Consider the following 72,089-nt stretch of genomic DNA (forward strand, 5'->3'; position numbering starts at 1 on the left):
CACCTATGAATTACATGAGGTATTCCCCTCCTCTCCCTCCCCAGAGCTGGGCACATGCTCTGCACATTGCCCCCTGGCACAAAGACTGAACTTTGGCTGCCCAACGGAAAGAACAGGGAGTTTCGCAAGGGAGTTATCCAGGTGAAGGAGGAGCTAATACAGCATCTGTGGGGTATGTGACTGTCTGTAGTGTGTGTTTGTTTGTGATTGGGGGTTACTTGATGTGTGCTGAGCTTGTGTTTGTCAGTCTGTTTGTTTGTTTGGTTGTTTGAGGGACTGTGTGCTCTGGCTGGCAGTTGGAGGCAGGTTTGAAAGCTCGAAGCCTCTGGTAATTGGCTGAGCCTTAATCAGTGGGCGGGGCATTCACTCAGGCCAGGGCTTTATAAAGCCGCGCACAAGTGACCAGGGAGTTTCGCAAGGGAGTTTAGAAGGGGAGTGGGAGCCCCTCGCCAGCCGTAACCCCTTCCCCGTGGCCCCCCCCCTAAAACCTATAAACCAAACCACATTCCAAAACCCCTTTCTGTAAACCACCCTTCCACTAACTAGGAGACAATGCAGGCAGAAGCCCAGCAGCAGAGTGGGGGCTATCCAGTTTATTGCACTGAGTGTTGCATGTATGATTACCTGCCCTGTGGGCGGGTGGCGTATGTGTGCAGTCGGTGCAGGGAGCTCCTGGCCCTCAGAGACCATGTACGGGCTTTGGAGGCCAGGGTGGCGGAATTGGAGGAGCTGAGAGAGGCAGAGAGGTATGTTGATGAGGCTTTCCGGGACACTGTAGAATTGTCCCACCTCCGCTCAGACAGCTCCTGCGCTGTTGAGGAGGAAGAATGGCCCAGGGAAGTAGAGCTGTCAATGGGAGCAGAGGGAAACCTTCCCGTAGTTGGGACCCTCCTTCCAGATGGTGCTGGGGTTGCCTCTCGCACTGAGGTTGCCTCTCCGGGGGAGGGAACTCCAGTTTCTAGGAAAAGGCAGGTGTTAGTAATGGGAGATTTGATTATTAGAAATGTAGATAGCTGGGTCTGTGATGACCGGGAGAACCGTATGGTGACTTGCCTGCCTGGTGCAAAGGTTGCGGATCTCTCGAGGCATCTAGATAGACTTATGTGTAGTGCTGGGGAGGAGCCGGTGGTCATGGTACATGTAGGTACCAATGACATAGGGAAGGGTAGGAGAGATGTCCTGGAAGCCAAATTTAGGCTGCTAGGGAAGAGACTGAAATCCAGGACCTCTATGGTGGCATTTTCAGAAATGCTCCCAGTTCCACGCGCAGGGCCAGGTAGGCAGGCAGAGCTTCAGAGTCTCAATGCATGGATGAGACGATGGTGTAGAGAGGAGGGGTTCACGTTCATTAGGAACTGGGGAAACTTCTGGGATGGGAGGAGCCTATACAGGAGAGATGGGCTCCACCTAAACCAAAGTGGGACCAGACTGCTGGCACTAAACATTAAAAAGGTTGTAGAGCAGTTTTTAAACTAGGAGATGGGGGAAAGCCGACTGCTGCAGAGGAGCGTGTGGATCGGACACAGACTTCTCTTAGGGGAGAGTCTGATGATAGAGAATCTCCAGGTTATAGTCAGGAGCAGAGGACTGAAAAGTATAATGTAAGGGCCGGATCAGATGATAAACAGTCACATAAAAAAGAATCTGGCACATCAGAAAAAGGCAGGCTAATAAACAGGGACAAGTTTTTAAAGTGCTTGTACACAAATGCCAGAAGTCTAAATAATAAGATGGGTGAACTAGAGTGCCTTGTGATAATGGAGGATATAGATATAATAGGCATCACAGAAACCTGGTGGACTGAGAGCAATCAATGGGACACAATCATTCTGGGGTACAAAATATATCGGAAGGACAGAACAGGCCGTGCAGGGGGAGGAGTGGCACTATATGTGAAAGAAAGTGTAGATTCAAATGAAGTAAAAAACTTAAGCGAATCCACATGTTTCATAGAGTCTCTATGGATAGAAATTTCATGCTCTAGTAAAAATATAACATTAGGGATCTATTATTGACCACCTGACTGGGACAGTAATAGTGATGATGAAATGCTAAGGGAAATTAGAGAGGCTATCAAAATTAAGAACCCAATAATAGTGGGGGATTTCAATTATCCCCATCTTGACTGGGAACATTTCACTACAGGACGAAATGCAGAGATAAAATTTCTCGATACTTTAAAAGACTGCTTCATGGAGCAGCTGGTACGGGAACCCACAAGGGGAGAGGCAACTCTAGATTTAATCCTGAGTGGAGCGCAGGAGCTGGTCCAAGAGGTAACTATAGCAGGACTGCTTGGAAATAGTGACCATAATACAATAGAATTCAACATCCCTGTGGTGGGAAGAACACCTCAACTGCCCAACACTGTGGCATTTAATTGCAAAAGGGGGAACTATACAAAAATGAGGGGGTTAGTTAGACAAAAGTTAAAAGGTACAGTGACTAAAGTGAAATCACTGCAAGTTGCATGGGCCCTTTTTAAAGACACCATAATAGAGGCCCAACTTCAATGTATACCCCAAATTAAGAAAAACAGTAAAAGAACTAAAAAAGAGCCACCGTGGCTTAACAACCATGTAAAAGAAGCAGTGAGAGATAAAAATACTTCCTTTAAAAAGTGGAAGTCAAATCCTAGTGAGGCAAATAGAAAGGAGCACAAACACTGCCAACTTAAGTGCAAGAGTGTAATAAGAAAAGCCAAAGAGGAGTTTGAAGAACGGCTAGACAAAAACTCCAAAGGTAATAACAAAATGTTTTTTAAATACATCAGAAGCAGGAAGCCTGCTAAACAACCAGTGGGGCCCCTTGATGATCAAAATACAAAAGGAGCGCTTAAAGATGATAAAGTCATTGCGGAGAAACTAAATGGATTCTTTGCTTCAGTCTTCAGGGCTGAGGATGTTAGGGAGATTCCCAAACCTGAGCTGGCTTTTGTAGGTGACAAATCTGAGGAACTGTCACAGATTGAAGTGCCACTAGAGGAGGTTTTGGAATTAAGTGATACACTCAACATTAACAAGTCACCGGGACCAGATGGCATTCACCCAAGAGTTCTGAAAGAACTCAAATGTGGAGTTGTGGAACTATTAACTAAGGTTTGTAACCTGTCCTTTAAATCGGCTTCGGTACCCAATGACTGGAAGTTAGCTAATGTAACGCCAATATGTAAAAAGGGCTCTAGGGGTGATCCCGGCAATTACAGACCGGTAAGTCTAACGTCAGTACCAGGCAAATTAGTTGAAAGAATAGTAAAGAATAAAATTGTCAAACACATAGAAAAACATAAACTCTTGAGCAATAGTCAACATGGTTTCTGTAAAGGGAAATCGTGTCTTACTAATCCATTAGAGTTCTTTGAAGGGGTCAACAAACACGTGGACAAGGGTGATCCGGTGGACATAGTGTACTTAGATTTCCAGAAAGCCTTTGACAAGGTCCCTCACCAAAGGCTCTTACGTAAATTAAGCTGTCATGGGATAAAAGGGAAGGTCCCTTCATGGATTGAGAACTGGTTAAAGGACAGGGAACAAAGGGTAGGAATTAATGGTAAATTCTCAGAATGGAGAGGGGTAACTAGTGGTGTTCCCCAAGGGTCAGTCCTAGGACCAATCCTATTCAATTTATTCATAAATGATCTGGAGGAAGGGGTAAACAGTGAGGTGGCAAAGTTTGCAGATGATACTAAACTATTCAAGATAGTTAAGACCAAAGCAGATTGTGAAGAACTTCAAAAAGATCTCACAAAACTAAGTGATTGGGCAACAAAATGGCAAATGAAATTTAATGTGGATAAATGTAAAGTAATACACATTGGGAAAAATAACCCCAACTATACATAGAGAGTGTTTAAATGTTGCATTAAGGGATCAGTTATATATGCAAAATAAAATGTAACTTTTCTGGCAGGTGCCAATGGCAGTAGCTAGGGTTCAGTTCACTCTGTCTAGACTTCTCTTTCTAAGCTAAATAAAACTGCCTCAAGCCCCCACTAACAATCGTACTGAAATTTCTGGATTTTGTTTATTAAAATAAAATTGTTCTTGTCCCCTTTATAGGCATTTCCTCCCCCCCCCCCCACACACACACATGCAGAGGCACTCAGCAGTCTTTTAGGGCTGGAAAGGTGAAAAACAGTCAAAAGAGATTTGTCTATACTTACATATAAGTGATTGAGCAACCCAAATCAGACATCAGGAATTTGATCAGTCCACAACTCCCACATAATAGATATCCAGCTGATGGAGTTCCAGAACTTGGGAAGTGTCACAGACAGTGCTGGAGAATATTCAAAAGAAGTGTACTCTCATGTATCTATAGAACCAGGTTATATCAACTCTACTGTAGTGAAACATGGACTCTTAGGAAGGCAGAAGAGAGACATGTTGACATTTTTTATTCTTGTTATTTTTGCCAGCTGCTTCATATCAAGTGTCAGGACAAGATCAGCAATGAGGATATTCGTAACTGAACCCTGGAGCTTCTTCCATGGTGGGGGCTATCCAGTTTATTGCACTGAGTGTAGCATGTATGATTACCTGCCCTGTGGGCGGGTGGTGTATGTGTGCATTCGGTGCAAGGAGCTCCTGGCCCTCAGAAACCATGTATGGACTTTGGAGGCCAGGGTGGTGGAACTGGAGGAGTGAAGAGAGGCAGATAGGTATGCTGATGAGGCTTTCCGGGACACTGTAGAATTGTCCCACCTCTGGTCAGACAGCTGTTGAGGAGGAAGAAAGGCCCAGGGAAGCAGAAAAGTCAATGGGAGCAAAGGGAAACCTTCTCATAGTTGGGACCCTCCTTCCAGATGGTGCTGAGGTTGCCTCTTGCACTGAGGTTACCTCTCCAGGGGAGGAAACTCCAGTTTCTAGGAAAAGGCAGGTGTTAGTAATGGGAGATTTGATCATTAGAAACGTAGCTAGCTGGGTTTGTGATGACTGGGAGAACTGTATGGTGACTTGCCTGCCTGGTGCGAAGGTTGCGGATCTCTCGAGGCATCTAGACAGACTTATGTGTAGTGCTGGGGAGGAGCCGGTGGTCGTGGTACATGTAGGTACCAATGACATAGGGAAGGGTAGGAGAGATGTCCTGGAAGCCAAATTTAGGCTGCTAGGGAAGAGACTGAAATCCAGGACCTCTATGGTGGCATTCTCAGAAATGCTCCCAGTTCCACGCGCAGGGCCAGGTAGGCAGGCAGAGCTTCAGAGTCTCAATGCGTGGATGAGATGATGGTGTACAGAGGAGGGGTTCACATTCATTAGGAACTGGGGAAACTTCTGGGATGGGGGGAGCCTATACAGGAGAGATGGGCTCCAGCTAAACCAAAGTGGAACCAGACTGCTGGCTCTAAGCATTAAAAAGGTTGTAGAGCAATTTTTAAATTAGGACATGGGGGAAAGCCGACTGCTACAGAGGAGCATGTGGATTGAACACAGACTTCTCTTATTGGAGAGTCTGATGATAGAGAATCTCCAGGTTATAGTCAGGAGCAGAGGACAGAAGAGGATAATGTAAGGGCTGGATCAGATGATAAACAGTCACATAAAAAAGAATCTGGCACATCAGAAAAGGGCAGACAAATAAACAGGGACAAGTTTTTAAAGTGCTTGTACACAAATGCTAGAAGTTTAAATAATAAGATGGGTGAACTAGAGTGCCTTGTGTTAAAGGAGGATATTGATATAATAGGCATCACAGAAACGTGGTGAACTGAGAGCAATCAATGGGACACAATCATTCCAGGGTACAAAATATAACAGAAGGACAGAACAGGTCGTGCAGGGGGAGGAGTGGCACTATATGTGAAAGAAAATGTAGATTCAAATGAAGTAAAAATCTTAAGTGAATCCACATGTTCCATAGAATCTCTATGGATAGAAATGTCATGCTCTAATAAAAATATAACATTAGGGATCTATTACACTGCTCTACAGCCAAAATGCTTCTGAAATAAATGTAGTCAAACTTTACTAACTCTGGGTCACTGAGAAAGAAAATGATGCTTAAAATTGTTGATTGGCTCTAGTTTTCAAGTTATGCTATTGGGTCAGTATATACGACCCTTGACTTGGGAATAGCGGAGGATAAGTGAGTTATAAAGGGAAGGGATCTCAATTGAAACCAGAAATGACTAAAATACATCTTTGACTCTATCTATGAATAAATCTAGGACTGGCTTTGGACAGTACTTGCTTTTAGGCAAAACAATGAATGATGCAACCTGAAGCTGGTATTGCGTCATACATGATATGAATTGCATCATGTTATTCCTAGAAGTCATGGATGATGTAATCATAACGAAGCTTACATCACTCTGCTGAACAAATTGCCCTATATCAGCTCTAGAAATCATACAGTGTTGTGCTCTCTTATTTGTCAGTGTTTGGCTAAACAGAAATGTGTCCCTTTGCAAAATCAAAGTGAGCAGAGATGCCTCGTACTTGTGTGAACAGTGCAGATAACTTCTGCTATGTTTGTGGTGAAGTGACTTTTGCATCACAAAAGCGCAGTATAACCACTATGGTTAAGAAAGCCTATCACCTTTATTTTGGCTGAAACATTGGAGATCAGGACAAGAGGTGGGCCCCACACATATGCTGCAACACTTGTGCAACAAATCTTCGCCAGTGGTTGAACAGGAAAAGGAAATCTATGCCTTTTGCTGTGCCAATGATTTGGAGAGAGCCAACAGATCATACCAGCAATTGTTACTTCTGCATGGTGCCTCCAGTTGGGAAAGGTGTGTCAAAGAAGAAAAAGTGGACTGTGCATTATCCAAACATTCCATCAGCTATACGCCCAGCACCCCACGGAGAAGGACTGCCGGTTCCTGATGCACCAGAATCATTCTCACTTGAGTCAGACGAGGAAGAGGAAGAGGATGAAACTTCTGCTCCTGAACCATCAATGTCACAGGACCCACATTTTCTCCCATCCTCCTCCTCTGAACCACACCTCATAACACAAGGTGAACTGAATGACCTTGTCAGGGATTTGGAACTACCCAAGAGTAAGGCAGAGCTGTTGGGCTCCAGACTACAGCAGTGGAATCTCCTGGCAGGTGATGTTAGGGTTTCCATGTTCCGTGACCGTCAAAAGGATCGTGTCCCATTCTTCTTCATGGAAGGAGATCTTATAGCCTACAACAACATCGATGGTGTGATGGCAGCCCTCAACATCGTTCACGATCCAGATGAGTGGAGACTGTTCATTGATTCATCGAAGACGCGTCTTAAAGCTGTTTTACTGCATAATGACAATGTTTTGCCATCAATTCCAGTTGGTCATGCAGTCCATATGAAGGAAACCTATGACAACATGAAACAACTTTTGAGGGGCATAAACTATAACCAACATTAGTGGCAGCTTTGTGGCGATTTGAAGGTTGTTGCTCTCTTGCTTGGTCTGCAGACTGGATACACAAAGTACTGCTGTTTTCTCTGCAAATGGGATAATCGTGCAAGAGATTCCCACTTCATCAAGAAAGATTGGCCACTCCGACAGTCATTGGAGCCTGGGAGGAAAAGTGTTCAGCATCCACCACTTGTTGAATCAAGGAAGATTTTGTTACCACCCTTACACATCAAGCTGGGTCTGATGAAGAACTTTGTCAAGGCCATTGACAAAACACAAGCAGCTTTCAAGTACCTCCGTGGAAAATTTCCAGGGTTAAGTGAAGCTAAGATAAAGGAAGGTGTTTTGTTGGTCCTCAGATTCGTGAACTTCTTTGAGATGATGCATTTGACCATGCACTGCGTGGCAAGGAAAAGACAGCATGGAAAGCCTTCCAGTTAGTGGCAATAAATTTTCTCGGAAACAACAAGGCAGACAACTACAGGTTGTTGGTGGAAAACCTCCTCAAGGCATACAAAAGCCTTGGTTGCAACATGTCACTAAAGATACATTTTTTGCACTCTCATCTAGATTTTTTCCACCGAACTGCGGAGCAGTGAGCGACGAGCACGGCGAGCGATTTCACCAGGACATTGCAACAATGGAGAAACGCTATCAGGGCAAATGGAACCCATCAATGCTTGCAGACTATTGCTGGACAGTGACAAGAGATGCTCCATTTAATGAATACAAGAGACAAGCCAAGAAGCGTTGAGTAGACACTGGATAGGACTAAACTATGTACGTAATAGTTTTTTTGCTTTTTGTTTCATAATAAATTTTAGTTAGATAACCCTTTTGCTGATTTTTAAAGTGTTACATAAACAGGACAGGTGAAATATTATCATGTAAAGCAACCATAAACACATGAAAAGACCTAGGTTTACAATTTATGATTAAAACTCTACTATCTACACAATATACATAGACATAAAATGTAAAAACTTAAATGTCTTAGAAACAGTAGCCAGTTGTTTTAATTGTCATATTTGAATTCAGCACATCAAAATACATAATAAATAGCACATTTTATCTCTGAAGCAGACGACTTTTCAAAAATTGTAGACCAGTGTTATCGACCACCTGACCAGGACAGTAATAGTGATGATGAAATGCTAAGGGAAATTAGAGAGGCTATCAAAATTAAGAACTCAATAATAGTGGGTGATTTCAATTATCCTCATATTGACTGGGAACATTTCACTTCAGGACGAAATGCAGAGATAAAATTTCTCGATACTTTAAATGACTGCTTCATGGAGTTGTGGAAGCCAGTAAATAATTAACAAGGTTTTGAAGAGATCTTAATGAATGTTAGTTAGCATGAGTTAGGCTTACTGTGACCCTTATGACGTGAGATTTGTAGAAGCAAGATAATGTAAGACAGAGTGAACTGTGTGAAAGTATTACGACCTTGCAATGTGCAGTCTTGCTTTTTCTAGTAAGATAGCAGAAAAGCTTATGTATAAACAAAATGTAGTTGTTGCTTTTTACTGTCTGTATTATTGCTAGAAATTGTCTGTAACAAAGGTATAAAGGCTTGATGTAATTGTTTACCAGTTGAGAGATCTGTCCAGGACCCTGTGTCCTATGGCACTCTCTCCCTCCATGGTAATTACTGGAGAAATAATAAAGTATTTAATCTTGCTGCACCCAAACAAAAAGCGAGAACTAAGTTTTTCTTCGACAATTTGGGGGCTCGTCCGGGATGGCAATTCCCACGGACCCACAGACGGCTACTACGGATCATTCCCCTTCGAACCCCATGGCGCCACATGAGAGGTATGAGACCTTTTGAAATCTCTATTGGGGTATCGGAGGAGGACTTTCCGTGAGGACGTCTGTCTCTGTTGGGCTCACACCATCTGAACTTATTGACTGTGCAGCAGGATCAGATGCAAAGTGGTATTGGGGAGAGGCCCCAATAAGGTTAGTTTATAGCAGTACTGGGAACTGCTGAGTTGGCCAAGGTAAATGCATAAGGTAATGCATAAGGTAATGCATAGGTAAATGCATTAGAATGCACCGGTGCTGAGGGGTTTTTACCGCCTCAAGAGGGGTTGTCATACCGCCTCATGGTATTGGTCCGGACCAGGTAAAGATGCATCGTGGTTAAAAAAAAAAAAAATTAAAAAGAGATAAAAAGGTTAAAAAAGGGTTAACAAAAAGGAAGAAAAGAGGCCTCGGTGTGTGTGTGTGTACACCAGTGTGAGTGATCGTTATCGGAAGACGCCCAGAGTACCCTGTGAAGCGGAAGCTAATGATCAGGACTGCTCTAACGCAAGCCCGGTAACTAGTGGATCTTTAGGAGATCCGACCCACGGTGGGCTGACTCAGCCTGGCATAGTCCGGCAAGGAAGCTGCCTGGGTCTAGGAGTGTGTGAACCCATCTTCCCTCCCCTTTCCTTGTGAGTCTCTCCTGTGTGAGTGGAAAATGGGTAAGGGACTGTCTAAATATTCCACCTTACCCCCTAAGGGTACCCCAGCATATTACATGTACGTACATTATGGTCCTAAAACCTGCAGGTATTTAAATGATTGGAATCTGTACATGCGTGAAAAGCCATCTAAACAATGCCCATTAGAAGGTACCTTCAATGTAGATAAGATCATATATCTCAGAGGAGCTTTTAATCACCAGAGAAAAGCCTCTGACACAGTGTGAGCAATTTGTCTAGGAACGGGTTAATTTGAAATTCGGCTTCACCCAGAGATAGGAGAAGTTGTTTTGTGTTCAAGGTCGAGAATCAGTGCGGACTATGCTAAGTGCAAAGGAAAACTGCTTTCAGCCCCAGCTGCTTGTGGAAAATAGAGACAGGCAAACCAAAGGCAGTACAAGTTACAGAATTGGAATTATATTTGCAAAGCTTAACTTTCCAGTGAGACATGTGTGAGTATTAAAGTGGCTTAAGGCTTGGAGCATTCATATTTTTCCTGTGTGAGGTGGGAGCATTCCCAACACTTTCCATTGTTGTTTTATTATTTTTAATGAAGCTTTAAAATTTGATTATATGCTCTTTCAGTCTGATCACCTGACATGAGGGATAAATTAGTAACAGGAATTTGTCACAGTTTGGTGAGCACTTAATAATGGGGGAGCCCTGCAGAATTTACACCATCTATCTGTTTTACCCTTGTTATTTTGTGTTTGCTTTGTTTGGTATTGTTGGTGTTATATGATAAGGATTGCATGATTAAAGGTGAGCTCTAATAGAATAAGGAAACACTATTTGGTTTTGGTGCACTATTTAGCTTTGGCTCTGTTTTGTTTAACCGGTTACTGTTGTTTTTCTGCTCTGTTCATTTGGGCGTTAGGTGTGTGAGCGGAACTGAACTTCTCGTTCGTAATTCCTCAGGGTGGAAGCCATGTGTGCGATGAAGCTCTGAGGTTGTCCTGAGATTTTACTGTCCCGCCCCCCTGTAACGGACAATGTAATAGAAGTGGAAAGATCTGGCTTAGACTGTAATTTCTTTGCTCTCTGTGTAATTTTCTTTTCTGTTTAAGTGTCAGCAGACGAATGGGTGGGTCTCTGGGTAGACCCCCAAAGGGGTTTGGATTATGTGTTAAGTAAATGGCCTTTACCCAATGGCCATGTATTTTTGCCCAGGTGGCAAGCCTTACTAGGGAGGACTCGGGTAGTCTTGTAAGTAAAAATGTTTTAGGGAAAAGACCAGAAGGGTGGGGGCTAGTTGTGAAGCCCACCTTCCTAGCTAAACTGGTAGTGGCACAAGTTGTGCCTAGGATAGGGACGGCTCAGCGATAAGAAAGGATCGGGCCCAGGCGGGCAAGCAACAGACAGAGAGATTGGAAAACACGTTGGAAACTTTTGAGGGTGTAGTGGAAAGAAGGAGTAAGTGAATATGAGCATGAGAATTTCAAATACTCAGAAGGATATTTGGAATGGTGATTTGAATTGGTAAAGTGGCTGTTGGAAGGGAAAAGCAAGTGATTTTTAAGAGAACAGTTTTTGGTGTCTTTGAAATGTTTGTAAATAAATTCAGGCAAAGAAATTATTAGATTGCAATTATTTGGCTATGAACAATTTTGTTAAATCAGTTGAACAATGTATACAGTGCTATGTAATTAAAATTGTATTAGGCTCTAACGGCACTGTAAGAGGTGATGTTTTCTTTCAGTGTTTAAAAGCAGGAGTTAAAAGTAAAAAAAGCAAGACTGCACATTGCAAGGTCGTAATACTTTCACACAGTTCACTCTGTCTTACATTATCTTGCTTCTACAAATCTCACGTCATAAGGGTCACAGTAAGCCTAACTCATGCTAACTAACATTCATTAAGATCTCTTCAAAACCTTGTTAATTATTTACTGGCTTCCACACTCCCCCCTTTTGTACTTCTAGTACAACAAATATTTCAAATCTCAATTTGCATCAAACCATGGATGTCAGATTCTACAGCAAATATGTCAATCTTAGGGGTTTTCATGGGATGTAATGACAATGCATGATCAGCACGAACATGAAAGGTATTATTACTAGCATTATATCCTTTACAACAACAAGAACATAATCCTAAACTAACTAACACCACCACAAACAATAACATTCCCATAGGAATAAAATAATGGTGGTGTCGTACAATTTGGTTACAAAGCACAATACACCATACTCAGTACCTAAAGTAGACACTCTATAAGCTGTATGAAAGGCATACTATTCAGCATGATATACATATCCTGAAGCATATGAATTTGCCCATGCAACGCAGAGATTCTTCGAACCTCTGGTAACAATGAAAGCAAATTTTGAAATCAATCAGGCACTACTCTAGTTCAAGGAAAATATACCTGAAATCTAAAAGCTACTGGCAACATTCTATCTGCAGGCCAGGAAATGATAGGATTGCCTGCAGCAGTGGTAAGATCAATATGTATATCTTGTAAAGTGGTGGCATTAACGTACACATAGCTATCGTTAGCTTGAAAAAGTGGGTGTCCCATCAGGGTAGTTCCTTGACCTCCACCCTCTCAACAAATATTGTCATAAACAGTGACAACTTCCCCTGGCTTCAGTTTCTGTACACACTGAAGCTGTGGTGGTTCTAACGGCCAAAATGTCCATTGACTCTCTATTCTTATCCAAAATGTCAGGTGTTATTCTAGGGGTACTGTCTAGAAATCAGTTGGATATACCAGGTGGTCTAATTTCCCAGATGTCTCGGTAAACAATTCAGTTCCACATGCATCCTCCCCATGGACCCAGCAGGATTCGGTATGTGGGAGCCCACACCCACCCTAACTGGTCCATATGCTTGGAAGGAGCACTGTGAATGTCCACACTTCCATCCAGAAAGTGTCCAAGTATGTCTTCATGACCACAAATCAGATGGTATTCCTGACGTGTCTGTAAGGGCAGTGGGCCAAGTCTGGTCTAGATCCCACTGCAATGCCTTCCCAGCCTCAGTGATATTGCAATACCATCTCTATCAGTAACTTCTGGGTCATAGAACTAAGGGTGGAAATGACATGTAACTCACCAACTCCAGCTTGTACTTAAGATAGCTGAGTATCAAAAATAAGGCTAGTGGCCTTTTCTAGTTGGCCCAATTTCTTATCATGGTCTTGGCCTTTAAGAATAGTCCAAATGGCTACTACACTATTGGCCCCAGACCACAGGGATCTGGTCAATTCCCTTTTTGTCCAGAGGAAATAACTCTGAGAGAAAAGAGCAACCGTGGCTTAACAACAATATAAAAGAAGCAATGAGAGATAAAAAGACTTCCTTTAAAAGTGGAAGTCAAATCCTAGTGTGGTAAATAGAAAGGAGCATAAACACTGCCAAATTAAGTGCAAGAGTGTAATAAGAAAAGCCAAAGAGGAGTTTGAAGAACGGCTAGCCAAAAACTCCAAAGGTAAAAACAAAACGTTTTTTAAATACATCAGAAGCAGGAAGTCTGCTAAACAACCAGTGGGGCCCCTTGACGATCGAGATACAAAAGGAGCGCTTAAAGATGATAATGTCATTGCGGAGAAACTAAATGGATTCTTTGCTTCAGTCTTCACGGCTGAGGATGTTAGAGAGATTCCCAAACCTGAGTTGGCTTTTGTAGGTGACAAATCTGAAGTGTCACTAGAGGAGGTTTTGGAATTAATTGATAAATTCAACATTAACAAGTCACCGGGACCAGATGACATTCAGCCAAGAGTTCTGAAAGAACTCAAATGTGAAGTTGCAGAACTATTAACTAAGATTTGTAACCTGTCCTTTAAATCGGCTTCGGTACCCAATGACTGGAAGATAGCTAATGTAATGCCAGTATTTAAAAAGCGCTCTAAAGGTGATCCCGGCAATTACAGACCGGTAAGTCGAACGTCGGTACCGGGCAAATTAGTCGAAACAATAGTTTAAAATAAAATTGTCAGACACATAGAAAAACATAAACTGTTGAGCAATAGTCAACATGGTTTCTGTAAAGGGAAATTGTGTCTTACTAATCTATTAGAGTTCTTTGAAGGGGTCAACAAACATGTGGACAAGGGGGATATGGTGGACATAGTGTACTTAGATTTCCAGAAAGCCTTTGACAAGGTCCCTCACCAAAGGCTCTTACGTAAATTAAGCTGTCATGGGGTAAAAGAGAAGGTCCTTTCATGGATTGAGAACTGGTTAAAAGACAGGGAACAAAGGGTAGGAAATAACAGTAAATTCTCAGAATAGAGAGGGGTAACTAGTGGTGTTCCCCAAGGGTCAGTCCTAGGACCAATCCTATTCCATTTATTCATAAATGATCTGGAGAAAGGGGTAAACAGTGAGGTGGCAAAATTTGCAGATGGTACAAAACTACTGAAGATAGTTAAGACCAAAGCAGATTGTGAAGAACTTCAAAAAGATCTCACAAAACTAAGCGATTGGGCAACAAAATGGCAAATGAAATTGAATGTGGATAAATGTAAAGTAATGCACATTGGAAAAAATAACCCCAACTATAGATACAATATGATGGGGGCTAATTTAGCTACAACGAGTCAGGAAAACAATTTTGGCGTCATCGTGGATAGTTCTCTGAAGATGTCCACGCAGTGTGCAGAGGCGGTCAAAAAAGCAAACAGGATGTTAGGAATCATTAAAAAGGGGATAGAGAAGAAGACGGAGAATATATTATTGCCCTTATATAAATCCATGGTACGCCCACATCTCGAATACTGTGTACAGATGTGGTCTCCTCACCTTAAAAAAGATATTCTAGCAGTAGAAGAGGTTCAGAAAAGGGCAACTAAAATGATTAGGGGTTTGGAGAGAGTCCCATATGAGGAAAGATTAAAGAGCCTAGGACTCTTCAGCTTGGAAAAGAGAAGACTAAGGGGGGATATGATAGAGGTATATAAAATCAGGAGTGATGTTGAGAAAGTGGATAATGAAAATTTATTTACTTATTCCCATAATACAAGACCTAGGGGTCACCAAATGAAATTAATAGGCAGCAAGTTTAAAACAAATAAAAGGAAGTTCTTCTTCACGCAGCGCACAGTCAACTTGTAGAACTCCTTACCTGAGGATGTTGTGAAGGCTAGGACTATAACAATGTTTAAAAGGGGACTGGATAAATTCATGGTGGCTAAGTCCATAAATGGCTATTAGCCAGGATGGGTAAGAATGGTGTCTCTAGCCTTTGTTCATCAGAGGATGGAGATGGATGGCAGGCGAGAGATCACTTGATCATTGCCTGTTAGGTTCACTCCCTCTGGGGCACCTGGCATTGGCCACTGTCGGTAGACAGATACTGGGCTAGATGAACCTTTTGGTCTGACGCGGTACGTCCGTTCTTATGTTCTTATGTATGTTCTTAAAAATCACAAATCATCTTTACAGTTTTCTCACAGACATTGTTTTGGACAAGATGCAATCCCCAGTATAAAAAATTGTTACACAAGCATTCCTCAGCCCCCATGGCCTAGACTTCACATTCTACCCTCCCTCTCGAGCCCTAGTCTGACCCCGCTCCCCTCACCAGAAACCCTGCAGACTCTCACAGCATGAAATTCTAGTGCAAAATCCACATCAAGCCTACAGAAACTCTGAGTCCCCCCTCTCTCCCTGCAACTGGGATTCCAAACTCCATCATGAGGTACAAAAACTGAAACTAGTTCTACATCTGCTGCAGACCTCCACCACTTCCAGGAGTGCAGTGTTACCCAACCAATGGGGGGCAAAATCTGATCATATTTTAACCAATGTCTGACAACACTAGCTGATAGTAACAGAATCACATTCAGCAAATATGCACTTTTTTTCTTAACAACAAAATTTTGGATGCATCTGCATAATAAAAAAAAAATGTTTTCAGTGTGTGCATATATTTTCCAGATATGGTGGATTGTTTAAGGGCATTTTCAAGAAATTATTAGAAAATGCATCTACTAATAAATAACACATCCCCGTTAACTAATGTAGTGGGAAAGGCTGAAGTAGAAGCAGGATCAAAAACACCTGGGACTGTTTTTGTTGTATAACAATAGTTTTGCTTGTAACTGTTGAAAAGTCAATGCAATCTTACCTTTTTTCTCTTTATTTGAGCCTAGAAAAAACAAACAAAACAGAGTGTCATGCAGCAAAGTGAAGAGGGAATGTGCACAACAACATTTATATAAATCATGTTTTTGGCCTGTCTTCTGATTTCTGAATGCTCCCTGCCATTACCAATGTGTGGGTGACAATCAGTGTTGCAAGCTCTCATATACTAGTGAGTAAGGTGATTTAGTCCCCTGGTGAAGGAGCACTTGCCAAAATATGCAACGTAGATGAGATTTCTCTTGTTGGTGTAAAGCGCATGATATAACAGACTGAGGTTAAATGTCACCACTAATTTAAATCAGCAGGGGGCAGTTCAATAAATTAATTAACAAAGGTGGTTTACAATAGTACATTAAACTTATCTAATGGACATTTACACTGCCACCATTTAACCCACCCCTGAGTGTACTGTCCCCTGGATTCCAGAGTTCTAAACACTTGCTTGTGTGCATGCACTTGGAGATCTTGAAGCTGCATGCAGCACTCTGTTGGTTCTGTGTATCAGTCCACGCAAAGCAACAAGCTACACAACCCCCTGTGAAAACTGGATTCTAACGATTCAGAGATCAAAAGGGAATATTAGCAATTAGATGAACCATGGAATAATAATATAATTGTCTTTATTTCTCTTTGAAGTTTGTAGTAAACTACACATGAACCTTTGGATGGTTAATGGCCTTATGCTAATCAGTGCAATTAATTATCTGCGTATACACAGAAAATAGGACTTGACTGTTCAAAGCAACAATGTACCTTATTAGTGCTTGTGTTACCTGCTGTCGAGAGGTTATCACAACTTGCCAGAGATCTATAAAAGAACTTTGGGACCTGATATTTTTTTATCTCAAGTCTGCTTGAACTTATCAGAGGAGGTTTCAAGTCACAAGACTGAGGTCTCCAGGTGTGCTCTTGATTTCCCTGCTATTTCTCATGGAAGAATTTACACAGATTCTGCACATGGACTGCCTATTGGGTTATAATTTATGGAATTGATTCTGAAAGAACTTTTTGCAGGTCAGCACTTCACCATCTCTATTATGAAACTGACCTAAGAATTTTATTCATATCTGTATGTATAATGATCTTTTAAATATAATCACTCTCTTTTCTTTTTAATAAATCTTAGTTTGGTTAATAAGAATTGGCTGTAAGCATGTGATTTGGGTAAAGTCTGAAATATTCATTGACCTGGTGGCTAATGTGTCCAATCCCTTGGGATTGGTATAACTTTATATATGGTGAAAAGGATTTTAAGTAGTCCTCGCCATATTTGACTTGGCTGTCTGGGTGGCTCAGGGCTGGATTGCTTAAGGGAAATGCATTTTACGACTTGTTGGTAACCAGTAAGATGTTATAGAAAGCGTTTTGTTGCTAGTTGGTGAATCTAATTATTAGAATAAATCACCTGTTTTGGGAATCACCTACCCCATCTTTTGTGGTTTGTCTTGATTTAGGAATCTCAGTGAGGCCCCTCCAAGCACTATGGTCATACCACCCTATATAATCCATGTTTTACACACAATGGAGAAACAAAGCCTCTTAGTTAACCTTGTATCATGGAATGTATTCCATCATCCAAATGGCCAGTGGAAGTGAGGTTTAATAAAATGCTTTAAATATAGCAAATATTTCTGAACGGAAGTCAGAGAAGCAGGTAATGTATGGTACAGAAATGGATGATGGAGCACTCATCACATCAATTCAACTTCGGAAATCAATGCATAGAACAATACTTACTATTTCCCATCTTTGGCTTTTCTGAAAGAGAAAAACATATACATATTGTTTAATTACAAAAAAGCTATAAACAAGGCACTTATTCAGCATCTAAAATGTTTGCTATATGAAACGATCAATACTAACAAAAGTTATAGTACAGTAATGTTCTGACACATCTCAAGCACCAGATGAATCAGTTTAAGGTTCTCATGTTCTCAGACATTTTATTATTCACTATAAAAGCAGCAAGGAGTCCTGTGGCACCTTATAGACTAACAGACATATTGGAGCATGAGCTTTCATGGGTGAATACCCACTTCATCAGATGTATTCACCCACAAAAGCTCATGCTCCAATACATCTGTTAGTCTATAAGGTGCAACAGGACTCTTTCCTGCTTTTACAGATCCAGACTAACACGGCTACCCCTCTGATACTTTTATTCACTATGTAAGTCTGAATTTCACAGATGGAATTCCAAGATTTTGGTGGAAGTTTAGTCCTGGGAATTTTTCAATCAATCAGTATAGCAGTTGCAAATTATTTGAATTCCTGAGGGCTCATTGGTTCTCTGAATGCAGCTTCTGCTCTATATTAGTTTGTCTCTCAATATAAAAAAAAAAAGATAGATACATTCAGACTGGAAATAAGGTGTAAATTTTTAATGGTGCGAGTAATTAACCATTTGAAAAATTTAACAAGGGTCATGGTGAATTCACCACCACTGACCATTTTTAAATCAGGATTGGATGTTTTTCTAAAAGATGTACTCTAAGAATTATTTATTATTCTGGGGAAGTCTCTGGCCTTCACTGTACGGGAAGTCATCACGGATGACCGCAATGGTCCCTTCTGGCCTTATGATAGCGCATATGGAAATAAACTGAGACCATGTATTAAACGTTCTCCACAAGAAACTCTGCAGTCTTCTGTAATGGCACATCTAAAGTTATCTGGCTGTCAACCAATTTTGGCACCTATAATTTCTTCAATATTTTCCCTAATCTGGTCCCAAGACAGTTCATAATTATTGGAATGAGGATAATCAATGGGACATAGTAATACCAGAGTACAAAATATATCTGAAGGACAGAACAGGCCGTGCTGGTGGGAGAGTGGCACTATATGTGAAAGAAAGCATAGAATCAAATGAAGTAAAAATCTTAAATGAACCAAACTGTACCATTGAATCTCTATGGATAGTAATTCAATGATCTAATACCAAGAATATAGCAGTAGGGATATATTACTAACCACCTGACCAGGATGGTGATAATGACTATGAAATGCTCAGGGAGATTAGAGAGGCTATTAAAATTAAAAATTCAATAATAATGGGGGATTTCAACTATCCCCATATTGACTGGGTATGTGATACCTCAGCATGGGATGCAGAAATAAAGTTTCTTGACACCTTAAATGACTGTTTCTTGGAGCAGCTAGTCCTGGAACCCACCAGAGGAGAGGCAATTCTTGATTTAGTCCTAAGTGGAGCACAGGATCAGGTCCAAGAGGTGAATCTAGCTAGACCACTTGGTAATACTAATCATAATACAATTAATTTTAATATCCCTGTGGCAGGGAAAACACCACAGCAGCCCAGCACTGTAGCATTTAATTTCAGAGAGGGGGACTACACAAAAATGAGGAAGTTAGTTAAACAGAAATTAAAAGGTACAGCGCTAAAAGTGAAATCCCTGTAAGTCACATGGAAACTTTTAAAAGCCACCATAACAGAGGCTCAACTTAAATGTATACCCCAAATTAAAAAACTTAGTAAGAGAACCAAATACGTGCTACCGTGGCTAAACAACAAAGTAAAAGAAGCTGGGAAAGGCAAAAAGGCATCCTTTAAAAAGTGGAAGTTAAATCCTAGTGAGGAAAATAGAAAGAAGCATAAACTCTGGCAAATGAAGTATAAAATATAATTCGGAAGGCCAAAAAAGAATGTGAAGAACAGCTAGCCAAAGACTCAAAAAGTAATAGCAAAAAATGTTTTTAAGTACATCAGAAGCAGGAAGCCTGCTAAACAACCAGTCGGGCCACTGGACGATCGATATGTTAAAGGAGCACTCAAGGATGATATGGCCATTGAGGAGAAACTAAATGAATTCTTTGCAGCAGTCTTAACGGATGAGGATGTGAGGTTGATTCCCAAACCTGAACCATTCTTTTTAGGTGACAAATGTGAGAAAGTATCAGAGTGGTAGCCATGTAGTCTGGATCTGTAAAAAGCAATGGAGAGTCCTATGGCACCTTTAAGACTAACAGATGTATTGGAGCATAAGCTTTCGCATGCGTCTGACGAAGTGGGGATTCACCCATGAAAGCTTATGCGCCAATACATCTGTTAGTCTTAACGGTGCCACAGGACTCTCTATTGCTAAATGTGAGAAACTGTCCCAGGTTGAGGTGTCATTAAAGGAGGTTTTGGAACAAACTGAGAAATTAAACAGTAAGGCCTGGTATAAGGTGTCTGATGTAAGTCATAAGGTCGGGAACCTTTCAGAAGTGGTGTGCCAAGTCTTCATTTATTCACTCTAATTTAAGGTTTTGTGTGACGGTAATAAATTTTAATGTAGAGAGAGACCTTCTAAAAAACAAGTCTATATATAATATAACAAACTAGTGTTGTATTGTAAAATAAACAAGGTTTTCAAAATGTTTAAGAAGCTTCATTTAAAATTAAATTAAAATGTTGATCTTACGCCACTGGCCCGCTCAGCCTACTGCTGGGTCTGGGGTTGTTCACCTAGACCGGCAGTGGGCTGAGTGTGGCCTGTGGCTGGGACCCCAGCTGGGAAGGATCTGGCAGCCAGACCGGCAGCAGGCTGTGCGGGGCCAGCAGCAGGGACCCCAGACTGGCTGTGGGCTGAGCAGCTCAGCCCACTGCTACTCAGGGGTTCTGCCCTCCAGCTGCTGCCAGCGGGGATCTTGGCTGCCGGACCCGCTCAGCCCGCTGCCGGTCTGGGGTCCTGGCCCTGCCCACATATAGTGGGTACCTACCTTCTCCTTGGTTCTGGCCCATTCTCTTCCTCTCTCTGCACTGAGCTGACGGTGGGAGTGCACTGAGCACAGGGCTTGGGGTGAAGGGTCTGGCCAGGAGCTACAATGAAGGAGGGGGCTCAGGGCTGGGGCAGGAGGTTTGGGTTGTGGTGGCACTTACCTGGGCAGCTCCCATTTGGTGTGAGGGGTGCAGGTGGGAATGTGACTCCCGTTGGTGCTCAGGGTGGGAGTGGGGATGTGCAGGGTGCATGGGATGTGGGGGAGCTGGGGATGTGGATGGTGCAAGAGTCAGGGCAGAGGACTGGGGGCATGTGAGGCGGTGCAGGTGTCAGGGTAGGGGGGCTGGGTATATGTGGGGTGCCAGAGTCAGGGCTGGGGTCATGGGGAGGTGTGAAGGAGTCAACAGAGGGCCAGATGGTACAGGGCTCAGGGCCTGGGCCGGGGGGGGCGCGGGGGGGCAGGGCTCCGGGCAGAGACCGGGGTGGGGGGGCGGGGGGGCCAAGGCTCAGAGCAGAGGGCTGGGTGACTGCCCCCCAGAACCCCCAACCCTCCACCGCTCCTTGTCCCAACTACCCCCTCCTGGGACCCCACCCCCTATCTAAGCCTCCCTGCCCCTTGTCCCCTGACTTCCCCCCTAGGATCCTACCCCCTACCTGTCCCCTGACTGCCCCAGCCCCTATCCCCACCCCACACCCAGACAGACCCCTGGACTCCCATGCCTATCTATCCGCTCCCTGCCCCTGACAGGACCCCAGAACTCTGGACCCATACAACCCCTGCTCCCTGTTTACCCCAACCCCTCCACACCCCTGCCTCCTGACAGCCCCCAGAACTCCCGACTCATCCAATCCCCCTAGCTCCTTGTCCCCTGACCACCCCCTCCAGAGACCCCCCCACCCTAAGTGCTCCCCTGGACCCTCCTTGCTCCCGGTCCCCTGACTGCCCTGACCCCTATCCACTCCGCAAACGGACCCCGGGACTCCCCTGCCCCATCCAACCCCGCTCCTTGACTGCCCCTTCCAGAGTCCCCGCCCCTAACCACCTCCCCAGAATCCCACCCACCAATCCAACCCCTGCTCCCTGTCCCTTGACTGCCCCCACCCCTTACCCCCCCCCCTCCCAGCCCCCTTACCGCGAGACTCCCCACTCATCTGGAGCCCTGCCGCCGCCGCGCGCGCAGCCCAGCCCTGGTCCGCCCCTCAGAGCGCTGTGCGCACGGCAGCAGGGCTCCAGATGCGTGGGGAGCGTCTTTACTTTTCCACGTACCCAAACGCTGCCCCACGGGAGCACGCAGCCCCGGCCCCCAGAGCACTGCGTGCGCGGCGGCAGGAGTTTGGGGGAAGGCGGGGGAGGGGCCGGTGGCTTGCTGCGCTCGGTCAGCACTCCAGTCCGGGACCGCGAACCCCGCGGCTTGCCGCGTCCGCAGGATTTTTAATGGCAAGCAGAGTCCCAGCAGGCAGCCGCATGCCATTAAAAATTGGCTCGCGTGCCATTTTTGACACGCGTGCCATAGGTTGCTGACCTCTGGTCTAAACTAACGTCAGGTCCTGCTGATATAAAGCAAAGATAACAAGAGTCAGGCCATGAGCAAAAATCAGGCCCTGTTACAAAGCAGATGCCTGCTTTCAGGCTCACTATCTGATACATGAACTTCACAAGAACAGGGCTGGCATTGCAAAAATGCAAACACTCCTAAGAAATGTTAGGCACAGGACACTCACATAAACACATTCCAGAAGGGTGGTACCAGAACACTTTGATACCAAGTTATGGTATAAACACACTCTCCGAAGATGATCCAGGGACACATTGACCTCTCCTAAAGATAAGGTCAGGAGGACAGAGTGATGGCTAGAGATGTTTCGATTGAACCAACATATACGAGATAAAGGGTGGTAACTAACCACATCAGAAGGGCAATACGTAACTTGTTTGTATCAGTGTATAAAAGAGGATCACAGAGCGGGTGTCTTTATCTGGCCTAGGGGAGAGCAGAAAGTCCTGGCACTCACTGAGCAGGTCCATTGTAATGGGCATACATGTCTTATTATCCCTGTAGAATCTATGGGGTGCATAGGTGCTGAGTTTCTAATCTGCCGGGGGATGCTCCCCCTCAGCTTCACCTAGGCTCCACACCCACTCCACCCCTTCCCCTAAGGCCGTATCCCCACCCTGCTTCTTCCCACCCCCACTCTGCCCCCATCCCGCCTCTTCCTTCCCTCCCACACCGTACCCCGCCAGTTCTGCCCCTCCTCCTAGTACACTGCACTCTTACTACTCCCACCCTCCCTCCCAGCACCTCTTGATACCGCAGAACAGCTGATGCGTGGCGGGCAGTAGGAGTTGGATGGGAAGGGGAGGTGCTGATCATCAGGGCCCACCTACAGGCAGCAGGCGAGGTGCTGGGGGGAGTGGAAGGTTCTGGTAGGGGTGCTGCTGATGGATGCTCAGCACCCACCATTTTTTTCCCATGGGTGCTCCATCCCCGTAGCACCCACGGAGTCCACACCTATGATGGGGAGCTATAACCATGCTTCATCGACAATAAACCTGGCCAAGTGCCCTCGCTGCTGAACCAAGTCTGTGGTGTTCTTGGGCAGTTTGATCAAGGTCTGCTGGAGCAGCACAGAAAGGGAACATACACACAGCCAACAACAGGTATGTGATACATTGTATAGGTAGAAATTTTCATAATCATTTAGGCAAAATCACGGTAAAGACAAATAGAAATGTAAGCATCACAGCATTTTCCTAACCTGTTGGTGTATATAAATCTTGAATACAATATGAAAGTATACATTTAAAACACAGTAGCAAGACTTATGCCTTATAAAAATAATTATTGTCTCTGTGAAGAAACCTGTTTTTAGAAATTATGCATTTTTTTCATTACCAAGTTAACACCCTGAAATATGACTTCCCTCAGCTCATCTGTGATGCACTACACCACAATAATGATAGTGAGATAGTGTATGTTGCCACACTATTAACAATTAGGTTTATCAATAGACTTCTTTATCAATCAGAGGCAAGAACAGATACAGAGACAATTGTGAGTTAAGAAGAGAGAATTCATTGTCAACCACAAGCTGATCTACCACCCCATAGATCATCAAAAGTAAGTACATCAGCTCCTGATTTTCAGTAAAATAGAACCGTTAGGGTTCCCACCCCACTCTGGACTTTAGAGTACAGATGTGGGGACCCACGTGAAAGACCCCTAAGCTTATTTTTACCAGCTTAGGGTAAAAACTTCCCCAAGGCACACATTTTTCCTTGTACCTTGGATTAGGTAAACACTGCCACCACCAAGTGATTTAAACAAACCTTTAGAGAGGGCCACTTGGAGCCCTATCTCCCCCCAATATCCCCCCAAGCCCTACATCCCCTTTCCTGGGGAGGCTTGAGAATAAACAAGGTGACCACAGACCAACCTTGGGATATTTAGGATACTAAAAATCCCAACAGTTTCTTAAAAAAAACAGAACTTTATTACAAAGAAAAAGAGTAAAAGAAGCACCTCTGTAAAATTAGAATGGAAGATAATTTTACAGGGCAATTAGATTTAAAACACAGAGGATTTCCCTTTAGGCAAAACCTTAAAGTTACAAAAAGAAAAACCAGGAATACACCTTCCCCTCAGCACAGAGAAAATTACAAGCCAAAACAAAAGATAATCTAACACATTTCCTTGCTAGTACTTAATAATTCTATAGGCGTTGGATTGCTTGCTTTCTTGATTTGCTTCTGGCACGATCCACACGGAACAGACAGTAAAAAGCGCCCCTCCCCGCATTTGAAAGTAACTTGTCAACTTATTGGTTAGGTGCCAGCTAAGTTACTTCATATGGGCATTGCTTTTTTAGAGCATACACAATGGCGTAACATTATTTTTTTCTGATTGACCAGTGGCTTTTTTTTAGACAGTTTTTTTGCTGAGAAATACAACAGGATGGAATTTTTATTTTTATTTTATTTATTTATTTATTTATTTATTTATTTATTTTGCATAAAAATTGCTTTTATACCATGCTTGGATGCATATGTGGTTACTAGGAACTGTTAAAGTTTGGAGCCCTTAGCACAGGGTTAGACATGAGTGTTGCTTTAAGCTGGTTAAAGGCCTTTTGACACTTTTTAGTTTATTGAACTGCATTTGGCTGGTTTTCTTGGTTAGGTTTGTTAGTGGGGCAGCAATTTGGCTGTAGTGCAGTATAAATTGCCTGTAATATTTGGCCAAGCCTAAGAAGGATTGGACCTGTTTGTTTTTTTACTTTAGGACAGGCCACTTTTGGATAGTATTTACATTGGCCTGTAGGGGGTTGATATTTTTTTGACCCACCTGGTGTTTAAGGTAAGTTACTTTGTTTAGGCCTATTTGATACTTTTTAGCTTGACAGTTAGTTTTGCCTTTTTTACACGCTTGAAGACTTTTTGTAAAGCTTTAGGTGTTTTGCCCATGAATTAGAAAAAATGGACACATTGTTAAGGAGTGTGATTGCATATTTTTTAAATTTTGCTAGGAGACCATTTACAAGTTTTTGGAAGATGCTGGGTGCATTTTGCAGCCCGAAAGGGAGCACATTAAATTTATATAGCTGGACATGGGTGATGAAGGCTGACTTGTTTTTGGCAGATTTATTTAGCGGTACCTGCCAGCACTCCTTGGTTAAGTTTAAGGTAGAGATGAACTGGACACATCCCAGTTTTTTTTAATAGTTTATTTATGCTTGGCATTGGATAGTTGTTTGGGCGAGTTACAGCATTTAGCTTACGGTAGTTATGCAAAAATGTATTTTTCCATTTGGTTTGGGAACTACAACCACTGGAGATACCCATGCACTGTTAGAGGAGCGGATTACACCCATTTGTAGCATATTTTGGATTTTCCATTTTATAGCAGTTTTAGCTTGAGGAGTAAGGTTGAGCTCTAATTGGGTGAGCAGTACCTGTGTTAATGGAGTGGTATGCCCATTCAGTCCATCCTGGGGTGGCTGAGAACATTGGTGCGAAGCTGGTGCACAGCTTTTTGATTTGCTGCTGCTGCATACGTCCAAGGATTATGGAGAGGTTTACTGTTTTTATGCCACCATTACTTTTTTCTTTGTAGTAGACATCTTTAGGCCACTTAGCGTCATTTTCTTCCTGGGCTATAAACTGACAAACCTTTAATTTTGGGGGGAATAAAGGGGCTTTAGAGAATTAACATTGTACATCTTAGGCTTTAGGTTTGAGGTAGGGTTGCTATGAGATAGTTAACAGCTCCCAGACACTTTTGGACCATGAATGGCCCTTCCCAGGACACTTCCATCTTACACTGCTCTACAGCCAGAATACTTCTGAAATAAATGTAGTCCAACTTTACTAATTCTGGGTCACTGAGAATGAAAATGATGCTTAAAATTGTTGATTGGCTGTAGTTTTCAAGATATGCTATAGGGTCAGTATATACGACCCTTGACTTGGGAATGGCGGAGAATAAGTGAGTTATAAAGGGAAGGGATCTCAATTTAAACCAGAAATGACTAAAATACATCTTTGACTGGATCTATGATTAAATCTATGACTGGGTTTGGACAATACTTGCTTTTTAGGCAAAACAATGAATGATGCAATCTGAAGCTGGTATTGCATCATCCATGATATGAATTGCATCATGTTATTCCTAGAAGTCATGGATGATGCAATCATAACAAAGCTTACATCACTCTGCTGAACAAATTGCCCTATATCAGCTCTAGAAATCATACAGTGTCATGCTCTCTTATTTGTCAGTGTTTGATTTTGCAAAGGGACACATTTCTGTTTAGCCAAAGTGAGCAGAGATCATAGAATCATAGAATCTCAGGGTTGGAAGGGACCTCAGGAGGTCATCTAGTCCAACCCCCTGCTCAAAGCAGGACCAAACCCAACTAAATCATCCGAGCCAGGGCTTTGTCAAGCCTGACCTTAAAAACCTCCAAGGAAGGAGATTCCACCACCTCCCTAGGTAACCCATTCCAGTTCTTCACCACCCTACTAGTGAAAAAGTTTTTCCTAATGTCCAACCTAAACCTCCCCCTCTGCAACTTGAGACCATTACTCCTTGTTCTGTCATCTTCTACCACTGAGAACAGTCTAGATCCATCCTCTTTGGAACCCCCTTTCAGGTAGTTGAAAGCAGCTATCAAATCCCCCCTCATTCTTCTCTTCTGCAGGCTAAACAATCCCAGTTCCCTCAGCCTCTCCTCATAAGTACTGTGCTCCAGCCCCCTAATCATTTTTGTTGCCCTCTGCTGGACTCTCTCCAATTTATCCACATCCTTCTTGTAGTGTGGGGCCCAAAACTGGACACAGTACTCCAAATGAGGCCTCACCAGTGCTGAATAGAGGGGAATGATCACATCCCTCGATCTGCTGGAAATGCTCCTACTTATACAACCCAAAATGCCATTAGCCTTCTTGGCAACAAGGGCACACTGTTGACTCATATTCAGCTTTTCATCCACCGTAACCCCTAGGTCCTTCTCTGCAGAACTGCTGCCCAGCCATTCGATCCCTAGTCTGTAGCAGTGCATGGGATTCTTCCGTCCTAAGTGCAGGACTCTGCACTTGTCCTTGTTGATGCCTCGTACTTGTGTGAACAGTGCAGATAACTTCTGCTATGTTTGTGGTGAAGTGACTTTTGCATCACAAAAGCGCAGTATAACCACTATGGTTAAGAAAGCCTATCACCTTTACTTTGGCTGCAAAATTGGAGATCAGGACAAGAGGTGGGCCCCACACATATGCTGCAACACTTGTGCAACAAATCTTCGCCAGTGGTTGAACAGGAAAAGGAAATCTATGCCTTTTGCTGTGCCAATGATTTGGAGAGAGCCAACAGATCATACCAGCAATTGTTACTTCTGCATGGTGCCTCCAGTTGGGAAAGGTGTGTCAAAGAAGAAAAAGTGGACTGTGCATTATCCAAACATTCCATCAGCTATACGCCCAGTACCCCACGGAGAAGGACTGCCGGTTCCTGATGCACCAGAATCATTCTCACTTGAATCAGACGAGGAAGAGGAAGAGGATGAAACTTCTGCTCCTGAACCATCAATGTCACAGGACCCACATTTTCTCCCATCCTCCTCCTCTGAACCACACCTCATAACACAAGGTGAACTGAATGACCTTGTCAGGGATTTGGAACTACCCAAGAGTAAGGCAGAGCTGTTGGGCTCCAGACTACAGCAGTGGAATCTCCTGGCAGGTGATGTTAGGGTTTCCATGTTCCGTGACCGTCAAAAGGATCTTGTCCCATTCTTCTTCACGGAAGGTGATCTTGTAGCCTGCAACAACATCGATGGTGTGATGGCAGCCTTCAACATCGTTCATGATCCAGATGAGTGGAGACTGTTAATTGATTCATCGAAGACGAGTCTTAAAGCTGTTTTACTGCATAATGGCAATGTTTTGCCATCAATTCCAGTTGGTCATGAAGTCCATATGAAGGAAATCTATAACAACATGAAACAACTTTTGAGGTGCATAAACTATGACCAACATCAGTGGCAGCTTTGTGGCAATTTGAAGGTTGTTGCTCTCTTGCTTGGTCTGCAGACTGGATACACAAAGTACTGCTGTTTTCTCTGCGAATGGGATAGTCGTGCAAGAGATTCCCACTACATCAAGAAAGATTGGCCACTCCGACAGTCATTGGAGCCTGGGAGGAAAAGTGTTCTGCATCCACCACTTGTTGAATCAAGGAAGATTTTGTTACCACCCTTACACATCAAGCTGGGTCTGAGGAAGAACTTTGTCAAGGCTATTGACAAAACACAAGCAGCTTTCAAGTACCTCCATGGAAAATTTCCAAGGTTAAGTGAACCTAAGACAAAGGAAGGTGTCTTTGTTGGTCCTCAGATTCGTGAACTTCTTCGAGATGATGCATTTGACCATGCACTGCGTGGCAAGGAAAAGACGGCATGGAAAGCCTTCCAGTTAGTGGCAATAAATTTTCTCGGAAACAACAAGGCAGACAACTACAGGTTGTTGGTGGAAAACCTCCTCAAGGCATACAAAAGCCTTGGTTGCAACATGTCACTAAAGATACATTTTTTGCACTCTCATCTAGACTTTTTTCCACCGAACTGGGGAGCAGTGAGCGACGAGCACGGCGAGCGATTTCACCAGGACATTGCAACAATGGAGAAACGCTATCAGGGCAAATGGAGCCCATCAATGCTTGCAGACTATTGCTGGACAGTGACAAGAGATGCTCCATTTAATGAATACAAGAGACAAGCCAAGAAGCACCGAGTAGACACTGAATAGGACTAAACTATGTACATAATAGTTTTTTGCTTTTTGTTTCATAATAAATTTTAGTTAGATAACCCTTTTGCTGATTTTTAAAGTGTTACATAAACAGGACAGTTGAAATATTATCATGTAAAGCAACCATAAACACATGAAAAGACCTAGGTTTACAATTTATGATTAAAACTCTACTATCTACACAATATACCTAGACATAAAATGTAAAAACTTAAATATCTTAGAAACAGTAGCCAATCAGTTGTTTTAATTGTCATATTTGAATTCAGCACATCAAAATACATAATAAATAGAACATTTTATCTCTGAAGCAGACAACTTCTCAAAAATTGTAGACCAGTGTTATGGGCCTGGAGCACCTTTAAGACCATGACCTGGTCCCCTACTTTGAAGGAACACTTTTTGGCATGTTTATTATACGAGGCATTTTGCTTTTTTTGAGCATTTTTTTAGGTTTTTTTTTAGCAAGGGCTAAAGAGGTTTGGAGGGTGTTTTGGAGGTTGTTTAAAAAGTTTAGAATGTTAGTTTCTGGAGAAGTCAGAAACCCCTTCCATTGCTGCTTCACCAACTGTAATGGCCCCTTAAACTTGTGGCCATACACAAGTTTAAATTGTGAAAACCTCAAACTGGGATGTGTAGCCAAAGCACTAGGTTTAATTATTGAAGTGCTTATTTATGAATGTATGTGTTATGGCCCCCAAAGTTTTATTAAACTTTTATTAAACTTTATTAAACTTTTCCACCAGGCCATTTGGTGGTAAGGGGTGGCAACCAAGTGGTTTACCCCATGAGCTTTTAAAAGGCTTTTTATGGTTCCTGCCAGGAAATTAGTTTTTACCATGGCAAAAATGTTTAACGCCTGGCACACACTTTTAGCCCTGGTGTTGCTTAGAGCTACTGCTTCTGGCCATCGGGTGGCAAAATCTATGAAAGTCAGTATGGTACTGCTTTCCTCTGGGTGCCTTTTTTGAAAAAGGAACCAGAATATTCACAGCTACTTGCTGAACTAGAACCTTAATTAGGGGGAGCGGTTGGAGAGGGGCTTTGACCTGGTCTTGAGGTTTTTCCACTCTTTGGCATACCTTACCAGACCGGACATAGACAGAAACATTTTGCCCATTCCTTCCCAGTGGAAGGACTTCCCCGAACAGTCTTTGGTTTTGTTCACCCCAGCCTGACCACTAGGATGATTGTGGGCTAAGATCAAGAGCTTTACCTGGTACTTAGTTGGAACTACCAACTGTTTTTGAGGATGCCAGTCTTTCTGGTGCCCACCAGAAAGAGTTTCCTTGTATAAAAGTTTCTACCACAAAAAAGGAATCGATTAGAAGAGCTGAGAGGGGATGGGTTGCTCCGTGCTGCCATTCAAGCTCCCTGGTGGCTTTTATTTGCTTTCTGTTTGGCCTGGAACTGTTCCCTTGATGCTGGAGACATCCGTTTCTCATTGGATTGTGGACTTGGGCTTGATCCCTCTGGAAGCAATATAGGGGATGGGGCTGTTTCTGTTGACTGTGAACCGCTCTTCACTGCACTATGTTGGAGTTTAGGCTCCAACTGAGCCTTTTGTGTAGGTTTATTTGCTGCTACCAGTGCAGGGTCTGTGGTGCCCTCTGGTGTTGGGGTTCCAGACGGGGTTGCAAGTACTGGATTCAGTGCTGGCAATGGTTCTGGTGCTGGTTGTTCCGCTAATTCCGGTTCTGGGACTAGATCTGTCTGGGTCTCTGAGACTGGATCCACTACTGCAGCTGCAGACATGGGCATGGGGTCTAGTTCCATCACCTCAGTCTGGGTCTCGGGTAACACAGGATGGGCCCTTGTAAAAGGCTCAGGGACAGAGCTAGGTGTGAAGATGAAGCCTGGCTGCGGGTGACCATTCCCAACCTCTTGGCTAGCTTTACATGACTGGCCAATTCTTCCCCCAGCAGCATGGGAATGGGATAATTATCATAGACTGCAAAAGTCCACATTTATGACCAGCCTTTGTACTAGACAGGCAACTTGGCTCTATGCAAGTCAAAAGAGTTTGACTTGAAGGGATGAATCATCACTTGGACATCTGGGTTGATTAAGCTGGGGTCCACTAAGGACTGGTGAAGAGCCACTTGTGTTTCAGTGTCCCTCCATGCTGTAACCTTCTTCCTGCCAACACTCACAGTTTTCCTTCACTCTGAGAGTATCTGGGAGGCATTTGAGCATGAGGACCTTTGGTGTGACCCTGGTGCTATGAACTGTAATCTGTTGGTGTTCTTGGGGCAGTTGGCCTTTACATGCCCCAGCTCATTACATTTAAAACATCATCCAGCTGACTGGTCACTGGGGTGAGGTGGGTTGCTGGAGAATGGTGTGGTAGAATGATAAGATGTCTGGGGTTTTCCTCGGGGTGTAGTTGGGGCCTTGGGCTGTGGCCTTGGGTGTGGCCTGAGGGTGTCCCTTCTGGTATCCACTCAAACTGCAACCAGGGTTGTTCCTCTCTGCTTCCTCCACCCATGTTATTCTGATTTGCCCCGCCTCTCTGGCAGTCTGGGACTGCTAGTATTGATCGTCAGAAACAAGAATTTCTGCTTAGTCCATTTTTTTATCCCATAAACACTGTTTCATATCATCATTGATCATATTCAGGAATTGTTCCTGAGTAATTAAATCACACATTCCTTTAAAGCTAGTTAAACCTCTGCCATTGACCCATTTATCTAACAGATCCTTTATTTGGTTTACATAAGCCACATTACTTAGTCCAGGCCCTCTCTTAAGGGCTCTAAATTTTACTTTGTACATTTCAGGTATAACTTGAAATTGTTTTAAATCTCAATTCTTAAATTTACCATAGTCAGAAGCCTCCTCAATAGGCATCTTGTTGAATATGTCCAGAGCTCTTCCAGTCAATTTTGCTACCAGTGTGGTCATCTTGTGATCATCAGGAATTGCATGGAGTGTGCACAGTCTCTCAAAGCTGAGGAAATATTCAGCAATATTACTAGATTCATCATACTGTGGACATAGTCACTTCCATTTGTGGATTTTAGGGGAAGGATTGTTAGGGTTTTCCGGGAGACCCATTTTAACTCTTTCCAGATCTAAGCACTTCAGCACTAACTCCATCTCCAAGCGTTTCGCCTCTGCCTCCAAAAGGTGCTTCTTCACCTCCATCTCCAAGTGGTGCTTCTCTGCCTCCACCTCCAAGCATTTCACCTCCATTTCCGCCTCCAAGAGTTTTAAAGCTATTTGTCTGTCATGATTTTTTGTCTCTTTTCAGCTTCAAATTTAGCTATTTCTAGTTTTTGTTGGACATTGTGTTTTGCCATCCTAGCTCCTGCTTGCCTAGCTTACCCGAGAGCTAGAAAGAAAAAAGAAACCTCCTTGTGAATTATCTGGCTGTAAGCTAACACCTCTGCCTCCAGGCAAAGAGAGAGAAAAAAACTCCTTAGGTCTGTGCTTCTGGTTCAAACTGATCTCTGGCTCAAAATGATCCCACCTTTGCCACCATGTCAGAGTTCTCTCCCCACTCTGGACTTTAGGGTACAGATGTGGGGACCCACATGAAAGACCCCCTAAGCTTATTTTTTACCATCTTAGGTTAAAACTTCCCCAAGGCACACATTTTAGCTTGTACCTTGGATTAGGTAAACGCTGTCACCACCAAGTGATTTAAACAAACCTTTAGGGAGGGCCACTTGAAGCCCTATCTCCCCCAGAGTATCCCCCCAATCCCTACACCCCACTTTTCTTGAGAATAAACAAGATAAGCACAGAATAACCTTGGGATTTTTAGGACACTAAAAACCCCATCAGTTTCTTTAAAAAAAAAACAGAACTTTATTAGAAAGAAAAAGGGTAAAAGAAGCACCTCTGTAAAATTAGAATGGAAGATAATTTTACAGGGCAATTAGATTTAAAAGACAAAGGATTTCCCTCTAGTTACAAAAAGAAAAACCAGGAATACACCTTCCCCTTGGCACAGAGAAAATTACAAGCCGAAACAAAAGATAATCTAATGTATTCCCTTGCTAGTACTTACTAATTCTATAGGAGTTGGATTGCTTGCTTTCTTGATTTGTCTCTGGCAAGATTCACATGGAACAGACAGAACAAAGCCTTCCCCCTGCCCTTCCAGATTTAAAAGTATCTTGTCCCCTTATTGGTCCTATTGGTCAGGTGCCAGCCAGGTTACTTGAGCTTCTTAACCCTTTACAGGTAAAAGGATTTTATGCCTCTGGCCAGGAGGGATTGTATAGTACTGTATATAGAAACATGGTTACCCTTCCCTTTATATTTAAGACAAGGACTTTATACAATGCTCCAATGAGCATCAAGAGCACATCGGATGACAGTCCTGGAATGAGTTATCCCTGGCCACCAACATCAGTTGATTTAACAGTTGAGGCTGCAAAGTCTGCCATGCCAATTGAATTTTACAATTTGATGGTCTGGATTATTGGAGCATCAGAGACATCAACACTGGCAGTCTATGTTGATCTTCCAGATGATGTGGTCCTTAAACTCATAGCACTTTGCCAAGATTTTGTTTACTTTGCATCCAAAGGTCTATCCATAGAATCTTTATGGATAGATATTCCATGCTTGAATAATAAGAGTATAGCAGTAGGAATATACTACAACCACCAGACTAGCATGATGATGGTGACTGTGAAATGATCAGGGCAATTAGAGAGGCTACAAAAACAGAAAACATCTCAGGATAGGATGCAGAAATAAAATGTCTAGACACCATTAATGACCACTTCTTGGAGCAGCTAGTCCTGGAACCCACATGGGGACAGGCAATTATTAATTTAGTCCTAAGTGAACCACAGGTTCTGGTCCAAGAGATGAAAATAGCTGAACTGCTCAGAAATAGCAACCATAATGCAATGACATTTAACATCTTTGTGGGGGGGAAATGCCAAAGAAATTCAACACAATAGCATTTAACTTCAAAAAGGGAATTAAAAGGAACAGACACAAGAGTGAAGTGCCTGCAAGCTTCATGGAAACTTTTTTTAAAAACACCGTAGTGGAGGCTCAAAGTAAATGTTTACCCAAAATTAAAACAACAACAACAACAAACAGTAAAAAGAACAAAACAATTCCATCATGGCTAAACAGCATAATAATAATAATAATAATAATAATAGAATAAAAATGGTGCTTAGAAGTAAAAAAAAATCCTTTAAAACTTGGAAGCCAAATTCTAGTGAGGAAAATCAAAAAGAGCATAAACTCTGGCAAGTTCAGTATAAAAGCATAATTAGGCAGGCCAAAAAAGAACTAGCAAAATACACAGAAACTAACAGCAATTTTTTAAAGTACATCAGAAGTAGAAAGCCTGTCAAATGATTAGTTGTGCCACTGGACAATCAACTTGCTAGAGGACCATCCAAGGAAGGAGATGATGTTGTGGAAAAGCTAAATGAATTGTTTGCATCAGTCTTTACTCCAGATAATGTGAGGAAGATTACCACACCTGAGTCATAATTTTTAGGTGACAAATCTGAGGAACTGTCTCAGATTGAGAAGTCAAGAAAGGAAGTTTTGGAACAAACTGATAAATTAAACTGCAATAATTCACCAGGACAAGATGGTATTCACCCTAGGGTTCTGAAGGAAGTCAAATATGAAACTGCAGAACTAACTGTGATATGAAACTATAAGAAAGAACAGAATTATCAGACACACAGATTAACATGATCTGTTGGGCAACTGACAACATGTTTTTTAAAAAGGAAATCATGTGACTGTATCATGTTAGAATTCTTGGAGGGGCTCAACAAACATGTGGACAAGGGTGAGACAGTGGATAGACTGTACTTGGACTTTCAGAAAACCTTTGATAAGATCCCTCACCAAAGGCTCTTAAGTATGTAAGCAGATAAGGAGGATGGTCCCCTCATGGATTAATAACTGGTTAAAGATAGGAAACAAAAGGTGCTAATAAATGGTCAGTTTTCACAATGAAGAGAGGTAAATAGCCAGGTCCCCCAAGGAGCTACACTGGGACCAGACCTCTGTAATATATTCATAAATGATTTGGAAAAGGGGATGAACAATGAGGTGGCAAAATTTGCAGATGATACAAAATTACTCAAGATAGGTAAGTCCAAAGCAGACAGCAAAGAGTTACAAAGGGACCTCAAAAAACAGGGTAACTTTTTCAGAGTTAACTGCAGATTTGAACCAAATTTGTGGTCCTCCAGGAGGGCATCCACTTAGGGTTTTCAGGCTCCCAGCCATCACCTCGCTCAGGCAGAAACCTGCACCTCTCTCCCACCAGACTGTGATTTCAAGCTTGTGGTCCCTCTGCACCTCACTGTGATTTCCTCAGCAGGTCTGCCCAGGATCCAGCACCTGTGCTTCACCTTTCCACAGGCTACCACAATGTATAGCAGTGACCGACCGGCCTTCACAAATCAAAACACACTTGTTCTTAGGGTAAAAACATTACAGAGAATTACAGATAAGTTCCTAGATGCATGCTGAAAATCTTACCACAGGTCACCAATCTGTCTTATGGGGCCTCAGTAAGCCAAACTTGCCCTCCCCACCCTTGGACAGAAGGTCTTGTCTGTTTCCTGGATCAGAATGAAGGCCCTGTTTCTGTTGAAACTCAACCTTTGTATGCTGCCCAAAGCCATTTCTTTGTCTGTTGGTCAAAACTCAGTTTGTCAGTATAGGGGAGCCTCTCCTGCATGAGATATCTCCCTGAAGAGGTTTGCAACCTGAGTGATTCACCTTCATCACCTCCCCCACCTCATTGTTTTTGTTCCTGGCATTCTGTACAATTCCTGGCTCTCAGTGATGCATAAAGAAATCATATGTTCATACAATATGGTCCTCAAAGATATTGCCTGCAGTTGCAGTAGCTCTCACACCAACTTCCAGCAACTTCCTACAAAATGCTACAGCCCACCCTCTTAGCCAAAAAAAAAAAGTCAACATTCATTCAGTGGTCTGCTTTGTGAGTTGGCTCTGTAATGAATACAGACAAATTCAAGGTGCTTATCCAGATATGCAAGGCTCCACACAACTGTCCCAATCGTACCCAAGGCCCTTGGATACTAGGGTGATGGGTCTGGTATGGAACCCTTAACAGAACAGACTAGAAATCCCCTCCTTGTCCACCATGACCAGCTGATCATTTCTATTCTCTACTGGAGCCATGAAACTATCCGCTAACAGAGGAAGTCTCCTGAGTTGATGAAAGAAAATTTCCATTAAAGCCAGCTCTAAGGTATGGAACTCAAACTGACAGGAGAGAAGCATGAGCACAGAACCCACTAAATGTAAAACTCCATTATTTGCCATAGATTTTCCACAATAACTTCTTCATGCACATAGAGACACACAACAAACTCACTTACACCCCCAACACCTACACATGCAGAATAAATGAATATCCCTAAAACCTAGTAATGCCACAGTGTGGGAAAGGAGGAAGAGAATTGCAATTTCCATGTTTAAATATATGGGACATGATCAGGTACTACAATGGTGGAAGCCAAATAGGTAACTTGATAGATAGGGAGGGAGACAGCCTAGGAGAAGGACAGTACGTATCAGTTAATTTCTAAACAGTTGTTTGCAAAGGGACAATTTTCCCCACTGCTACACAGGACAATAAGAAGACAGATTGCTTGTGCTCTCCCTTCTGCCCACATCCGGTCCTAGACCCAGTGGGATTGCACCAGTTCCAGTGCAGAGAGTGCCCTAACTTACTGCAGAGAAGATAGCAAGCAGACTTTGCCCATAAAGGACTATGCTCTAATTTATGTGGTCAGACCTGTTTTTGATAACTATTCTTATCAACTACAAACATTTTCCCTGACATATTTCATTACTTAACATTAGGAACGCCCTGTTTTATTGCCTATATATCTCAGAGGTTTGTGTGATCTTTATATGAACACTTATAGAAAATAGAACACGGAAACTGTACACCATAGCTGCAATAAATGCAGATATAAATCTATATATACCTGTTTTCCTGTAACAGAAAGTGCTTTATGAAGCATATTTTGCTAAGTACCTATGGAATCTTTATATATTGTGACAAAGTTCCTCCTCTACGTTGGTGGGTGCTGCGCTTATTTGGCAGATTTGATCACCTCAGTGATCTTCCCCACAGTCTGGGTCAACTTCTCCTGTGTTTGATCAGGAGTTGAGAGGTTTGGGGGGGAACCCGGGCCTGCCTTCTACTCCGGGTCCCAGCCCAGGGCCCTGTGGATTGCAGCTGTCTATAGTGCCTCCTGTACCAGCTGCATGACAGCTACAACTCCCTGGACTACTTCCCCATGGCCTCCTCCAAACACCTTCTTTATCCTCACCACAGGACCTCCCTCCTGGTGTCTGATAATGCTTGTACTCCTCAGTCCTCCAGCAGCACACCCTCTCACTCTCAGCTCCTTGCGCCTCTTGCTCCCAGCTCCTCACATGCTCTTCCTCTCCTCTGGCTCCCCCTCCCTGACTGGAGTGAGCTCCTTTTTAAACCCAGGTGCCCTGATTAGCCTGCCTTGATTGGCTGCAGGTGTTCTAATCAGCCTGTCTGCCTTAATTGGTTCTAGCAGGTTCCTGATTACTCTAGTGCAGCCCCTGCTCTGGTCACTCAGGGAACAGAAAACTACTCACCGAGTGACCAGTATATTTGCCCTCTACCAGACTCCTGTAATCCCAGACCTGTGGATCCTCCCCTTAGGCTGGGGGGAGTCCTTTAGCAGTGGGCGGGCTTTGCCCGCCCACTTCCTGGCTGCCAAATAGGACCAGACTCCTGTACCCCACTGGCCTGGGTCTGTCACAATATTAATAAATATAATAAACACTAATATATCCTTCATATATGGCGCTAGTAAGGCTATTACTGACAACAGTTCTGGTGTCCACAATTCATAAAGGATTTTGAAAAATTCATAGGATTCAAGAGGATAGTGACAAGAATAATTTGAGGTCTGGAAAACCTACCTTACAGAGAGAGAATAAAGCAGCGCTATGTAGTTTATCCAACTGTCCTAGTTTCTTCCCTTCTGCAATACTCCATTTACCCTCTTCACCCCTGCACTGTCTCCCTCACCATTCTTCCTTTCAGTGTCATAGAATCATAGAATATCAGGGTTGGAAGGGACCTCAGAAGGTCATCTAGTCCAACCCCCTGCTCAAAGCAGGACCAAACCCAACTAAATCATCCCAGACAGGGCTTCGTCAAGCCTGACCTTAAAAACCTCTAAGGAAGGAGAGTCCACCACCTCCCTAGATAACCCATTCCAGTGCTTCACCACCCTCCTAGTGAAAAAGTTTTTCCTAATATCCAAACTACACCTCCCTCACTGCAACTTGAGACCATTACTCCTTGTTCTGTCATCTGCTACCACTGAGAACAGTCTAGATCCATCCTCTTTGGAACCCCCATTCAGGTAGTTGAATGCAGCTATCAAATCCCACATCATTCTTCACTTCTGCAGACTAAATAATCCCAGTTCCCTCAGCCTCTCCTCATAAGTCATGTGCTCCAGCCCCCTAATCATTTGTGTTGCCTGCTGCTGGACTCTTTCCAATTTTTCCACATCCTTCTGGCAGTATATGGCCCAAAACTGGACACACTACTCCAGATGAGGCCTCACCAATGTCAAATAGAGGGGAATGATCACGTCCCTTGATGTGCTGGCAATGTCTCTACTAATACAGCCCAAAATGCTGTTAGGCTTCTTGGCAACAAGGGCACACTGTTGACTCATATCCAGTTTCTCGTCCACTAGGTCCTTTTCTGCAGAAGTGCTGCCTAGCCACTCAGTCCCTAGTCTGTAGCAGTGTATGGGATTCCTCTGTCCTAAGTGCAGGACTCTGCACTTGTCCTTGTTGAACCTCATCAGGTTTCTTTTGGCCCAATCCTCTAATTTGTCTAGGTCCCTCTGTATCCTAACCCTACCCTCCAGCATATCTACCACTCCTCCCAGTTTAGTGTAATCTTCAAACTTGCTGAGAGTGCAGTCCACACCATCCTCCAGATCATTAATGAAGTTATTGAACAAAACCAGCCCCAGGACCGACTCTTGGGGCATTCCGCTTGATTCTGGCTGCCAACTAGATATAGAACCATAGATCATTACCCATTGAGCCCAACGGTCTTGCCAGCTTCCTATTCACCTTATAGTCCATTCTTCCAGCCCATACTTCTTTAACTTGCTGGCAAGAATACTGTGGGAGACCATATCAAAAGCTTTGTTAAAGTCAAGGAATAACACATCCACAGCTTTTCCCTCATCCACAGAGCCAGTTAGCTCATCATAGAAGGCAATTAGGCATGACTTGCCCTTGGTGAATCCCTGCTGACTGTTCCTGGTCACTGTCCTCTCCTCTAATTGCTTTAAAATGGATTCCTTGATGACCTGCTCCATGATTTTTCCAGGGAGGATAACTGGCCTGTAGTTCCCCAGATCCTCCTTCTTCCCTTTTTTAAAGATGGGCACTACATTAGCCTTTTTCCAGTCATCCAGGCCCTCCTCAGATTGCCATGAGTTTTCAAAGATAATGGTCAATGGCTCTGCAATCACATCTGCCAACTCCTTTAGCACCCTGGGATGCAGTGCACCCTGCCCCATGGACTTGTGCTCATCCAGCTTTTCTAAATAGTCCTGACCACTTCTTTCTGCACAGAGGGCTGGTCACCTCCTCCCCATATTGTGCTGCCCAGTGCAATAGTCTGGGAGCTGACCTTGTTTGTGAAGACAGAGGCAAAAAAAAGCATTGGGTATATCAGCTTTTTCCATGTCTTCTGTCACTAGGTTGCCTCCCCCATTCAGTAAGGGGCCCACACTTTCCTTGACCTTCTTCTTGTTGCTAACATACCTGAATAAACCTTTCTTGCTAGCTGCAACTCCAAGTGTGATTTTTCCTTCCTGATTTCACTCCTGCATCCCTGAGCAATACTTTTATACTCCTCCCTGGTCATTTGTCCAATCTTACTTCTTGTAAGCTTCTTTTTTGTGTTTATGATCATCAAGGATTTCACTGTTAAGCCAAGCTGGTCACCTGCCATATTTACTATTCTTGCTACACCTCGGGATGCTTTGTTCCTGTAACCTCCATAAGGATTCTTTATAATACAGCCAGCTCTCCTGGACTCCTTTCCCCCTCATTTTATTCTCCCAGGGGTTCCTGCCCATCAGTTCCCTGAGGGAGTCCCCCACCCCTCTGCTTTGTAGCTGATCTCCCTCCTAACTAAACTAAACATACACACACAATTATAGCATTAGCATGCTGTTTGCTGCTATCTTTGTTTGCTTTGCTTGTATGTTCTTCCCCTTCCTCATCCTTGTCAGTCTTGTCTATTTAGAATATAACCTCTTTCGGGAACCTCTTTTTGTTTTGTGTTTGTTCAGTGCCGGGCACAATGTGGTCCTGATCCATGACTGGGGCTCCTTGGCCCTAAATAATGTACAGCCAAGGAGCCCCAGTCATGGATCAGGGGCTCCTTGGCCATGCCTGGGCCTCCTAGGCTCTACCATGACATACACCTATAAATAACTTGTTCCTGGTCTGCAAATACCGAGAGAGAGTGAAGATATCTAACATTTGGTGGCTCTTTAATCTGTCAGTCAGAGGCATAAAAAACCATTCAGTTGCTCTAAATTCAAGCCAGAAATGTTCCAGCAGGAGCTAAGATGCAAAATTTGAATAATGAAGGTAATTAATCATTGGGACAGGTGCCCATAGCTTCTGGGGTATGGGGAGCTGACCCAATCACTCGGATTCCCTCCCTTGGATACTTTAAATCAAACCTGAATCTCTCTTTCTAAAAAATCTGCTCCAGCTCAACTGTGTTAGGGCCAATGCTGGAAACAGAAAGTGAAATTCTCTGGCCTGTTTGCACAAGAAATGAACAAAGCAGTCCCTTCCAGCCTTGGAGTCTATGAATCTATACATTCAATGTGCCTTCATAACGTATTAATATTATTATTATTTAATAAATTAGGGATACCACAATCCCCACTTTTTATCTGCTACATATATTATTTGAACTGTGCTCAACCTAGCAACAGCCTGACAGGGCTACGCAGCATACACACATATTTAACAAAATAAAATACCTGTCCAAACAGGTTTACACTCTAAGTATGAACCAAGAGAAAACAAATGAATGAAACAAAAACTTGGGTTGGGGGGGCATGTGGAACACAAGGAAACAATTAGATGATTGTGATGTCAGCTCCCTGGGTGCTGAACTACCCTTGAGTTTTTTGAAGGAGGAATTTGAAGGAGAACAATATTGTGGTCTGCATGTTTCATATCATGTATATATAAAAAATCATTAGCTCTTTCTTCAAGTGATCAAATAAAAGTTGTGATCATGAGGCCTTAGGCAGCCTTTTCTGAATGAAGGAAAATGTATAGCCTCCCTCTGGTCCATCTCCTTTATATGGGCTACTTATTGACAAAAATCATTTATTTTAGGTTCTCAAAATAACTTTGGATTGTTTTCCCTGATCAGGACAGAGATCTTATTTTTTTCTTTTATTTCTCTATAGTTTCAAACAAACTTATAACACTGTTTTATTAATAAGAATTATTATTTTAATTTATATCATTTTATAAATGAGATGACACTTTTTTTAAATCTGCAATTAATAGTGATAATAGAACTGAATGAATAATAGATTTTTCAATTTTCTGTCTGAAACACCCTCCCCCCAATTCAAATTAAACACAATGCTTCATTTAGTTTTTTGGGTGTTTTACTGTCTTGTTTTAATTAAACCTCATTAATATTTAGATGAAAGAGCAATTTGAAATGAAAGGTTAAAATGTTTCATTTACAAAAAGTCAAAACAAAAAATTTCAACTTTTTCAGAAAATTGTAAACCATTTTTTCAGCAAAAACTATTCACCAAATTCAACCTGAATTTGCCAACTGCTTCAGTTGCCCTGAAGAAAAAAATAAAAATCACTTAGCTCTTGTTGACAGGCTGATGGTGCCCATCTGATCTTTAATTGGACAAACAGAAATTAAACAAGTAAAATTAAGCAAATTGACAGAAAATCCAGAATGAAATTACATTTTAAAAAATCACCTATTTATAATAAGATATGAAGAAAAAGGCAGCAAGTGTCATTTGCTACCTAAATTGGAGGATATTTTAAACACATCAAGCCCTCAGTGGGTGTGATGGAAAAAATACTCGAGACACTCCTGCAAAAATAGTCAATATTGTTATTTATGTATCAGGACAAGGGGAAAAGTTAAACATGCTCAAGGAGACACAGGAAAATAACAATTGCCATGTTGGAGCTGACAGGGTGAAAGAGCCCCGTAATAGCCATTACTGAATAACCTGTACATACAGGATATTTTAGCTGACATTTTTTATGTTCCTTTACTACACTGCCTTTGCTTGAACTTGATTTCTAGTTTCCGAAGGACCCTTTGTCAATGTGCTCACTTTGTTGTATGTGTGTGTTACTCTGTATGGTACAAGAATTGTCTCTCCTCTTTTGTATTCTAAACCTTGTCACTTTTTTAAATTTGTCCAGTTTGTGGTTAATTAAAAGTTACCCATTATTAAAGGTTTATTAGACTTGATTGCCTCTTTGATCAAACTCAATTTTTTGTAGATACCATCCTTTTGCTGACTGATAGGCTGGTAGAATAACCCTATAAGACAGAAACTTCAGCAACAAAACTTACAATTTGTAGCAAAGTAACAAAGCCTTATTTAGAAAAAAAATGAATATTGACTCACATTTTCACTCTGAAGTTAATCACAATCCCTGTGAGCACCTTCTGAAATTTCCCGTTGAGTAAGAGCTTTGATCGGAACTCACTCTATTCTCTCTTTAAAACAGAAACCAGTCTCCTTTCTAGAAAATCAATGTACTAGTTTCACTCACTGCAGCTGGAATGTAGAAAAGTCCAAAGGTTAAAAAAGCAAGGCTTTCCCTGTTATGTTCACAGCATACACACACAGAATTAGAAAGAAACAATCCTCTTGCTAGACAGTTGCAACATAAGACTACTTTATTTCTTTGAATCCAGAAATTTAACACTCAAAAAGCAAACACAGAAATAGACCAAGCAGACTGCTACCTAAGGCAGAGAGGAACAACTCAACCGATCCTGATCCAGACTGTCCTGACAGACTGATTGCTGAGGACCCAGATTGCACACTGCCACTCAGAGCTCCATGTTGCTAGCGGCACCAGAAAAAAAACATAAAATTTAAAGTGACAATTTGTAATTTTAATAACACACCATCTATACAGCATGGGTATTATGTGAACTTGCTCTTTAACTGTGAAGGTACATTTGATCTAAATCAAATAAAGTGGTAAGAATTCAGAACAAATGGGATTTCCACAAAATCAAAAATTTCCATGACAAAATTTCAATTTGCTGTAATGAAATAGCCATCATAGAGAGTTCTCTTAAAACATCTGCTCAATGTGCGGCAGCAGTCAAAAAGTTAATAGAATGTAAGGAACCTTCAGGGAAGGGATAGATAATAAGACAGGAAGTATCATAATACCAAAATATGACTCCACGGTACACCCACACATTAAATACCACATATAGTTCTGGTATTCCTATCTCAAAAAAAATAATAGATTAGAATTGGAAAAGGTGCAGTGACAGGGTATAGAACAGTTTCCATATATAAGGAAAGATTAAAAAGACTAGGACTGTTCAGCCTGGAAAAGAGATGAGTAAGGGGAAATATGATAGAGGTCTATAAAATCGTGAATGATAAGCAAACAGTGAATAGAGAAAGGTTATTTACCCCTTCACATACCACAAAAACCATGGGTCACCCAATGGAATTAATAGGCAGCAGATTTCAAACAAACATAAGAATGTACTTCTTCAAGCAACACACAGTCAACCTGTGGAATTCATTGCCAGAGGATGTCATGAAAGCCAAAACTATAACAGTTATCAAAAAATAATTAGATAAGATCCTGGAGGATATGTCCATCAATGGCTATTAGCCAAGATAGTCAAGAATGCAATCCCTAAACTCTGACTGCAAGAATATGGGAGTGGATGACAGGGGATGGATCACTTGATAATTTCCCTGTTCTGTTCATTCACTCGGAAGCACCTGGCACTGGCTACCATTGGAAGACAGGATACTGATCTAGATGGACCATTGTTTTGACCCAGAATGGCTGTTGTTACATTCTTATGCCAGTGTCCCAGACATCTCTGTGTGAATGTGTTTACAATTTCCAAATTATATAATGAAACTGCTGCAGGAAACACTTTGTTTCTCTCTTCCCTTAGGAACAGCCTACATCCATGTCTACGTTACAAATGTTGGTTAATACAAGTTATGTCAGCATATAACCACCTAAGTTAATATATCTTCTGTGTATTGCTTGCAATGGTACTGCACATACTCACCAGAAGGGCTCATGTTAATGCAGAGTGCATTGCACCATGGGTAGGTACGCAGTGCGCCACACATCACTGTCTGTTGCAATGCCTTTTGGGAACTTTTCATAATGTGTTGTGGGGTAGAAATGAGTCATGCAGGAATCTCTGGGAGCTTGAGGTTGAATTCCCAGCATGCAACTTCTTCATCCAATGAGGCCATCCACATCCCATAATTTTCATGCATTGTTTAAAAATCCCACAAACTTGTGTGGCATTTTCCGATGTCCGCTATCTCTGACAGAAGTATGGATACCACAAAAATCTGCATCATTCCCATGAACGTTGCAAATATAGGACACATGATTATCCTGTATTTGCAGATCTACAGGAAGTACCGCAACAATGATTTTTTCGTGGACAATTCCTTTATGGACAAGTTGCTGAAGTACATAGAGAAAAACAATTCAAGGGTCATTAATCATCTCCTGCTATGGAGGACTATGATTCTAGGCAACGTGCAGGAAATCATGGATGGATTTGCAGCAATGGGGTTCCTGAACTGTGGTGGGGTGATAGAGGGGACACATACCCCTATTTTGGCACCAGCCCACCTTACCACAGAGTACATCAAGAGAAAGGGCTACTTTTCTATGATTATGCAAACATCGGTGGATCACTGGGGGCACTTCACTGATATCAGTGCAAGCTGGTCAGGGAGGGTGCATGATACTCACATCTTTGAAAACCCAGGAATTTTCAGAAAGCTACAAGCAGAGACTATCTTTCCTGGCTTGTGGATTACCACTGGTAATGTTGAAATACCAATTGTGATCCTGGGGGACCCAACCTACCCCCTCATTCCCCAGGGTCATGGACTCATACACTGGCCACATTGACAGCCCCAAAGAAACATTCAACAACCAGCTCAGCAGGTGCAGAATAACAGGAGAATGAATTTTTGGTAGAATGAAGAGATTCTGATGTGGTTTACTCAAAAGATTGGATCTCAATAAGGCAAATATCCTAGTGGTTATAGCTGCCTGCTCTGTCCTGCATAATAGCTGTGAAGCAAAGGGGGGAAAGTTGCCATCAGGGTGGAGGCCGAATACTGGGTTAGAACAGCCAGACACAAGGGCTATTAGAACAGTTCAGCATGGAGAAATACAGCTCAGAGAGGCTTTGAAGAATTAGTTTAACAGTGAGCCACAGTGACGCACTGTGTTGTACTGTGGTCTACCTGGCCCTGCTGTTAGGAATTGTGTGGTGCTTGGTGTACATGTATGAATATAACACTGTCACTGCACTTATTATTTTTGTGGTGCTTGCTGTACTTTTATCATTATTTCACTGTGTCTCTGATCCTATGAATTGTGTCACATTGTACAGTAAGAAGTAACTGAGTACTTTCAGAACTGCCAGGTAAGCTGTAGCCTATGTTGTGAACCAATAAAGATGAAATATTTTCCAAATAATAGCATTTTATTCAGTAACAAAATAGGTGAAAAGAAAAAAAAATGCAATTTAAAAGAAAGTACATTAAAAACTTAATACATTAATAAAATGGAACGTATCAAGGGGAAAGAAGATTCATGTCCATTTTACCTACACATACAATAACTGTGGCTTTCATAGATTAGTGTACGTGAAGCTGCGGTTGTCCTTAAAGTCTTGTGGGGTGGAGTAGGAGGAGCAGCTCTGTAGCCCCTGATACCACATAGAATGATGAGGGGGGTGCAGGGAGGTGCTGCAGTGGAGTTCTCCATGGACTGCAAAGGGAGGCAAGCCCAGGATCAATGAATCTGTAGGTCCACAAGAGTCTGCAGCATCAGTGTTTTGCTACCAGAGAAGCCCCATCATGTCCTGGTGCATCTCCCTCTCCCTTTCCTGCTGGGACACCTGGGTCTGTCTTCTCACCACTCTTTCCTTCTCCAGACAGTCAGAAGTGTTTACCCTCCATGCCTTGTGCTCACAGTCTGATGTAGCACTGGCTTGCAGGATTTCATTGAACGTGTCCTCCCCATAGAACCATTGGCTAGAAGGGGCCATCATGATCATCTAGTCTGACCTCCTGGATGCTGCAGGCCACAGAACCTCACCTGCCTACTCCTATAACAGACTCCCAACTTCTGGCTGAGTTACTGAAGTCTTCAAATCATCTTTTAAAGATTTCAGGTTACAGACAATCCATCATTTACACTAGTGTAAACCTGAAAGTGACCCATGTCCCATACTGCAGGGTCTCTGCCAGTCTGACCCAGAGGGAAATTTCCTTCTCGGACCCAAATATGGTGATCGGTTACACCCTGAGCATTTGGGTGAGACCCACTAGTCAGACACCTGGGAAAAAAGTTCTCTGCAGTAACGCAGAGCCCTCCCCATCTAGTGTCCCATCTCGAACAGGTCCTGGCTCCTGGCATAGCTGCCCCCCCCCAGTTGCATATCCCCTATCCTCATCCTCATCCTTACTGGTTACACCAGGGGTCTGTAGCTTGGGTTCTTCGGAGGTATACACAGTGATGGGTGGGTGGGTTCTCTCCCAAGTATGGCATGCAGCTAGTAAAAGTGGCAAGTTTTCTGCCCAGCACCGGATTGACTGTTGGCCTTCCTGGCCTTCTGCTATGCCTGGTACAGTTCCTTTGCTTTCACGTGGTACTGCTGTTAATACCTGTTGTAGCCCTTCTTCTCCATCCCCTGTGCAATTTGCTCATAGATGTTGACATTTCTATGGTTGGGCTGTAGCTGTGCTTACGCAGCCTCTTGTCCCCACAGGCTCAGCAGATCCAATATCTATTCCAAGGCAGAGCACCTCTGGAGCTTGTAGCAGGCATGGGCAGTTAGGCAAATGCACCCAACAATGGAGAGCTACTAGGTGTGCTCACCAAATTGGGCAATCAAGAAAAAACATTTCAAACATTTGCAGGGCTTTAAGGGGAGAGGATCCTCCACTCTGTGTGACCCCTGTGCAGTGGATTTAACAATTGTGACCAGAGTGTACAGTGTCAGGCATTGTGAGACATCTGCTGGAGGACTGTTAGGAGTGACACAGGTAGTGCAGCGTCGTCAATAGTGCTGAGTCAATCACAGTATATTGACCATAGCTCAGCAATGCTTGGGGTGCTGGTGTTACTAGGTTGGCATAATGGGGTATTTATATCAGTAGCGGACAAATTTAAATGGTTACATACACAGCTAGGTTGATACAAGGTCGTTTGTGTTGACATAACTTTGTAGAGCAGGCCTGAAATGGCAAAAACATAGAAACTACAACACAGGATTAAGAGGAAGCAATCTTCCAGCCGTGAACTTTTGCCATGTGATTGTTCACCCAGATTTCAAAAGTATTGGTGAGATGATGTTTGTAAAAACATTGTCAAGGGATGATTTATTCTTGTAAATATTTTAATTAGATAATTAAATGATATTGTAAATAAGGTACTAAAAATTCCTTTATTAAACACCAGATTTTTTGGAACAATGCAATTTAAAAACCTGCATAATGTGATGCTGTACCTGCCCCATAAAGCATTGCAAACTCTTCCCAAAGCAGCCTGCAGCCAGCTGCACAATGGGATAGCTCCCCACAGTGCACTGTTCTCTGTGTCGATGCAAGAGCTGCTAGTGTGGATGCACTCTGCCAACACAAGGAGCATAGTGTGGGCACGCAATTACGGTTTAATTAAAACGCTTTAATTAAAGTGGCATAACAATTGGTGACAAAACTCTGCAGTATAGATGAAACCTTAGTTAAGATCATTTGCCTCTGTTTATTTATAAATTCTTTGCTGTTTTCCATGCTAAACTTAACAGGAGCATTAAACAACATCCCTTTGCCTGTCTATTAAATTGTTTTAGTTGTCTATGATATATTATATGATACAAGATGATATATTAAGTCAGGATGCACTACTGATTGAGATAATGATATACTTTGTTCTTAACTTACATAGAAACAGGGACCATTTATTGTGTAATCTCTGTACCAAAGCTCTACACAAGGGAGACGTACAGCAGAAATTGCAACAGAAATAACCATTGTGTTGTGCTTGCTTTTCTTTTCCTTTTCCTTTTTATATCAATAAAATGGTCATAATGAATAACTGAGTATTTTGCTCATCTCTAATGATTGTGTCCCAAAGGATGCTAAAAACCACCTGTGACTAAAACAATGGGGGTCACATCCCTGAATAGGCATTAACAGAGATCAATAAGATTTGTCACACTTTCTTCTTTCTCTTCACTGCCAACATTAATAATTTTAAGGATAAAATGTCTTAGTGCCCAACATCTTAAATGATCCCATAAAGCATTACACTTATATATCCATATTTATCTCCGCCCATCCCTATCACCAGGGGGTGCTTTGCTGTCCTGTATGTAACTGACAGAAGTATGAAGGAGAAGGGTGTTTGTGGGGAATTGGTTGTCTGTGGCTAGAGGTTCCTTTCCCTCAATTGCCTTTCTGGTCAGATTGCATTTTTCTTTGTCATAGGAGGTAACTGTGCAAGAGAGGGAGTGCACGTGTTAGATCAGTATGAATATAGGTCAGGTATTGAAACACTGTACCAGTCACAGCCCCTCCCACACATCCCACCAGTCTGCTTCCTTATACCATCACCTTGACCCCCTCAATGCACTTTTGTTCCTTTCCTGTTTATCTTTCTCTTGCATCTGTCCTATAGGGGGTATAGCTCCCATTGTGGCCGTGCATAAGAGAGATTGTCCTGGGCCATTACATATATGATTGTGCCTGGGTGAATAGTGAACAAAAAATCATAAATAATGCATTTGATAATTAATGGAAAAATAAGCAAGCTATTCACTTGACAACTGCTCAAATAGTAAAAAAAAAAACCTCTCACATTTTTTAGAAATATTTCATTAAAAGAAAAATGCAAACATTTGTCAGATAATCTTGTTCAAATAAGCAGAGGAAGGTTAGTTTTGGGTCAAGGCACTGAAATTGGTCTAAAGAGATGTGAGTTCAGTTCTCAGCTCCATCCCAGACTCCTTAGGCAACTTACTTAGTTCCCAATCAATCAGAGCAGGTAAGCACATGGTTAATTTTCAGATTGTGAATAGTGTCACTGAGGACACTTATCTATTTAAGCATATGCCTGAGAGCTTTGTTGGATCAGGGCTTAAAGGTCTTTGGACCTTAGTTCCTCTACTGTAAAATGGTAAAAAGGTAAATGTCCTTCCACCCATTTCCTGTCTTGTCTAGTTAGATTGCAATCTCTTGTTTGGGCAGGGGCTGTCTCTTACTATGTGTATTTACAGTACATAGCATGGCAGAGCTTTAATTTTTCTTAAGGTTTCTAGGCACTACAGAACTATAAATACACTAACAAAAGAACTTCATTAACACAGAATGAAGGTGGATGTATCTTGTGTCCTTTCAGAAAGTCAAGATGTGCAAAGTTCAAACCTCATTCAGGTCTCAGCTCCATCACTGATTCCTGAGGCAAGTCACATGTGGCCCAATCAACCAGACCGCTTAAGCACAGCTTAACTTTGTCATGTGCCCATTTCCCTGAGTGATGTGCACTGTCTGCAAAGGAGGAGTATGTATGTATGCTATGGGCCATCGTTCAATGAGGGTGGAGTGAAGATTGCCTTGGCATCACAAAGTCAAATCCCTGAAACTGAAACCTCTGAAACTAGGAAATACAGAGTTCAGGGAGCACACACCTTTAGAAAGCTTGTTGTTGTTTTTTCCAAGGGACTGTATCTTAGGAATCCCTAAGTTAAAGGACACTAAATTTGGTTCACTAACTCTCCCTCATATCCCCATCAGGCAAATCAAATTTCAAGGCAACCTGAGTAACTGTGGATTTTAGAGCACTTACAATAGTGAATTTTTAAATAGGAAGCAGGTTTTAAACTTAGCTAAAGCAGACCTGGAGGTCCACTATAATAAATATTAATAACACAGTAACAACAATTCAGCCAGCTGTGTACATGACCATAGACTGCTAGCTCATCTGCTGTATAATATTTTAGTGTTTCCGTTGAAAATTGGATCACACATGAATTTACACATGTAGTTCTTTGGGTGATATTCTGTAATAATAGTTAAGGCTATGATTTAGTCATGGACATTTTTAGTAAAAGTCACGGATATGTCATGGGCAATAAATAAATATTCAGGGAAGCCATGACCTGTCCCTGACTTTTATTATAAATATCCATGACAAAATGGAGAGCACCCTGACCTACTGTGGCTGGAAGCTGCAGCCTTTGCTCCGGCCCCGTGGCTGGGAGCTGAGAGCTGGGAGGTACCCCGCCCATAGTGGCCGGGGAGCTGCGGGGGATCCCCCACCGCTTGGGGACTGAGCAGCTCTGGGGGATTCCCCCGCTGGCAGCAGCAGCTGAAGAGCTGCTGGAGACCCCCTGCCACTCGAGGGGAGTGGGGAGCTCTGGGGGATTCCCCTCACCCATGGACACTGGGGAGCGCTGGGGGATTCCCCCCATCTGTGGCATCTGGGGACCTGTGGGGGATCCCCCTGCCACCTGCTGGTAGTGAGGAGCTCCATGGGATTCCCCTGCCAGTAGCGATGGCTGAGGAGCTGTCAGAAATCCCCTGCTGCTCACAGCAGCTGGGAAGCTGTGGGCCCCCCGACACTCTTCGTGGCAGGGGTACCCAGCAGCTCCCAGCCACCATGGGTGGTGGGGGTACCCTGCCGCTCCAAGCTGCTGTGGCCTGAAGTCATGGAGGCCTGTGGAAGTCATGGATTCCGTGACTTCCACAATCTCCATGACCAAATGATAGCCTTAATAATAGTATTTAGATTCAGAGAAGCTAATAATGGGGAAGGGACAGGAACAAAAAGGCTACATGGTTCATTATGGTGAGTGCAGTAGCATGAATATACCCCCGGTTTTCTCTTTACTGTGGAGAGGGAGGGGTTCCATTTTTAGTTATTGCTTAGGTATTGGGCCAGGGAGTAAGTTTAGGTCCCATTGTGATTAGAATCAGACCTAAACTGTTCTGTCACATTAAAGATTTTTATATCAAAATATTTGTTTGGGGAGCAAGGATGAGGGAGCCTGAACCATTTTCAATAGGTGAGACAAACAGAAAAAAAGAAACAGGCAACAGGAGTTAAAAGTCAGCATCATCTTTCCCAGACTGAGCACCAGTGGACGGGAGAGGAGAAACAGCCTGACCAACCAAGCTGACCACACCCCAGCAAGGCTGCCAGAACAGCCAGTCATGGAGGCCTGCACCCACAGTTGGGACCAATCAGGAAAACAAGTCCAGTGATAAAGGAGGGAGAACCGATTGAGATGAGAAGGCTGAACAGCCTGGGATAGTGGAGGGGCACCAGAACCTGTGCCAAGCTGCCTCTAAGAAACTGACAGGGAGACAAAGGAAGACTGGAGCTTAAGGGCTGCTTGACTCATTTTATATTAACTTGATGGACTGGGATAATTTGAGATGAACAGGGCCGGGTTTACCATTTTTGCTGCCCAAAGGCGGCCGGACTGTGCCACCCCAAGAATGGACGGAATGCTGCCCCTTAACATGAGCTACCCCAGGCATGTGCTTCCTCTGCTGGTGCCTGGAGCTGGCCCAGGAGATAAATAGAGGGAGACCAGTTAAGATAAAGCTGGGACCTAGCTTAGAGAGAATTCCCCAAGAGCGGTTGGCACCATCTGAGAGAATACAGAAGGTGTCAAGGTAGAGCAAACAGGTAAGTGAAGAGTAGTCAGCCTCCAAATGTTACTGTTTGATTGCTGGGTTTAGATTTCACTCGACCTGTCTTAGAGAATCTACTGTTTTTCAAAACCGGAGATTTTCAGTGGCTCAGTGTCTCTTGTAACAGCAGAGCCTGTAGAGAAGAAGGGATAAAGTTTCTCTTCAAAGTTACCAGTAAAAGTGTAAAAAACAAATTTGCCGTCAACGTTATAAAATGACAACTTTCCTGCTGACATGTCCAGGAACATCCCAATCTTACTTGGTTTTCCACTCACTGTTAAACGGGTCCAGGGATCTGTGCGAGCCCAATAATCTTTCCCATCTGTTAACCCTATGACCCAGTAGCCATTCTTTGGGGACAGAGTGATCTTCCCTTTTCTACACACATCTTCACAGGCCACCCCCAATTCCCAGTTACTTTTCTTCCCAGTGTCCACTTCCCAGTAATGTTTTCCAGATGCAAAACCTTCAGATGCCAGCACAAATATCTGGGAGTCAAATCTCTTCTCATTGTTTGGCACATTTCTAACAGCTCCTGTGTCCCTCACACACTTCCCTCCTTCAGAAACTTCCAGTCTAGGATGAGCTGTGTCAAGGTCCAGAGTGACATCAGCTTCTGGAAAAAAAGGAAAAAGTCTTCACTGCACAAGCCTCCAGACTCTTGAAGCCTCCAAAACAGAATATGATTCTGTCTGTGCACTGTCTAGTAAGAGGGAGGGATCCTTTTTATTTAAAAGAAGAAATGTTAACATGCAATATTTACTCTGCATCTACAAAGTCTCAGATGAGCTACTTCTGGTTATTAAGGATTACAAACACTGATTTTCTTTTGAAGAAAAAGAATACAAACATAACATAAAAGACCTTTAAATCTAAAGTATATCATGTAGGGTTTTTTTTCCCAAATATAAATTCTAAAACACCCTTTTCTCATTTCTAAACTAATTTTGCCATTTGTGGGTTATTTTCTTCCACTCGTTTTAAAATGGCTTGCAAGAATTTTTTTTTTTAACCACACATTTTTGGACTTTGCATTCCACCCCCACTCTTTTTCATGATATATACATTGGGTGTGAAAGGCTTTGTGTTTTTTCTAAAGTGGAGTTGCACCTGCTTTAAGATGATTCAAATCAAAGCAATTTAAAACACTGATTTTAATCATGATTTAAACCAGCAAGCAGGTAACCTTTATTTAAATTTTTGCTTTTAATCTTGTTTTGCATTTGAACTTTTTCTTTTCCTAAAGAAAGATTGATTCTCTTTTCTTAGTAACCATTAAAACATCTTGATTTCACTCTAACTATAGCCTTTACACAAAATTCGGTATTTCTTTTTGCTAACCAAGAGGATGAACACTATGTCTATATACTTTTATTTGAGCAATTACATAGCTTAACAAACATTTTTTCAGATACTTCATTTTTTCTCAATGTTTGGAAATAATGAATGAAGCATTTCTTATTTACTAGATTATTATATTATTACTCAGGGTTTGTAACGACCTCTAGATGGAAATTAGAATTTAATTAAAAATTCACAAAAATAGCACTGTAAAAATGTTTTTGATTAGTTAAATATAAAGTACCTTAAGCCCCAGATGCATAAGAAAAAATGTTTATCAAAACATATTTTGTTTTTAAAACTAACTGATTATTAAAAAAAGAAAGTATTATATCCTGGTTATGACTAGGGATCTTGCAAGCAATGATAATACAAATAACACTAATAATAAGAAGGATTAGTTAGTGAATTGAACTGATTGGTTTTGGTCTTCACAGCCCAGCTTTTTAAAGGTAGCTAGGTATTCCTGTGCTCAGCAATACCAAATTGGTTTAGGAACTGAAATATCATTTTTATAAGTAATATGACTGTCAGTGGGATATTGGCTCCTAAACTATAGATTACTAGGGTTGGAAGGGAACCTCAGGAGATCATCTAGTCTAACCCTCTGCTCAAAGCAGGACTAATCCTGAAATGGCTCCCTCAAGGCTTGAACTCACAACACTGGGTTTAATAGGCCAATGCAAAAACTACTGAGCTATCCCTCCCCTAGGATAGCCCTTCTGAAAATCAGATTTAAGCTCCTGGATCAGTTAGCTTGCATTGCTAAGCACACCAACACCTAAATACCTTTAAAAAGCTGGGCCCATGTTCTTTGAGATGTTAGAATCAGTGAATCTCATCTTCTAGCACAAGTTTGTATTCATAGATTGGAAGAGAAAAACTATCTTTCCTGCTTTTTCAACTCCCAGTTGGCTTCTTCACTTTGAATGAGCTGAACTGAACTAGTTGTATAAACTGAAATGCAGAGAATGCTCTCTGTAGCTGCAGAAAAGGTTACTACTGTGAAAAAGTGGTTTAGCACTTCAGCAAGCACTTCATGGTGCTTAGCCAGTGACTTTCACCGTTTTGGTGGTTTGATGGTCTTTAAAACTTCAGCCAGAAACATGTTCGGCTTCATAGGTTTTTAGTGAATTTAAATTATTTTAATTTAGGCCTTCATATAGGTTGGCATAATTTCAAATTTAATTTTAAATAGACCTTTAAAAAAAAACGAAAAAATGAATTTAAATTAAAAATCCAATTTAAATTTTAAATTTTAAATTTGAAAAAAAATCCAATTTAAATTTTTAAAAAAATCTGATTTAAATAAAAACACTCATGAGTTTTTATTCACAACAGACAGGAAATCCAAGTTGATCCCAGGGTCGAACATGCTATGAAATGTGATGTGACTATAGCTATGTGACTATGTTAAAACAATTTAATTAAATGAGTGCAACTCTGTATGTTGATACTTTTTCGTCAGTTTAAGCCTAGATTATATCAGTTTAGCTTGCATAGATGCAATTTCTGGGTTTAAAGAAGTTCTCTGCCATGATTAATGCATGTTGAGAATCTTGTTATTTTACAGATTACCCCGTTTATTTCAGCCTCTCATGTATTTCAATATTCAGCCATCTATTGTTTCACCAGCTCCCTATTTTATATAAGGGCTGAATTTGGCTGATTAATTCTGTTCCATTGAGTTAAACACCACAATTAACATTTTTATCCTAATTTTTTAAAGCTTGGCCGAAGTTTGGAGTTACTTCTCAGTTCTTACAGTTACCACCAATATTTCAAGAGTAAGATAATTTGATGAGTAAGAACCCTGTCCTAAACAACAATGATTAAGAGTTAGCTCCCTGTTAGTGCTTTCTAATTAGCATTTGCTTGGAAGCTAGAGTTTTCCCAGCTATTTATTTTTAATATTTTTTTCTTTTTTATTCTCACCTTTGTGAAAATATTTCTTCAATAATTCTGTAAATAAAAACACAAAGGAAACATTATTGAACATGCTATAGCACAAAATGGTTCATTTTGGATTCCGCATGCCTGCAAGAGAGGCAGAACCTTTGTTATGCTCAGACAAAGTTTCCAAGCAGGTGATTCACATTTAGCTGCCTAACTCCTGGGACCCAAGGGTTATGTCTACATTGCGATTAGACCCCCCCAGCTGGCCTGTGCTCTCTGACTCAGGGGATTGGTTAAGGGGCTGTTTAATTGTGTTGTTGACATTCAGGCTTAGGCTTCAGTCCGAACTCTAGGACACTCTCACCTCACAGGGCCTTAGAGCCCAGGCTCCAGCCTGAGCCTGAATGTTTACACCATATTTAAAGAGCCCCTTAGCCCGAGTTAGTGGGCACAGGCCAGCTGTGGATGTCTAACTGCAGTGTACACATGCCCTATGTGTCCAGAATGTCATGTGACAGTGAGGGAGCTCAGTACTATCTCCAGGCTGTCCCCGCCAGACTCCAGAAGTCTCCATGCCTCCCAGTCAGACTCCAGACCCAGAGAGAAATCCTAGAGGCTCTGTCCTTCAAAGAGACCTCAGATCTCTAGGAACATTCTGCTCCACAATCCAGATGCCTGGAGAGACCCTAGTCAGACTCCTACCCCTTAGCCAACCCTCAGACACCTGTCCTCCTGCAAGACCCCAACCACCAGTTCCTTAGCAGATAGCCCTCCGACAGACCTCTGCACCTCTCCCAGATAGCACACACTTACCAATCCTAGCACTCCCAGACATCTAGCACCCACCCAAACCCAACACCATCCAGCATGCCAACCCCAGAAATACGCACGAATAACTGGCACCCTAACTTCATCCATTTACCTGCTAGGAAGTAGCCAGATACCATTCAATATCTACCAACCTAAGCAACACACCATTGATGGACTATCCTCCATGAACTTATCTAGTTCTTTTCTGAACCATGTTAGAATATAGATATTCTGGCCTGCCCGTAAAGGCCTATACTTTAAGAACATACGTGTATTTTTATCACTTAGCTAGTTACAGGGGTATGAAAACAAAGAGCCAGAATCACAGTCCGCCTATGTATGGGCCATCTCTCACTAGGATAGTCTGAGGCCTTGTTCTTAGGCTAAGGCCTTTGGCTAAGCAGCAGGGGCAGCCATAAGCTGGGAAGCGAAGGGTCACATCCTCTCATCCCAAACCAGTCACACTGAAATAAGGTGCTATTGGGCTGATAGTGCCCATCGCCACCAAATAAAGAAACAGATCTCAAGATGGTTAAAGAAAACTTAGTCTGATAGCATCCCGTCTGGCAAGAAATCACTTATCAATTGTTATGGTTGTGAAACCCTCATTTCTGTATTGTTTTATCTTTAAGGCCCCCACTTTTCTATTGTTAATATGTCTGGTTCTCTAATTGTTTCTGTCTGATGTATAATTAATTTTGCTAGGTGTAACTTAATTAGGGTAGTGGGATAAAATTGATTAGAGAATTATGGTACAGTATGTTTGGATTGGTTAGTTAAATTTCAGTAAAATGGATAAGGTATAGCTGAGAATATTAATATATAAACTGGGGTCAAACAGGAAGTGGGGGGGATTGGAATCATATTTGCTAAGGGGGGGGAACGGGAACAGGGAATGGGGAACAGGGACAGTGGCAAGAGTCTGTGGTGTCAGAGTTGGGAAGGGGGACACGAGGTAAACGCTCTGAGGTGTCAGCGCTAGGAAGGGGGATGCGGGATAAATGCTTTGCGGCATCAGAGCTGGGAGCAGAACACTGGGGAACAGACTCTGTCGGCATATAAAGATAACCCTGACTGGTGAGAAGGGCTTCAGAATATGCTTTCTTGGAAACTAACCCCAATAAACATTGCGTTGTTTGAGCTTCGCACTTCTGGTCTTCTGCCTATGTGACAAGATCCAGGGAAGTGGGAGGGTGAAGGGAAAGCCCTCTAACAAACCACATTATAGTTTTGGCCTTCATAACATCCCTTGGCAACGCGTTCTACAGGCTGACTGTGCATTGTGTGAAGAAATATTTCCTTTTGTTTGTTTTAAACCAGCTGCCTATTAATTTCATGGGGTGCCCTGTTGTTCTTATGTTATGTGAAGGAGTAAATAACACTTCCTTATTCACTTTCTCCAACCATTCAAAATTTTATAGTCCTCTATCATATCGCCCCTTCATCATCTTATTGACAGGTTTTTTTTAATCTCTCCTCATACAGAAGCTGTTCTAGATCCCTAATCATTTTTGCTGCCCTTCTCTGTAACTTTTCCAATTCTAATATACCTGTTTTGAGATGGGGAAAACAGAACTGCATGTGGTATTCAAGATGTGGGCATACCATGGATTTCTATAGTGGCATTATGATATTTTCTATCTTAGTATCTATCCCTTTCCTAATGATTCTTAACATTCAATTAGCTTTTTTGACTGCCACTGCTCATTAGGCGGTTGTTTTAAAAGAAATATCCACAATGACTCCAAAATCTTTCTTGAGTAGTAACATCCAGTTTAGACCCCATCATTTTGTATGTATAGTTGGAATTATGTTTTCCAATATACATTACTTTGCATTTATCAATATTGGATTTCATCTGCCATTTTATTACCCAGTCACTCAGTTTTGTGAGATTTTTGTATAACTCTTTACAATCTGCTTTGGACTTAACTGCTGTAATAAGCCATATATACAGTGTCTCTCTTCAGGCCATGATTTTTAATGTCTAGCAGAGTTATGCATTTAGGCTCTCAAGCTCATCTTTTGAAGTGTTGTGCAGGTTTACTTAGAGGATAAGGACTAATAGGTCAGATACAGAGCCATTATTTTGTGAAAAGTGTTTGCCCACAGGTGACATGATGTCTTTTATCATTTTCCTGTGTTAATTCATTCAAGAATGTAGTGATCGTCTGGTTTCACCCACATATGTGTTAGTGGGGCATTTAGTGCACTGGATGAGGTACACCACATGTGATTGGCATGCGTAGGACTCATGGATCTTGAAAAGTGTGCTGGGGGGGAGGATTGATCATTGTAGAAGTGGCGATAAGTCTGCAACTTTTGTATCTGATGTTCTGGACAGGTCTGTTTCTGCTTTGAGTTGGTGTCTCCTGGTCTTTGGGGAGCTTGTTTCTGATTATGAGCTTGGAGAGGTTGGTGGGGGCGTGAAGGCCAGAAGTGGGGATTCAGGAAAGACTGCTTCCAAGAACTACTCGATTTGAATAAGGGTATCAGAATCGACCCAGCATAAGGTGAGTGTGAGTGAATGTGGCAGAATTGGGGTCATAGATGTTAGGAATTATAATGGCACTTTTAAAAAGCCAGGGATGAGGGTAGGAAACACTCCTCCAATGGCAGCAGGATCAGGCCTTTCTTTTTTCTTTTTTCTTTTTTTTTTCTTGAGTGGATGAAGGAGGCAATATATAGAGATAAAAATATCACACTAATCCCTGAGCATTATTATGTTTCCCGTTAAACATTATGTCTGATTCTACCATCCCAATTAACGAGTTAAGTTCATCTCTCTGCCTATATGCTCATACAAAACATTCATAGAACAATTCTGAAAAGCAAAGAAATGATTGGAGATGTTCAGAGACAATTTGTGAAGTAAATGAAGGGGTAAAATCAATGAATATGTTCACTATGAATGTTTTTCACAGTTCTCCTCCTAACCCCCACTCCCAGCTATGCTACTAGAACTAATGTCCTGTATTCATAAAAATGTATAAAAATATTCAGAATAGAAATCTAGCCTCATGGAATACCAATTTTACTCAAAGTTTATCAGAAATATTCCCTCATAATTCATCCACTTTCTGTGAAATAATTTAGATATCAGGCATTTCACTTCACATTTTGCCTACAAGTCAATGGGCAACAAACATTACGGGGGGCATAGAGCAATCCAGTAAGATAGTGATTGTCTTTAAGAATATTATTCTGCTTAAGTGTGAGCAGTATTTTTCCCAGGGAAAAAATACATTAAATTGGAGTTAAGAATGAAAGTAGATGTCAGAAAATTAAGACTCAAATGCATCACAGGAATGTTGTAACCCCAAATCCAAGCACTGAAAATACAAGAAATTCAGAGTTAAGGTTTAACTTAAAAGAAATGCATACATCTTAAGGGATGAAAATGCTCAGTTAAGGAAACCACGCAATCTTAATTACATCCTGTAGTGATGCTGATGTGAAATACCCATACATTTCTACTGTTCACACTAGTTTTTCTAGTTCCAGATTAACTCAAATTCATCAGTAACAAATTGGTTGAATCCCAGTTTTAAGTGCCAAATTCACCTCACTCTTTGCTGTCGAAGTGACAAGTGATTTGCAGGAGAAGTGTTTCCATAATAATAAAAATAATACAGATAAAGTAATACATATTCAGAAATTAATGCAAACTCACCATTTGCCATCATGAGTTCCTCTTAAAAACAAAAGAAAAACAAAACCATTTCAATCACATGCACTTTTAAAAAGGTAATTATAAATGAAGGGCTAGACTGTGCTTTTAGCATGAAGCATACATGACGTGGTGGTGGACAACCACACCTCTCCAGGGAAGAACAAAGGGACACAGTATCTTCCAGGGTTGTGCTGGGCAGAAGACGAAAGGGAGCAATGTATACAAAGTGATAGGGATGTGGTGCCCCAGGTCTGCCTATTCCGTGCATATTCCCACTCATCTTTACCCATCTCCACCAAATTGCTCCTGGGAGGAATCATCTCAGATGCTGCTCTCATGATCCCATAATTCCAATGTTGTGATTACAGGCAGCTCAAAGACCAGATTTGCTTATCTGGATCTGTACAGCAATGGTTGGAGACAATTTAATACTTAGCAGCTTAGGCCAAAATTTCTAACTCTCATCTGCTCAAACCCCAGTGTCAGTCTCTCTCAACCATATGCAATCTCCACTGGTGACCCTGCTCATCTTCCCAACTGAGATGCCCTCCAGTATCTTCATACCCTAAAATTGGGAAGTGCGCAATAGTGAATGGATTATGAGTATATTTTGGGGGTGCCGAACTTCCTCAAAAATGCCTGCACCACCCATGCTACTAAAAATTTCCTCTTGTGGCCCTATAAACCCAGCCAAAGGTGGGATGAAAATGAGGAGCACACAAATCTTGTGCAGACAATATTAACTCAACTGGTATGTCTACAATGAAGTTAATGGCGAAATTTCCTTCTTGGTAGATGTACTTGTGGGCTAGCCCTGGTCGAGTTATGACACTAAAAATAGCGTAGTCACAGCTCTATGAGCAGCAGGACAGTTTAGGTGCCCAGAGTACAACTCTCTCTAATTTATCAACATCCTTCTTGACCGGTGGGTGCCAGAATTGGACACAGTATTCCAGCAGCTGTCACACCAGTGCCAAGTATAGAGGTAAAATAACCTCTTGATTCCTATTCTGATCCCCCTGTTTATGCATCCAAGTTTCGTATTAGCTCTTTTGGCCACAGCATCACACTAGGAGCTCATGTTCAGCTGATTATCCACCATTACCACAAAATCTTTTTCAGTGTTATGATGCCTCATTTCAAGCCAGACAGACTGATGTGATTCAGCACTCCCAGCCCCCACCCCGTTAGCTCTTGTCTCTCTTGCACCAGGGAAGAGAATAACTCTTTTCCCCACACTTCACAGCAAGAAAGAATGGGAAGGTACCCTGAGTTACACATACAGTTCATAAAAATATTAAAATTCCCACATTCCCAGTGCAGAGCAGTCAAGTAAAATATCCCTCAAGAATATTATTATGCTTGAGTGCAAGTGCTTTTTCCCTGGGATGTACCTATGTGTTATGACTCATGGGTTTCAAATGTGGATCTGCAGGATTTCTAGGTTCAGCCAGACTCCAGCTTTTCATGTGAGGTCTTGTGTAGCTGGGACCAGGGCCGGCTCTAATATTTTTGCCGCCCCAAGCAAAAAAAAAAGAGTGCCGCCCTGCCCCCGCAAGCACCGCCTGACCCCTCCCCGAGCGTCGCGTCGCACCGCCCAAGTCCCCGCCCCCACAGCGCCGCGTCGCACTGCCCAAGTCCCTGCCCCCCCAGTGCCGCGTCGCATCACGCCGCCCAAGTCCCCGCCACCCCAGCGCCGCGTCGCACTGCCCAAGTCCCCCCCCCCAGCGCCACCTGGCCAAACCAAAAACAACAAAAACAAACCCCGATCGCTGCCCCCTCCCAAGGTGTCGCCCCAATCATGTGCTTGGTAGGCTGGTGCCTGGAGCTGGCCCTGGCTGGGACCCAGGAAGTACAACCTCATTTTGTCTCTGCTCTTGCAGTTGTGTTGGCAGAGTCCCAATGCAGCTGGCGGCTGGCTGGCCCTATTTAAGACAACAGCAGGAACAGGAAACTCTCTGAACAACTAGGCTCCACTCTCTTCTGTACTGCATGACTTCTGCTTCCTACCCCTACCCTATTTCCTGGCATCCTGACCTGGCCTGACTCCTAAACTCCTGTCTTTTTGACCATGCATTCTTGCTCTGACCACTAGGTCTGACTGCCCATGATCCAGCCATGACACTATTTTAACTTGAAGTTAAGAATGAAAGTAGATATCAGTAGTTTGAGGCTCAAATATGTTACAGAAATGTTTTAATCTCCAAAACATGTTGCAAATCCAAGAAATTCAGAGTTAAGGTTTAATTTAAGAGACATGCAAAGACTTTAAGGATGAAAATGTTCAGTTAAGACACTCAGACAACCTTAGCTCAATTATATATTAATGTGAAATAACCACACATTTCTGATTAGTTCACAGTAGTAGTTGTAGTCCCAACTTAAACCAAACAAATCAGTATCCAAGGGTATGTCTAGACTACCCGCCGTATTGGCAGGTAGCGATCGATTTCTCGGGGATCGATATATCGTGTCTCATCTAGATGTGATATATCAATCCCTGAATGCGCTCCCGTTGACTCCGGAACTCCACCAGCACGAACGGCGGTAGCGGAGTTGACAGAGGGAGCCGCGAATGTCGATCCTGTGCCGTGAGGACGAGAGGTAAATCGATCTAAGATACTTTGACTTCAGTTACGCTATTGACGTAGCTGAAGTTGCATATCTTAGATCGACCCCCCCCCAAGTGTAGACCAGCCCTAAGTGGTTGAATCCTTGCCTCAGCTGCCAAAGTCAACTCATTCTTTTCTATGAAACCATGAGAAGTGCTTCCATAACAACAAAAATTATATAATAGAATAATAAATATTCAGAAATCAATGCAAACTCACCATTTCTCCTCTGGAGTGCCTCTTCAAAAAAAATACACAGAGAAGATTTCAATATTTGAACTTTTTCAAAATAATTATAAATGGAGGGCTAGATTATGCTTTTAGCATGGAGCGTACATGGAGTGGGGTTGGAGAACCACACCTCTCTAGGGGAAGAACAAAGGGACACAGTGTCTCCCAGGGGTGTGCTGGGCAGGAGAGATGAAGGAGTCATTTATATCATCCCTTTAAAAAGGTTCAGATGACCACTTGTAGGGTTAAGGAGGCATGGATCTGCCTAATCCATTCCTCCCTCCATGCTTCTTTACTCATCTCTGCTGAATTGCTCCTGGGAGGAATAATTTCAGATGCTGTTCCCAAAATTCCAATGCTATAATTACAGGCAGCTCATATACCGCATTTACTTACCCTGCAAATCTGAGAACAGAAAGGGTCAGAAATCAATGCAAACTCACCAACTGTCCTCTGGAATTCCTCTTTAAAAACAAACAAACAAACAAACAAACAAACAAACAAACAAACAAACAAACAAACACCTCAATGAGCAAAGAACATTTCAATATGTGCACTTTTTCAAACTAATTACAACTGGAGGTCTAGATTGTGCTTTTAGCATGGAGAATATATACAGTGGGGGTGGAGAACCACACCTCTCCAGGAGAAGAACCAAAGGGCACAGTGTCTCCCAGGGCTGTGCTGGGCAGGAGAGTGGAGGGAGTAATTTACATCCGTGGTTCTCACCAGGGGTATGCGTGCTCCCAAGGGTACACAGAGGTCTTCCAGGGTTACATCAACTCATCTAGATATTTGCCTGGTTTTGCAACAGTATACATAAAAAGCACTAGTGAAGTCAGTACAAACTAAAATTTCATACAGACAAGATGAGAAAGTAAGCAATTGTTCAGTAATAGTGTGCTGTGACACTTTTGTATTTTTATGTCTAATTTTGTGGCAAGTAGGTGAAACTTGGGGTACACAAGACAAATCAGACTCCTGAAAGGGATATAGTAGTCTGGAAAGGTAGAAAACCATTGATTTACCTCAGCCCTTTAAAAGGTTCAGCTGACCAGTTGTAGGGCTATGGAGCCATAGATCTGCCTAATTCAGTGGTCCCCAACCTTTTTCATCTGGCGGGTGCCAGATGAAGGACTATGGTGGCGGACGATCATCCACCGAAATGCCACCAACAAGCAGCATAATCCAGAGGCGTTGCCGCCGAAATGCCTCCGAAATTCAGTGGCATTTTGGCAGATGCTCATCTGCTGGCCAGTACGCGGGTGCACTTAGATGCCCCAGCGGGCACCATGGCGCCCGCGGGCACTGCATTGGGGACCCTTGGCCTAATCCATTCCTCCGTCCATGCTTCCTGACTCATCTCTGCTGAATTGCTCCCGGGAAGAATCATTTCTCATGTTACTCCCAACATTCCAATGCTGTAATTACAGGTAACTCGTATACCAGATTTACTTAGATGGGCTTATAGCCCAGAAAGCTGAATAAAGTAAGTATCAATAATCAATGCAAACTCACCATTTCTCCTCTGGAGTTCCTCTTAAAAACAAAAACAAAGATCATTTCAATAATATGCACTTTGAAAAAGTAATTATAAATGGAAGGCCATTACTCTCTAAAAAGCTACCTGACAGACCTGGGCAACAGATTTGTTTTTACAGAAAGGACATACAAACATTATTGTTGTTGATTACTTCTCCAGGTACATTGACTTGGCTATACTTACACAGACTTTGCCGGCACAGGTCATCCAGAAATTAAATATTTGCTAGACATGGAGTTCCTAAAGTCCTCACCTTGGTTAATGGGCCTCAATTTACCTCTGAAACACGTGCATGAAACATCAATTTTGAACACCATATTAGTTCTCCATAGTGCCCCCAGAGCAACAAGAGTGAAGAGAGTAGTGCAGACTTTTAAAAGACTTCTGCAAAAATAAGGCACTACTAACATATCCATCAACACGGCTTGAACCTGGGCTATCTCCAGCATAACTTCTGACAGGAATATGACTAAAGATGCCCTATCTGTTGCACTAATACAATTTAAACCAAAGTGGCCTATGTGAAGGACTTTCAAAAATGGAATGCTGAAATAAAAATTCATCAGCAACAAAACTTAAATATTTGGCACAGAACTAAAGCACTACTTCAACTAAGACCAGGGAATAAAATGTAGCTCAAAACCTCTGAGACATTTGGAAACTCCCAGATCCTACCTAAAGGAGACTCCAGAAGGATTTCACTGGAAGAATAGGGTTCATCTTCATTATTTCCCCAACACAACAAAGAGAAGATCTGTGACCTACATGTACTCTTTCAGAAAGTGATCACTCTCCATGGGGAACTCTATGCACAAACTCAACAGAAGTGAGAACATGGTCTGAAAGATTCATCAGACCCCCTCAAAAATTTTATCTTTGAAACATTGCTCAGGACTATTTAAAAACAACTAGTAAGGGGACATATCAATGTAAATAATTTTAAGGAACTTGAAGTTTATTTTGAATTGTTGCATATATACACAATGATTTATAATCTTAATTTTAATATTTTCTTATAGAGAAAGGGAGATTTGGAGTGATTCTAGAGTTCCTGGTCCTCCATAGTAACCAGAGAGGACCAGGGTGTATTGCAGGGGGATCCTAGTAAAGAAAGGGACTTCTCTAGTTACTGCTTCAAGCATGGCTCTTTACGTTTATGTCCTCACACTGCAACCACTAGAGATCACTGACCTACAGAATCTGTAACTGACTGCAGGTGTTCTGGGTCTCAACATTACAGGGTGTAGATGGTATTTTGCCATTGATCTTATTGGTTCCCATTGATTATCCATTGCTGAATTTGTTTTTAATCCTCTCCATCTGCCACTCATTCATGTTGCTCATCACACCCTTCCCTTATAGCATTCACCCTCCTCCTCTTTCCTCCAGTCTCCTCTTTTCCCTTTCCCACCACTGGCTCCATTTCACCACTCTACAGTTGTCAGTAACTCTTACTAGTCCTCGTCCCTTCTTCACCCCAATCTCCCTTCTCCTCCCACCAGCGGAAATCTATGTCCCAGATCTGTATTATTCTCCTCCCATCTGGTGCCATCTGCCCCAGCTCTGTTTCTCTTTCCATTTCCCATACCCTTCTCACAACCACTCTGCCCCCTCTCACCACACCATTTCTAACCTCAGGCATTTTACCCATCTTCCCCACTCCTTCCCCTTCCCTTCTGTTGCTGACTCTGGAATGCCCATTCCATCTCTAAAAAGATCATAGCCAGCTACAACCTCTTCATATCTCGCTCCCTCCATCTCCTGGCTCTCACAGAGATTTGGACCCCTTCGTCTGGCACTACCCCTGCAGCTTTCCTGTTTCATGGAGGCCTCTCCTCTCACACTCCCCACCCTGTATGGCAGGGTCTTGGGCTTCTCCTCTCTCATTCCTGCCACTTCCAAACCCTCCCTCCTCCTCTGACCCACTCCTTCTCCTATTTTGAACAGCACTGTGTCTGATGCTTCTCTCCTCTCTGCCTCCGTGTTCCTGTCATTTACTGTCCACCTAGCTCCTCCCCACCAGCCTTCCTTTAATCTTTTGACTCCTGGTTCTCTCTCTTCCTCTCTTCACAATCTTTTTGGTGACTTCAACTTCCATGTTGATGGCCCATTTGAAATCTAAGCCAGATGGTTCCTCACTCACCTCCTCCTTTAATCTACATCCCGAGTTAATCCACTCACTCATCAAAAGGGCATTCATTGGCCAAGCTGTCACTAAGCACTGATCTCTCTAATCTTTGTGTTGCTAGTTCTCTTTCTTTGACCTCTGCCTTCTCCCTCTCACTCTGTCACCTGACTCTTATGTGGCTTCCAATCCATCAGTGCTGGTGACTTCTTCTTTGCTCTCAGCCCTCTTCTCCCTGACCTTTCCTCCACCGATATGGTGTTGATTCTCTCCATGCTTCACTCTCCTCCACTCTTGACTCTTTTGCTCCGCTCTCCCATTACAAAGCCCCTCTGCCAACCCCCTGCCCAAGATCACCACATCTGCTTCCTCCACTCCTGCCGTGGAGCGTCTGGTGGGAATCCTGTGACAAAACCAGCTTCCTCCACTACAAACTTGTTTTCTCTTTCTTCAGTTCTGACATCTTCCTAGCCAACAACTTTACATCTCTACCTTGATTGACTCCCACACACCCATAACCCCAGCTGACTTTCAGCCATCTCCTCACACCTTCTGCCCTGCACTGCCTACACTTTTCTCTGCACAGGAATTTGTTGGTATTTAGAAAAGAAAACTGACAAAATAGAATGTGACTTTCCCCTTCCCCTCTACCTGACTACCCGACTACCCTTCTCCTCCACTCTGTTCTCCTTCCCTTCCACCTCCCCTATTCTGACTTTGCCTTTCCATTCCCTTCCTACAACTCTCTTTTCCTTCTCCCTGACACAAATGCAGAAGTTTCCCATCTGATCTCCTCCTCTAACCCTTCCACTTGTCCCAGTGAGCCCATCCCATTCCATGTCCTGATATTCATTGTGCCCATGTTCATTTCACAATTACTCTTCACTTTAACCAACTCTTCCCTGGCTTCCCAGAATATGAACATGTTTTAATCTCTTCCATATTAAAAAAAACAAAACAAAGAAACTCCTTTATCCCCACTTGCCTCTCCAGCTACTGGCCCATGTCTCTTCTCCCTTTCATCACTAAGGTCATTGAACATGTTGTTTACAGTCTCTGTCTGGAATTCCTCTCCAGTTCCATCCTAAGCTGTCTTCTATCTGATTTCCACCTCCTGCATGGAAATGTTTCTCACTAAAGCCCTTAATGACCTCCTCCAGGTGAAAGCTCAGAACTAGTGATCCAGCCTCATCCCCCTTGACGTGTCAGCCTCCTTCAATACAGTCAACCATGCTCTTCTCAAAATCTTGCCCTTTCTTGGCTTTTGTGACTCCATCCTTTTCTAGTTTTCCTCTGACATCTCTAATGGCTCCTTCTCTGGCACTATCCCACCCCCAACTTTTGGGAATGGGGGTCCATGGGTTTTCTTCTTGGTCCACTTCTCTTCTTCCTCTGCTCTTAGTTTCTGAGTAATCTAATCCACAAAACAAAATTGTACTATTACCCTTATGCTGATAACTCAACACATCTACCTCTGTACTCCAGAACTGTCTCCTGTCAAAACTGAAATAGTACCGCTCTGATTTTTCATTTTGTATGTTCATATGTCAGTTTAAACTCAACATGGCCAAAACAGAGCTCTTCATCTGTTCCCCCAATCCCTTTTCACTCCATCCTTTCTCCATTACTGTGAACAAAAGAACCATCCTTCTAATCATTCTGGCCCATAATCTGGGCATCAACTTCCACCTGTCCTTCTATGTAGATACTCATATCTGGGCTGCACCCAAATCTTTCTGATTCTTTCTTCAGAACATTTCTATGAAATAGCCTTTTCTGTCTGTCCACATAGCTAATATTCCAGCCTAGGCCATCATCATTTTGATTACTCAACATCCTCCTTTCCAACCCAACAAATTCCATCTTGCTGTGCTCATATCCATTTAGAATGCTGCTGTAAAGATCATTTTCCTAATTTGTTGCTTTGGCTATATCATCCCTCCCTTGCATACCACCCTTAGCTCACTATAGCATCATACAGAATCTAATTGAATTCACAGCCTTTCCCCACAGAGCCCATTCACCATAAAGAAGCTGACTTCCTCCTCCAGTCAGCTGATGGTGCCAACCTTCCTTGCACATCTGTGAAATATTGAGTTAAGCATCTCCATACTTTCTCCCACACTGCCCCTCACCCTTGGGAGAGACTCCCTGTGAATATCTGCAGTATCCTCCCTCAAAACCCTCCTTAAGAATCTTTTGCAATGTCTACAAAACACTTGACAACATTTAAGCAGCTTGTGTGCTGAGAGTGAGACCAATGTTTATCATGCTGACCACTACTATCCCATTGGTTCCTTGTGTCCTCGTGTCTGTCTCTATGTATTCCTCTGTTACCTCTTGTCTTATACTCAGACTGTAAGCTGTTTGGGTCAGGGACTGCCTTTTTTTTCTGTTCGAGGCACAACAAGGGCATGGTCCATGACTGAGGATTCTAGCTACTACTGCACCACATATACAAAATAATAAGAATCACTGCTTTCCAGGCTACGTTTCCTCATCCTGTCAGTGTGATCTGCAAACTTTGTTCCTAGATGTGTATCCTTGTTATTTCAATATACCCAGTTTATCAAGCAATCCAGCTCGCTCTCTATATAAGTGCTTTGTTCTTATTTTTACCACTATACCAAACTTTGTTAAACTTTTGTGAACTTTATCAGCAATGATTTTGAATTTTCTTCCAGATAATTGGAAAAAAAATTGACCAGTGTTAGGCTGGGAATCAATCCCTTGGAGACTGTTCTAGAAGTAATCCAGTTTATGATCATTCCTCATTGACAAATATGTTTTGGGATCTGTCAATTAGCCAGGTTTTAATCAATTCAATATGTGATACATTAACTTTGAGAAGTGCTACTCTTTAAAAAAAATCAGATTAACATAAGTCATCAGCCTTGCAGGTGTCTAAATATACTACATCAACACAGTTACCTTTATCAATCTAATTTGTAATATCATCAAAACCCAATATCTTTTTAATTTGGTAAAACCCAGTACTCAAGAAATCATGTTTATTGGTATTTATTTAAATTTCTTAATTCTTTGTTAATTGAATCCCATATCATCTTTTCCATTATTTTCCCTGGAATTAACATGATTATCTGTTCATCCTTTTAATATATTGGCAAGATACTGGCTTTTTTCCCCCAGTCCTCTGGAACTTCCCCAGAATTTGAAGGTTTATTTAAAAATTAACATCAATGGCCCAGAGTTCCTTGGCCTTCTCTTTTAAAATACTTGAGTGGATGTTATCCAGACCTGTTGATTTAAAAAATGTTTAACAAGATCGGAAGGTGTTTAACATTCTTCTTAGTTACTGTTGGAATAGAAAGGAATGTATTGCCATTGTGTCATGTGAATATGTCATGCAACTTCTTTGCAAACAGAGAAGACCAATATATGTTGAACACTCATTCTGGGCCAGTATCATGATGATTTTACCATTTCCATGTTGTAACTGTCCCATACTGTTGCTAGGATTGCTTTTGTTACTGATATGTTTTAAATATTCACACTTATTATCCTCAACCAGAGATATTCACTTTTACTTCATGTTTACCTTATCAATTGTCTACATCACTATTGAATATAATCAGATTATACATAAAAAAAATCAGTATAGCAATCTGGCCTTATATAATAACAAAATTACTCAGTGTTTATCAGAAATATTCATTGCTATTTCATCCTCTTCCTATGAAATAATCTAGACGCCAGGCATTTCACTTTACATTTTGCTTACAATTCAATGGAAAATAAACACATTATGGAGCAGATAGGGCAAACCGGTAAGATATCATTTCAAGAGTATTATTTTGCTTGAGTGCAAGCAGTATTTCCCCTGCCTCTCCCTCAAAAAACTGTGCTGAATTGGAGTTAAGAAGAAAAGTAGATATAACCATAGTTTAACACATTACAGGAATGTCAAAACAAGCACTGCAAATTTAAGAAATAGTTTAGGTTTAATTTAAGAGAAATCCAAACATCTTAAAGGATGAAAATGCATAGTTAAGACATCAAAAACCTTAAATCATCCTGTAGCGATGTTTTTATGGAATATCCATAATTTCTGCAGTTCACAGTAGTGTTTGTAGATTAAATCAAACTGATCAATAATAAAGTGGCCGAATCCCTGCTTTAGGTGCAAAATTCAACTCAGTCCTTGCTATGGAACCATGAGAAGTGCTTCCCTAATAATTAAAAATAATACAACTAAAATAATAAATATTCAAAAATAAGTGAAAACTCACCATTTCTCCTCTGGAGTTCCTCTTGAAAACAGAACAAAACAAAATCAAAGACCATTTCAATATATGCACTTTTTCAAAGTAATTAGAATGGAGGCTTTGATTTGTGCTTTTAGAATGGGGCAAACATGAACTGGGGGTAGAGAACCACACTTCTCCATGGGAAGAACCAAGGGGCACAGTGTCTAACAGAATGGTGCTGGGCAGGAGAGAGAAAGTCATTTAGCACCTTAGGCCAAAAGTTCTACCTCTCATCTCCTGAAATCCTACTGTCTATCTCTCTCAACAATATGCAATCTGCATTGCTGACCATGTTCACCTCCTCGACTCAGATGCCCTCCAGATTCTTCATGTCCTGAGACTGACACGTGTGCAACGATGTATGGATTGAATATATTTTTGGGGTACTGAACTTCCTCAAAATTGCCTGCACCATTCTCACTACTGAAATAATTCCTCTTGTGACCCGATACTTGTAGCCAAAGGTGGAACGAAAGTGCTAATGTGCAGAGCATACAAATCTCCTGAAGTAAATATTCACACTCAGGTTACATCTACACTAGAGCCCTGCATGTAAATTCCAGCAATGAGTAAACTTACCATTATGCACTGGTGTCAATGGTACTGAAAAAGGACAAATAAATATTTCAGCATAAGGGATGCACATTTTTTTGAATATACCAACAAATGAAGGCCCTGAGCCAACATCAGGATCTATTAGCATGTGCCATGGTCCCCAGGCAGGCAGCCCCTTTCTTAATCTCTCAGAATCCATTGCTGGTTGAGGGTGTTTGGGGAACTGTATGAGAGGGAACCAGAAGGAATTGCAACTGAAAAAGTTTAAAACAGTACTGGTGTGAACACAGGGCAAACCTGCAATTGTTTCAAAGGAAAAACTGCTTTCCTGTCATTCTATTTTTTTTTCCTTTTTAATCACGTGCGAAGAAAAAAAAGGCAGAAAGCAGACATAAATCTGTATACCCGTACCTCCAGTTCACTCAGTGATGGGATTCTGAAACCCAGCCATTCTCCAATTGGATCTCTGGATCACACCTCCACCCCTCTCCACATTGTCAAACATGTTCCTTAGAACCCAACTGGGCCTAGATACTACCAGAGATCTCCTACGGGAGCCTGTGGTCAATATACCTTCGCAGTGATGCTGAAGCAGCTTTTTCCAAAACAAACTATCATGTATTTCCCCAAACAATGCACAAATTTAGAGAAATGTAGGTGAAGTAATGAAGACCTATATGCATGTTGTCTTACTCAAACTTCACATGCCCCTTGGGCCCCTAGACAGTCTTGACTTAGTCTTGGCATTTACCATTGAGCCTTATTTTTTCTTGAACCTGAAATATGTTTTGAGCAGACCAGACAAGAAGAGGGAACCACATGACATCACCATCTCCATGGCTGAATCTTATGCAATTCCTAGATTCCTAGATTCCAGGGCCAGAAGGGACCATTGTGATCATCTAGTCTGACCTCCTGTATAATATAGGTTATATAGTCATTTCAGCGGTCTAGGTTGGATATTAGGAAACACTATTTCACTAGGATGGTGGTGAAGCACTGGAATGGGTTATCTAGGGAGATGGTGGAATCTCCATCC

General features: G+C 42.3%; 1 long non-coding RNA gene across 1 annotated transcript; it reads right to left on the bottom strand.

The window, feature by feature from the left end:
* Nucleotides 1-15,901: 15,901 nt before the first annotated feature.
* LOC120394582 lies at nt 15,902-42,770 on the bottom strand. Its single transcript, XR_005592348.1, has 3 exons — nt 42,667-42,770; nt 17,657-17,677; nt 15,902-15,923 (listed from the first exon to the last, which is right to left on the bottom strand). It is a non-coding gene; the product is annotated as an uncharacterized LOC120394582 (long non-coding RNA).
* Nucleotides 42,771-72,089: the final 29,319 nt, after the last annotated feature.

This window comes from Mauremys reevesii, unplaced genomic scaffold, assembly GCF_016161935.1.
Source record: "Mauremys reevesii isolate NIE-2019 unplaced genomic scaffold, ASM1616193v1 Contig68, whole genome shotgun sequence".
NCBI lineage: Eukaryota > Metazoa > Chordata > Testudines > Geoemydidae > Mauremys > Mauremys reevesii.